We start from the raw sequence: 69,079 nt of genomic DNA, 5'->3' as shown, positions 1-69,079 counted from the left end.
GATTCCAGGCTAGGCCATTCCTGGCTGGGTCTATAAGCAGAATGAGTGCTTTTTCTAAACGGCATTTCTATGGTTCTTCAATGGGGCTAGGACGTAAACGTGTTTCTGCTTCAAAGGAAAGGAGCTAGGAGAAAGTTTCTTTTGCCAGTGTGTGAGGGAGCTGGAAAGCTGCAGAATGGTGCAGGGGATTCCAGGCTAGGCCATTCCTGGCTGGGTCTATAAGCAGAATGAGTGCTTTTTCTAAACGGCATTTCTATGGTTCTTCAATGGGGCTAGGATGTAAACGTGTTTCTGCTTCAAAGGAAAGGAGCTAGGAGAAAGTTTCTTTTGCCAGTGTGTGAGGGAGCTGGAAAGCTGCAGAATGGTGCAGGGGATTCCAGGCTAGGCCATTCCTGGCTGGGTCTATAAGCAGAATGAGTGCTTTTTCTAAACGGCATTTCTATGGTTCTTCAAAGGGGCTAGGATGTAAACGTGTTTCTGCTTCAAAGGAAAGGAGCTAGGAGAAAGTTTCTTTTGCCAGTGTGTGAGGGAGCTGGAAAGCTGCAGAATGGTGCAGGGGATTCCAGGCTAGGCCATTCCTGGCTGGGTCTATAAGCAGAATGAGTGCTTTTTCTAAACGGCATTTCTATGGTTCTTCAATGGGGCTAGGATGAAAAGTGTTTCTGCTTCAAAGGAAAGGAGCTAGGAGAAAGTTTCTTTTGCCAGTGTGTGAGGGAGCTGGAAAGCTGCAGAATGGTGCAGGGGATTCCAGGCTAGGCCATTCCTGGCTGGGTCTATAAGCAGAATGAGTGCTTTTTCTAAACGGCATTTCTATGGTTCTTCAAAGGGGCTAGGATGTAAACGTGTTTCTGCTTCAAAGGAAAGGAGCTAGGAGAAAGTTTCTTTTGCCAGTGTGTGAGGGAGCTGGAAAGCTGCAGAATGGTGCAGGGGATTCCAGGCTAGGCCATTCCTGGCTGGGTCTATAAGCAGAATGAGTGCTTTTTCTAAACGGCATTTCTATGGTTCTTCAAAGGGGATAGGATGTAAAAGTGTTTCTGCTTCAAAGGAAAGGAGCTAGGAGAAAGTTTCTTTTGCCAGTGTGTGAGGGAGCTGGAAAGCTGCAGAATGGTGCAGGGGATTCCAGGCTAGGCCATTCCTGGCTGGGTCTATAAGCAGAATGAGTGCTTTTTCTAAACGGCATTTCTATGGTTCTTCAAAGGGGCTAGGATGTAAACGTGTTTCTGCTTCAAAGGAAAGGAGCTAGGAGAAAGTTTCTTTTGCCAGTGTGTGAGGGAGCTGGAAAGCTGCAGAATGGTGCAGGGGATTCCAGGCTAGGCCATTCCTGGCTGGGTCTATAAGCAGAATGAGTGCTTTTTCTGAACGGCATTTCTATGGTTCTTCAAAGGGGCTAGGATGTAAACGTGTTTCTGCTTCAAAGGAAAGGAGCTAGGAGAAAGTTTCTTTTGCCAGTGTGTGAGGGAGCTGGAAAGCTGCAGAATGGTGCAGGGGATTCCAGGCTAGGCCATTCCTGGCTGGGTCTATAAGCAGAATGAGTGCTTTTTCTAAACGGCATTTCTATGGTTCTTCAATGGGGCTAGGATGTAAAAGTGTTTCTGCTTCAAAGGAAAGGAGCTAGGAGAAAGTTTCTTTTGCCAGTGTGTGAGGGAGCTGGAAAGCTGCAGAATGGTGCAGGGGATTCCAGGCTAGGCCATTCCTGGCTGGGTCTATAAGCAGAATGAGTGCTTTTTCTAAACGGCATTTCTATGGTTCTTCAATGGGGCTAGGATGTAAAAGTGTTTCTGCTTCAAAGGAAAGGAGCTAGGAGAAAGTTTCTTTTGCCAGTGTGTGAGGGAGCTGGAAAGCTGCAGAATGGTGCAGGGGATTCCAGGCTAGGCCATTCCTGGCTGGGTCTATAAGCAGAATGAGTGCTTTTTCTAAACGGCATTTCTATGGTTCTTCAATGGGGCTAGGATGTAAACGTGTTTCTGCTTCAAAGGAAAGGAGCTAGGAGAAAGTTTCTTTTGCCAGTGTGTGAGGGAGCTGGAAAGCTGCAGAATGGTGCAGGGGATTCCAGGCTAGGCCATTCCTGGCTGGGTCTATAAGCAGAATGAGTGCTTTTTCTAAACGGCATTTCTATGGTTCTTCAATGGGGCTAGGATGTAAAAGTGTTTCTGCTTCAAAGGAAAGGAGCTAGGAGAAAGTTTCTTTTGCCAGTGTGTGAGGGAGCTGGAAAGCTGCAGAATGGTGCAGGGGATTCCAGGCTAGGCCATTCCTGGCTGGGTCTATAAGCAGAATGAGTGCTTTTTCTAAACGGCATTTCTATGGTTCTTCAAAGGGGCTAGGATGTAAACGTGTTTCTGCTTCAAAGGAAAGGAGCTAGGAGAAAGTTTCTTTTGCCAGTGTGTGAGGGAGCTGGAAAGCTGCAGAATGGTGCAGGGGATTCCAGGCTAGGCCATTCCTGGCTGGGTCTACAAGCAGAATGAGTGCTTTTTCTAAACGGCATTTCTATGGTTCTTCAATGGGGCTAGGATGTAAAAGTGTTTCTGCTTCAAAGGAAAGGAGCTAGGAGAAAGTTTCTTTTGCCAGTGTGTGAGGGAGCTGGAAAGCTGCAGAATGGTGCAGGGGATTCCAGGCTAGGCCATTCCTGGCTGGGTCTATAAGCAGAATGAGTGCTTTTTCTAAACGGCATTTCTATGGTTCTTCAATGGGGCTAGGATGTAAAGTGTTTCTGCTTCAAAGGAAAGGAGCTAGGAGAAAGTTTCTTTTGCCAGTGTGTGAGGGAGCTGGAAAGCTGCAGAATGGTGCAGGGGATTCCAGGCTAGGCCATTCCTGGCTGGGTCTATAAGCAGAAGGAGTGCTTTTTCTAAACGGCATTTCTATGGTTCTTCAAAGGGGCTAGGATGTAAAAGTGTTTCTGCTTCAAAGGAAAGGAGCTCGGAGAAAGTTTCTTTTGCCAGTGTGTGAGGGAGCTGGAAAGCTGCAGAATGGTGCAGGGGATTCCAGGCTAGGCCATTCCTGGCTGGGTCTATAAGCAGAATGAGTGCTTTTTCTAAACGGCATTTCTATGGTTCTTCAAAGGGGATAGGATGTAAAAGTGTTTCTGCTTCAAAGGAAAGGAGCTAGGAGAAAGTTTCTTTTGCCAGTGTGTGAGGGAGCTGGAAAGCTGCAGAATGGTGCAGGGGATTCCAGGCTAGGCCATTCCTGGCTGGGTCTATAAGCAGAATGAGTGCTTTTTCTAAACGGCATTTCTATGGTTCTTCAAAGGGGCTAGGATGTAAACGTGTTTCTGCTTCAAAGGAAAGGAGCTAGGAGAAAGTTTCTTTTGCCAGTGTGTGAGGGAGCTGGAAAGCTGCAGAATGGTGCAGGGGATTCCAGGCTAGGCCATTCCTGGCTGGGTCTATAAGCAGAATGAGTGCTTTTTCTAAACGGCATTTCTATGGTTCTTCAAGGGGCTAGGATGTAAACGTGTTTCTGCTTCAAAGGAAAGGAGCTAGGAGAAAGTTTCTTTTGCCAGTGTGTGAGGGAGCTGGAAAGCTGCAGAATGGTGCAGGGGATTCCAGGCTAGGCCATTCCTGGCTGGGTCTATAAGCAGAATGAGTGCTTTTTCTAAACGGCATTTCTATGGTTCTTCCATGGGGCTAGGATGTAAACGTGTTTCTGCTTCAAAGGAAAGGAGCTAGGAGAAAGTTTCTTTTGCCAGTGTGTGAGGGAGCTGGAAAGCTGCAGAATGGTGCAGGGGATTCCAGGCTAGGCCATTCCTGGCTGGGTCTATAAGCAGAATGAGTGCTTTTTCTAAACGGCATTTCTATGGTTCTTCAAGGGGCTAGGATGTAAACGTGTTTCTGCTTCAAAGGAAAGGAGCTAGGAGAAAGTTTCTTTTGCCAGTGTGTGAGGGAGCTGGAAAGCTGCAGAATGGTGCAGGGGATTCCAGGCTAGGCCATTCCTGGCTGGGTCTATAAGCAGAATGAGTGCTTTTTCTAAACGGCATTTCTATGGTTCTTCCATGGGGCTAGGATGTAAAAGTGTTTCTGCTTCAAAGGAAAGGAGCTAGGAGAAAGTTTCTTTTGCCAGTGTGTGAGGGAGCTGGAAAGCTGCAGAATGGTGCAGGGGATTCCAGGCTAGGCCATTCCTGGCTGGGTCTATAAGCAGAATGAGTGCTTTTTCTAAACGGCATTTCTATGGTTCTTCCATGGGGCTAGGATGTAAACGTGTTTCTGCTTCAAAGGAAAGGAGCTAGGAGAAAGTTTCTTTTGCCAGTGTGTGAGGGAGCTGGAAAGCTGCAGAATGGTGCAGGGGATTCCAGGCTAGGCCATTCCTGGCTGGGTCTATAAGCAGAATGAGTGCTTTTTCTAAACGGCATTTCTATGGTTCTTCAATGGGGCTAGGATGTAAATGTGTTTCTGCTTCAAAGGAAAGGAGCTAGGAGAAAGTTTCTTTTGCCAGTGTGTGAGGGAGCTGGAAAGCTGCAGAATGGTGCAGGGGATTCCAGGCTAGGCCATTCCTGGCTGGGTCTATAAGCAGAATGAGTGCTTTTTCTAAACGGCATTTCTATGGTTCTTCAAGGGGCTAGGATGTAAACGTGTTTCTGCTTCAAAGGAAAGGAGCTAGGAGAAAGTTTCTTTTGCCAGTGTGTGAGGGAGCTGGAAAGCTGCAGAATGGTGCAGGGGATTCCAGGCTAGGCCATTCCTGGCTGGGTCTATAAGCAGAATGAGTGCTTTTTCTAAACGGCATTTCTATGGTTCTTCAAAGGGGATAGGATCAAAAGGTGTTTCTGCTTCAAAGGAAAGGAGCTAGGAGAAAGTTTCTTTTGCCAGTGTGTGAGGGAGCTGGAAAGCTGCAGAATGGTGCAGGGGATTCCAGGCTAGGCCATTCCTGGCTGGGTCTATAAGCAGAATGAGTGCTTTTTCTAAACGGCATTTCTATGGTTCTTCAAAGGGGATAGGATTAAAAGGTGTTTCTGCTTCAAAGGAAAGGAGCTAGGAGAAAGTTTCTTTTGCCAGTGTGTGAGGGAGCTGGAAAGCTGCAGAATGGTGCAGGGGATTCCAGCCTAGGCCATTCCTGGCTGGGTCTATAAGTAGAATGAGTGCTTTTTCTAAACGGCATTTCTATGATTCTTCAAAGGGGATAGGATTAAAAGGTGAAAAGGTGTTTCTGCTTCAAAGGAAAGGAGCTCGAAGAAAGTTTCTTTTGCCAGTGTGTGATGGAGCTGGAAAGCTGCAGAATGGTGCAGGGGATTACAGGCTAGGCCATTCCTGGCTGGGTCTACAAGCAGAATGAGTGCTTTTTCTAAACGGCATTTCTGTGGTTCTTCAAAGGGGATAGGATCAAAAAGTGTTTCTGCTTCAAAGGAAAGGAGCTCGAAGAAAGTTTCTTTTGCCAGTGTGTGAGGGAGCTGGAAAGCTGCAGAATGGTGCAGGGGATTCCAGGCTAGGCCATTCCTGGCTGGGTCCATAAGCAGAATGAGTGCTTTTTCTAAACGTCATTTCTGTGGTTCTTCCATGGGGCTAGGATGTAAACGTGTTTCTGCTTCAAAGGAAAGGAGCTAGGAGAAAGTTTCTTTTGCCAGTGTGTGAGGGAGCTGGAAAGCTGCAGAATGGTGCAGGGGATTCCAGGCTAGGCCATTCCTGGCTGGGTCTATAAGCAGAATGAGTGCTTTTTCTAAACGGCATTTCTATGGTTCTTCAAAGGGGATAGGATGTAAAAGTGTTTCTGCTTCAAAGGAAAGGAGCTAGGAGAAAGTTTCTTTTGCCAGTGTGTGAGGGAGCTGGAAAGCTGCAGAATGGTGCAGGGGATTCCAGGCTAGGCCATTCCTGGCTGGGTCTATAAGCAGAATGAGTGCTTTTTCTAAACGGCATTTCTATGGTTCTTCAATGGGGCTAGGATGTAAAGTGTTTCTGCTTCAAAGGAAAGGAGCTAGGAGAAAGTTTCTTTTGCCAGTGTGTGAGGGAGCTGGAAAGCTGCAGAATGGTGCAGGGGATTCCAGGCTAGGCCATTCCTGGCTGGGTCTATAAGCAGAATGAGTGCTTTTTCTAAACGGCATTTCTATGGTTCTTCAAAGGGGCTAGGATGTAAAAGTGTTTCTGCTTCAAAGGAAAGGAGCTGGGAGAAAGTTTCTTTTGCCAGTGTGTGAGGGAGCTGGAAAGCTGCAGAATGGTGCAGGGGATTCCAGGCTAGGCCATTCCTGGCTGGGTCTATAAGCAGAATGAGTGCTTTTTCTAAACGGCATTTCTATGGTTCTTCAAAGGGGATAGGATCAAAAGGTGTTTCTGCTTCAAAGGAAAGGAGCTAGGAGAAAGTTTCTTTTGCCAGTGTGTGAGGGAGCTGGAAAGCTGCAGAATGGTGCAGGGGATTCCAGGCTAGGCCATTCCTGGCTGGGTCTATAAGCAGAATGAGTGCTTTTTCTAAACGGCATTTCTATGGTTCTTCAAAGGGGATAGGATGTAAATGTGTTTCTGCTTCAAAGGAAAGGAGCTAGGAGAAAGTTTCTTTTGCCAGTGTGTGAGGGAGCTGGAAAGCTGCAGAATGGTGCAGGGGATTCCAGGCTAGGCCATTCCTGGCTGGGTCTATAAGCAGAATGAGTGCTTTTTCTAAACGGCATTTCTATGGTTCTTCAAAGGGGATAGGATCAAAACGTGTTTCTGCTTCAAAGGAAAGGAGCTAGGAGAAAGTTTCTTTTGCCAGTGTGTGAGGGAGCTGGAAAGCTGCAGAATGGTGCAGGGGATTCCAGGCTAGGCCATTCCTGGCTGGGTCTATAAGCAGAATGAGTGCTTTTTCTAAACGGCATTTCTATGGTTCTTCAAAGGGGATAGGATCTAAAGGTGTTTCTGCTTCAAAGGAAAGGAGCTAGGAGAAAGTTTCTTTTGCCAGTGTGTGAGGGAGCTGGAAAGCTGCAGAATGGTGCAGGGGATTCCAGGCTAGGCCATTCCTGGCTGGGTCTATAAGCAGAATGAGTGCTTTTTCTAAACGGCATTTCTATGGTTCTTCAAAGGGGCTAGGATGTAAAAGTGTTTCTGCTTCAAAGGAAAGGAGCTAGGAGAAAGTTTCTTTTGCCAGTGTGTGAGGGAGCTGGAAAGCTGCAGAATGGTGCAGGGGATTCCAGGCTAGGCCATTCCTGGCTGGGTCTATAAGCAGAATGAGTGCTTTTTCTAAACGGCATTTCTATGGTTCTTCAAAGGGGATAGGATCAAAAGGTGTTTCTGCTTCAAAGGAAAGGAGCTAGGAGAAAGTTTCTTTTGCCAGTGTGTGAGGGAGCTGGAAAGCTGCAGAATGGTGCAGGGGATTCCAGGCTAGGCCATTCCTGGCTGGGTCTATAAGCAGAATGAGTGCTTTTTCTAAACGGCATTTCTATGGTTCTTCAATGGGGCTAGGATGTAAACGTGTTTCTGCTTCAAAGGAAAGGAGCTAGGAGAAAGTTTCTTTTGCCAGTGTGTGAGGGAGCTGGAAAGCTGCAGAATGGTGCAGGGGATTCCAGGCTAGGCCATTCCTGGCTGGGTCTATAAGCAGAATGAGTGCTTTTTCTAAACGGCATTTCTATGGTTCTTCAATGGGGCTAGGATGTAAAGTGTTTCTGCTTCAAAGGAAAGGAGCTAGGAGAAAGTTTCTTTTGCCAGTGTGTGAGGGAGCTGGAAAGCTGCAGAATGGTGCAGGGGATTCCAGGCTAGGCCATTCCTGGCTGGGTCTATAAGCAGAATGAGTGCTTTTTCTAAACGGCATTTCTATGGTTCTTCAAAGGGGATAGGATGTAAAAGTGTTTCTGCTTCAAAGGAAAGGAGCTAGGAGAAAGTTTCTTTTGCCAGTGTGTGAGGGAGCTGGAAAGCTGCAGAATGGTGCAGGGGATTCCAGGCTAGGCCATTCCTGGCTGGGTCTATAAGCAGAATGAGTGCTTTTTCTAAACGGCATTTCTATGGTTCTTCAATGGGGCTAGGATGTAAAAGTGTTTCTGCTTCAAAGGAAAGGAGCTAGGAGAAAGTTTCTTTTGCCAGTGTGTGAGGGAGCTGGAAAGCTGCAGAATGGTGCAGGGATTCCAGGCTAGGCCATTCCTGGCTGGGTCTATAAGCAGAATGAGTGCTTTTTCTAAATGGCATTTCTATGGTTCTTCAATGGGGCTAGGATGTAAAAGTGTTTCTGCTTCAAAGGAAAGGAGCTCGGAGAAAGTTTCTTTTGCCAGTGTGTGAGGGAGCTGGAAAGCTGCAGAATGGTGCAGGGGATTCCAGGCTAGGCCATTCCTGGCTGGGTCTATAAGCAGAATGAGTGCTTTTTCTAAACGGCATTTCTATGGTTCTTCCATGGGGCCTGGATGCAAAAGTGTTTCTGCTTCAAAGGAAAGGAGCTAGGTAAAAGTTTCTTTTGCCAGTGTGTGAGGGAGCTGGAAAGCTGCAGAATGGTGCAGGGGATTCCAGGCTAGGCCATTCCTGGCTGGGTCTATAAGCAGAATCAGTTCTTTTTCTGAACGGCATTTCTATGGTTCTTTAAAGGGGATAGGATGTAAATGTGTTTCTGCTTCAAAGGAAAGGAGCTAGGAGAAAGTTTCTTTTGCCAGTGTGTGAGGGAGCTGGAAAGCTGCAGAATGGTGCAGGGGATTCCAGGCTAGGCCATTCCTGGCTGGGTCTATAAGCAGAATGAGTGCTTTTTCTAAACGGCATTTCTATGGTTCTTCAAAGGGGATAGGATGAAAAGGTGTTTCTGCTTCAAAGGAAAGGAGCTAGGAGAAAGTTTCTTTTGCCAGTGTGTGAGGGAGCTGGAAAGCTGCAGAATGGTGCAGGGGATTCCAGGCTAGGCCATTCCTGGCTGGGTCTATAAGCAGAATGAGTGCTTTTTCTAAACGGCATTTCTATGGTTCTTCAATGGGGATAGGATCAAAAGGTGTTTCTGCTTCAAAGGAAAGGAGCTAGGAGAAAGTTTCTTTTGCCAGTGTGTGAGGGAGCTGGAAAGCTGCAGAATGGTGCAGGGGATTCCAGGCTAGGCCATTCCTGGCTGGGTCTATAAGCAGAATGAGTGCTTTTTCTAAACGGCATTTCTATGGTTCTTCAAAGGGGATAGGATCAAAAGGTGTTTCTGCTTCAAAGGAAAGGAGCTAGGAGAAAGTTTCTTTTGCCAGTGTGTGAGGGAGCTGGAAAGCTGCAGAATGGTGCAGGGGCATTCCAGGCTAGGCCATTCCTGGCTGGGTCTATAAGCAGAATGAGTGCTTTTTCTAAATGGCATTTCTATGGTTCTTCAATGGGGCTAGGATGTAAACGTGTTTCTGCTTCAAAGGAAAGGAGCTAGGAGAAAGTTTCTTTTGCCAGTGTGTGAGGGAGCTGGAAAGCTGCAGAATGGTGCAGGGGATTCCAGGCTAGGCCATTCCTGGCTGGGTCTATAAGCAGAATGAGTGCTTTTTCTAAACGGCATTTCTGTGGTTCTTCAAAGGGGATAGGATCAAAAGGTGTTTCTGCTTCAAAGGAAAGGAGCTAGGAGAAAGTTTCTTTTGCCAGTGTGTGAGGGAGCTGGAAAGCTGCAGAATGGTGCAGGGGATTCCAGGCTAGGCCATTCCTGGCTGGGTCTATAAGCAGAATGATTGCTTTTTCTAAACGGCATTTCTATGGTTCTTCAATGGGGCTAGGATGTAAACGTGTTTCTGCTTCAAAGGAAAGGAGCTAGGAGAAAGTTTCTTTTGCCAGTGTGTGAGGGAGCTGGAAAGCTGCAGAATGGTGCAGGGGATTCCAGGCTAGGCCATTCCTGGCTGGGTCTATAAGCAGAATGAATGCTTTTTCTAAACGGCATTTCTATGGTTCTTCCATGGGGCTAGGATGTAAACGTGTTTCTGCTTCAAAGGAAAGGAGCTAGGAGAAAGTTTCTTTTGCCAGTGTGTGAGGGAGCTGGAAAGCTGCAGAATGGTGCAGGGGATTCCAGGCTAGGCCATTCCTGGCTGGGTCTATAAGCAGAATGAGTGCTTTTTCTAAACGGCATTTCTATGGTTCTTCAAAGGGGATAGGATCAAAAGGTGTTTCTGCTTCAAAGGAAAGGAGCTAGGAGAAAGTTTCTTTTGCCAGTGTGTGAGGGAGCTGGAAAGCTGCAGAATGGTGCAGGGGATTCCAGGCTAGGCCATTCCTGGCTGGGTCTATAAGCAGAATGAGTGCTTTTTCTAAATGGCATTTCTATGGTTCTTCAATGGGGCTAGGATGTAAACGTGTTTCTGCTTCAAAGGAAAGGAGCTAGGAGAAAGTTTCTTTTGCCAGTGTGTGAGGGAGCTGGAAAGCTGCAGAATGGTGCAGGGGATTCCAGGCTAGGCCATTCCTGGCTGGGTCTATAAGCAGAATGAGTGCTTTTTCTAAATGGCATTTCTATGGTTCTTCCATGGGGCTAGGATGCAAAAGTGTTTCTGCTTCAAAGGAAAGGAGCTAGGAGAAAGTTTCTTTTGCCAGTGTGTGAGGGAGCTGGAAAGCTGCAGAATGGTGCAGGGGATTCCAGGCTAGGCCATTCCTGGCTGGGTCTATAAGCAGAATGATTACTTTTTCTGAACGGCATTTCTATGGTTCTTTAAAGGGAGTAGGATGTAACTGTGTTTCTGCTTCAAAGGAAAGGAGCTAGGAGAAAGTTCCTTTTGCCAGTGTGTGAGGGAGCTGGAAAGCTGCAGAATGGTGCAGGGGATTCCAGGCTATGGCATTCCTGTCTGGGTCTATAAGTAGAATGAGTGCGTCTTCTAAACGGCATTTCTATGATTCTTCAAAGGGGATAGGATCAAAAGGTGTTTCTGCTTCAAAGGAAAGGAACTAGGAGAAAGTTTCTTTTGCCAGTGTGTGAGGGAGCTGGAAAGCTGCAGAATGGTGCAGGGGATTCCAGGCTAGGCCATTCCTGGCTGGGTCTATAAGTAGAATGAGTGCTTTTTCTAAACGGCATTTCTATGATTCTTCAAAGGGGATAGGATTAAAAGTTGAAAAGGTGTTTCTGCTTCAAAGGAAAGGAGCTAGGAGAAAGTTTCTTTTGCCAGTGTGTGAGGGAGCTGGAAAGCTGCAGAATGGTGCAGGGGATTCCAGGCTAGGCCATTCCTGGCTGGGTCTATAAGCAGAATGAGTGCTTTTTCTAAACGGCATTTCTATGGTTCTTCAAAGGGGATAGGATCAAAAGGTGTTTCTGCTTCAAAGGAAAGGAGCTAGGAGAAAGTTTCTTTTGCCAGTGTGTGAGGGAGCTGGAAAGCTGCAGAATGGTGCAGGGGATTCCAGGCTAGGCCATTCCTGGCTGGGTCTATAAGCAGAATGAGTGCTTTTTCTAAACGGCATTTCTATGGTTCTTCAATGGGGCTAGGATGTAAACGTGTTTCTGCTTCAAAGGAAAGGAGCTAGGAGAAAGTTTCTTTTGCCAGTGTGTGAGGGAGCTGGAAAGCTGCAGAATGGTGCAGGGGATTCCAGGCTAGGCCATTCCTGGCTGGGTCTATAAGCAGAATGAGTGCTTTTTCTAAACGGCATTTCTATGGTTCTTCAAAGGGGATAGGATCAAAAGGTGTTTCTGCTTCAAAGGAAAGGAGCTAGGAGAAAGTTTCTTTTGCCAGTGTGTGAGGGAGCTGGAAAGCTGCAGAATGGTGCAGGGGATTCCAGGCTAGGCCATTCCTGGCTGGGTCTATAAGCAGAATGAGTGCTTTTTCTAAACGGCATTTCTATGGTTCTTCCATGGGGCTAGGATGTAAACGTGTTTCTGCTTCAAAGGAAAGGAGCTAGGAGAAAGTTTCTTTTGCCAGTGTGTGAGGGAGCTGGAAAGCTGCAGAATGGTGCAGGGGATTCCAGGCTAGGCCATTCCTGGCTGGGTCTATAAGCAGAATGAATGCTTTTTCTAAACGGCATTTCTATGGTTCTTCCATGGGGCTAGGATGTAAACGTGTTTCTGCTTCAAAGGAAAGGAGCTAGGAGAAAGTTTCTTTTGCCAGTGTGTGAGGGAGCTGGAAAGCTGCAGAATGGTGCAGGGGATTCCAGGCTAGGCCATTCCTGGCTGGGTCTATAAGCAGAATGAGTGCTTTTTCTAAACGGCATTTCTGTGGTTCTTCAAAGGGGATAGGATCAAAAGGTGTTTCTGCTTCAAAGGAAAGGAGCTAGGAGAAAGTTTCTTTTGCCAGTGTGTGAGGGAGCTGGAAAGCTGCAGAATGGTGCAGGGCATTCCAGGCTAGGCCATTCCTGGCTGGGTCTATAAGCAGAATGAGTGCTTTTTCTAAATGGCATTTCTATGGTTCTTCATTGGGGCTAGGATGTAAACGTGTTTCTGCTTCAAAGGAAAGGAGCTAGGAGAAAGTTTCTTTTGCCAGTGTGTGAGGGAGCTGGAAAGCTGCAGAATGGTGCAGGGGATTCCAGGCTAGGCCATTCCTGGCTGGGTCTATAAGCAGAATGAATGCTTTTTCTAAATGGCATTTCTATGGTTCTTCCATGGGGCTAGGATGTAAATGTGTTTCTGCTTCAAAGGAAAGGAGCTAGGAGAAAGTTTCTTTTGCCAGTGTGTGAGGGAGCTGGAAAGCTGCAGAATGGTGCAGGGGATCCCAGGCTAGGCCATTCCTGGCTGGGTCTATAAGGAGAATGAGTGCTTTTTCTAAACGTCATTTCTATGGTTCTTCCATGGGTCTAGGATGTAACGTGTTTCTGCTTCAAAGGAAAGGAGCTAGGAGAAAGTTTCTTTTGCCAGTGTGTGAGGGAGCTGGAAAGCTGCAGAGTGGTGCAGGGGATTCCAGGCTAGGCCATTCCTGGCTGGGTATACAAGCAGAATGAGTGCTTTTTCTAAACGGCATTTCTGTGGTTCTTCAAAGGGGATAGGATCAAAAGGTGTTTCTGCTTCAAAGGAAAGGAGCTAGGAGAAAGTTTCTTTTGCCAGTGTGTGAGGGAGCTGGAAAGCTGCAGAACGGTGCAGGGGATTCCAGGCTAGGCCATTCCTGGCTGGGTCTATAAGCAGAATGAGTGCTTTTTCTGAACGGCATTTCTATGGTTCTTTAAAGGGAGAAGGATGTAAGTGTGTTTCTGCTTCAAAGGAAAGGAGCTAGGAGAAAGTTCCTTTTGCCAGTGTGTGAGGGAGCTGGAAAGCTGCAGAATGGTGCAGGGGATTCCAGGCTAGGCCATTCCTGGCTGGGTCTATAAGCAGAATGAGTGCTTTTTCTAAACGGCATTTCTATGGTTCTTCAAAGGGGATAGGATCAAAAGGTGTTTCTGCTTCAAAGGAAAGGAGCTAGGAGAAAGTTCTTTTGCCAGTGTGTGAGGGAGCTGGAAAGCTGCAGAATGGTGCAGGGGATTCCAGGCTAGGCCATTCCTGGCTGGGTCTATAAGCAGAATGAGTGCTTCTTCTAAACGGCATTTCTATGATTCTTCAAAGGGGATAGGATCAAAAGGTGTTTCTGCTTCAAAGGAAAGGAGCTAGGAGAAAGTTTCTTTTGCCAGTGTGTGAGGGAGCTGGAAAGCTGCAGAATGGTGCAGGGGATTCCAGGCTAGGCCATTCCTGGCTGGGTCTATAAGCAGAATGAGTGCTTTTTCTAAACGGCATTTCTATGATTCTTCAAAGGGGATAGGATTAAAAGGTGAAAAGGTGTTTCTGCTTCAAAGGAAAGGAGCTAGGAGAAAGTTTCTTTTGCCAGTGTGTGAGTGAGCTGGAATGCTGCAGAATGGTGCAGGAGATTCCAGGCTAGGCCATTCCTGACTGGGTCTATAAGCAGAATGAGTGCTTTTTCTAAACGGCATTTCTATGGTTCTTCAAAGGGGATAGGATCAAAAGGTGCATCTGCTTCAAAGGAAAGGAGCTAGGAGAAAGTTTCTTTTGCCAGTTTGTGAGGGTGCTGGAAAACTGCAGAACAGAGCAGGGGATTCCAGGCTAGGCCATTCCTGGCTGGGTCTATAAGCAGAATGAGTGCTTTTTCTAAATGGCATTTCTATGGTTCTTCCATGGGGCTAGGATGTAAAACTGTTTCAGCGTCAAAGGAAAGGAGCTAGGAGAAAGTTTCTTTTGCCAGTGTGTGAGGGAGCTGGAAAGCTGCAGAATGGTGCAGGGGATTCCAGGCTAGGCAATTCCTGGCTGGGTCTATAAGCAGAATGAATGCTTTTTCTAAACGGCATTTCTATGGTTCTTCCATGGGGCTAGGATGTAATGTGTTTCTGCTTCAATGGAAAGGAGCTAGGAGAAAGTTTCTTTTGCCAGTGTGTGAGGGCGCTGGAAAGCTGCAGAATGGTGCAGGGGAATCCAGGCTAGGCCATTCCTGGCTGGGTGTACAAGCAGAATGAGTGCTTTTTCTAAACGGCATTTCTGTGGTTCTTCAAAGGGGATAGGATCAAAAGGTGTTTCTGCTTCAAAGGAAAGGAGCTCGAAGAAAGTTTCTTTTGCCAGTGCGTGAGGGAGCTGGAAAGCTGCAGAATGGTGCAGGGGATTCCAGGCTAGGCCATTCCTGGCTGGGTCTATAAGTAGAATGAGTGCTTTTTCTAAACGGCATTTCTATGATTCTTCAAAGGGGATAGGATTAAAAGGTGAAAAGGTGTTTCTGCTTCAAAGGAAAGGAGCTAGGAGAAAGTTTCTTTTGCCAGTGTGTGAGGGAGCTGGAAAGCTGCAGAATGGTGCAGGAGATTCCAGGCTAGGACATTCCTGACTGGGTCTATAATCAGAATAATTGCTTTTTCTAAACGTCATTTCTATGGTTCTTTAATGGGGCTGGGATGTAAACGTGTTTCTACTTCAAAGGAAAGGAGCTAGGAGAAAGTTTCTTTTGCCAGTGTGTGAGGGAGCTGGAAAGCTGCAGAATGGTGCAGGGGATTCCAGGGTAGGCCATTCCTGGCTGGGTCTATAAGCAGAAAGAATGCTTTTTCTAAATGGCATTTCTATGGTTCTTCCATGGGGCTAGGATGCAATGTGTTTCTGCTTCAAAGGAAAGGAGCTAGGAGAAAGTTTCTTTTGCCAGTGTGTGAGGAAGCTGGAAAGCTGAAGAATGGTGCAGGAGATTCCAGGCTACGCCATTCCTGGCTGGGCCTATAAGGAGAATGAGTGCTTTTTCTAAACGTCATTTCTATGGTTCTTCCATGGGGATAGGATGTAAACGTGTTTCTGCTTCAAAGGAAAGGAGCTAGGAGAAAGTTTCTTTTGCCAGTGTGTGAGGGAGCTGGAAAGCTGCAGAATGGTGCAGGGGATTCCAGGCTAGGCCATTCCTGGCTGGGTCTATAAGCAGAATGAGTGCTTTTTCTAAACGGCATTTCTATGGTTCTTCAAAGGGGATAGGATCAAAAGGTGTTTCTGCTTCAAAGGAAAGGAGCTAGGAGAAAGTTTCTTTTGCCAGTGTGTGAGGGAGCTGGAAAGCTGCAGAAAGGTGCAGGGGATTCCAGGCTAGGCCATTCCTGGCTGGGTCTATAAGCAGAATGAGTGCTTTTTCTAAACGGCATTTCTATGGTTCTTCAATGGGGCTAGGATGTAAACGTGTTTCTGCTTCAAAGGAAAGGAGCTAGGAGAAAGTTTCTTTTGCCAGTGTGTGAGGGAGCTGGAAAGCTGCAGAATGGTGCAGGGGATTCCAGGCTAGGCCATTCCTGGCTGGGTCTATAAGCAGAATGAGTGCTTTTTCTGAATGGCATTTCTATGGTTCTTCAATGGGGCTAGGATGTAAACGTGTTTCTGCTTCAAAGGAAAGGAGCTAGGAGAAAGTTTCTTTTGCCAGTGTGTGAGGGAGCTGGAAAGCTGCAGAATGGTGCAGGGGATTCCAGGCTAGGCCATTCCTGGCTGGGTCTATAAGCAGAATGAGTGCTTTTTCTAAACGTCATTTCTATGGTTCTTCAAAGGGGATAGCATCAAAAGGCGTTTCTGCTTCAAAGGAAAGGAGCTAGGAGAAAGTTTCTTTTGCCAGTGTGTGAGGGAGCTGGAAAGCTGCAGAATGGTGCAGGGGATTCCAGGCTAGGCAATACCTGGCTGGGACTATAATCAGAATGAATGCTTTTTCTAAACGGCATTTCTAAGGTTCTTCCATTGGGCTAGGATGTAAACGTGTTTCTGCTTCAAAGGAAAGGAGCTGGGAGAAAGTTTCTTTTGCCAGTGTGTGAGGGAGCTGGAAAGCTGCAGAATGGTGCAGGGGATTCCAGGCTAGGCCATTCCTGGCTGGGTCTATAAGCAGAATCGTTGCTTTTTCTAAATGGCATTTCTATGATTCTTCCATGGGGCTAGGATGTAAACGTGTTTCTGCTTCAAAGGAAAGGAGCTAGGAGAAAGTTTCTTTTGCCAGTGTGTGAGGGAGCTGGAAAGCTGCATAATGGTGCAGGGGATTCCAGGCTAGGCCATTCCTGGCTGGGTCTATAAGCTGAAGGAGTGCTTTTTCTAAACGGCATTTCTATGGTTCTTCAAAGGGGATAGGATCAAAAGGTGTTTCTGCTTCAAAGGAAAGGAGCTAGGAGAACGTTTCTTTTGCCAGTGTGTGAGGGAGCTGGAAAGCTGCAGAATGGTGCAGGGGATTCCAGGCTAGGCCATTCCTGGCTGGGTCTATAAGCAGAATGAGTGCTTTTTCTAAACGGCATTTCTACGGTTCTTCCATGGGGCCAGGATGCAAATGTGTTTCTGCTTCAAAGGAAAGGAGCTAGGAGAAAGTTTCTTTTGCCAGTGTGTGAGGGAGCTGGAAAGCTGCAGAATGGTGCAGGGGATTCCAGGCTAGGCCATTCCTGGCTGGGTCTATAAGCAGAAGGAGTGCTTTTTCTAAACGGCATTTCTATGGTTCTTCCATGGGGATAGGATCAAAAGGTGTTTCTGCTTCAAAGGAAAGGAGCTAGGAGAAAGTTTCTTTTGCCAGTGTGTGAGGGAGCTGGAAAGCTGCAGAATGGTGCAGGGGATTCCAGGCTAGGCCATTCCTGGCTGGGTCTATAAGCAGAATGAGTACTTTTTCTAAACGGTATTTCTGTGGTTCTTCAAAGGGTATAGGATCAAAAGGTGTTTCTGCTTCAAAGGAAAGGAGCTGGGAGAAAGTTTCTTTTGCCAGTGTGTGAGGGAGCTGGAAAGCTGCAGAATGGTGCAGGAGATTCCAGCCTAGGACATTCCTGGCTGGGTCTATAATCAGAATAATTGCTTTTTCTAAACGTCATTTCTATGGTTCTTTAATGGGGCTGGGATGTAAACGTGTTTCTGCTTCAAAGGAAAGGAGCTATGAGAAAGTTTCTTTTGCCAGTGTGTGAGGGAGCTGGAAAGCTGCAGAATGGTGCAGGGGATTCCAGGCTAGGCCATTCCTGGCTGGGTCTATAAGCAGAATGAGTGCTTTTTCTGAATGGCATTTCTATGGTTCTTCAAAGGGGCTAGGATGTAAACGTGTTTCTGCTTCAAAGGAAAGGAGCTAGGAGAAAGTTTCTTTTGCCAGTGTGTGAGGGAGCTGGAAAGCTGCAGAATGGTGCAGGGGATTCCAGGCTAGGCCATTCCTGGATGGGTCTACAAGCAGAATGAGTGCTTTTTCTAAATGTCATTTCTATGGTTCTTCAAAGGGGATAGCATCAAAGGCGTTTCTGCTTCAAAGGAAAGGAGCTAGGAGAAAGTTTCTTTTGCCAGTGTGTGAGGGAGCTGGAAAGCTGCAGAATGGTGCAGGGGATTCCAGGCTAGGCCATTCCTGGCTGGGTCTATAAGCAGAATGAGTGCTTTTTCTAAACGGCATTTCTATGGTTCTTCCATGGGGCTAGGATGTAAACGTGTTTCTGCTTCAAAGGAAAGGAGCTAGGAGAAAGTTTCTTTTGCCAGTGTGTGAGGGAGCTGGAAAGCTGCAGAATGGTGCAGGGGATTCCAGGCTAGGCCATTCCTGGCTGGGTCTATAAGCAGAATGAGTGCTTTTTCTAAACGGCATTTCTATGGTTCTTCAAAGGGGATAGGATCAAAAGGTGTTTCTGCTTCAAAGGAAAGGAGCTAGGAGAAAGTTTCTTTTGCCAGTGTGTGAGGGAGCTGGAAAGCTGCAGAATGGTGCAGGGGATTCCAGGCTAGGCCATTCCTGGCTGGGTCTATAAGCAGAATGAGTGCTTTTTCTAAACGGCATTTCTATGGTTCTTCAATGGGGCTAGGATGTAAACGTGTTTCTGCTTCAAAGGAAAGGAGCTAGGAGAAAGTTTCTTTTGCCAGTGTGTGAGGGAGCTGGAAAGCTGCAGAATGGTGCAGGGGATTCCAGGCTAGGCCATTCCTGGCTGGGTCTATAAGCAGAATGAGTGCTTTTTCTAAACGTCATTTCTATGGTTCTTCAAAGGGGATAGGATGTAAAAGTGTTTCTGCTTCAAAGGAAAGGAGCTAGGAGAAAGTTTCTTTTGCCAGTGTGTGAGGGAGCTGGAAAGCTGCAGAATGGTGCAGGGGATTCCAGGCTAGGCCATTCCTGGCTGGGTCTATAAGCAGAATGATTGCTTTTTCTAAACGGCATTTCTATGGTTCTTCAATGGGGCTAGGATGTAAACGTGTTTCTGCTTCAAAGGAAAGGAGCTAGGAGAAAGTTTCTTTTGCCAGTGTGTGAGGGAGCTGGAAAGCTGCAGAATGGTGCAGGGGATTCCAGGCTAGGCCATTCCTGGCTGGGTCTATAAGCAGAATGAATGCTTTTTCTAAACGGCATTTCTATGGTTCTTCCATGGGGCTAGGATGTAAATGTGTTTCTGCTTCAAAGGAAAGGAGCTAGGAGAAAGTTTCTTTTGCCAGTGTGTGAGGGAGCTGGAAAGCTGCAGAATGGTGCAGGGGATTCCAGGCTAGGCCATTCCTGGCTGGGTCTATAAGCAGAATGAGTGCTTTTTCTAAACGTCGTTTCTATGGTTCTTCAAAGGGGATAGGATCAAATGGTGTTTCTGCTTCAAAGGAAAGGAGCTAGGAGAAAGTTTCTTTTGCCAGTGTGTGAGGGAGCTGGAAAGCTGCAGAATGGTGCAGGGGATTCCAGGCTAGGCCATTCCTGGCTGGGTCTATAAGCAGAATGAGTGCTTTTTCTAAATGTCATTTCTATGGTTCTTCCATGGGGCTAGGATGTAAACGTGTTTCTGCTTCAAAGGAAAGGAGCTAGGAGAAAGTTTCTTTTGCCAGTGTGTGAGGGAGCTGGAAAGCTGCAGAATGGTGCAGGGGATTCCAGGCTAGGCCATTCCTGGCTGGGTCTATAAGCAGAATGAGTGCTTTTTCTAAACGGCATTTCTATGATTCTTCAAAGGGGATAGGATCAAAAGGTGTTTCTGCTTCAAAGGAAAGGAGCTAGGAGAAAGTTTCTTTTGCCAGTGTGTGAGGGAGCTGGAAAGCTGCAGAATGGTGCAGGGGATTCCAGGCTAGGCCATTCCTGGCTGGGTCTATAAGCAGAATGACTGCTTTTTCTAAACGTCATTTCTATGGTTCTTCAATGGGGCTAGGATGTAAACGTGTTTCTGCTTCAAAGGAAAGGAGCTAGGAGAAAGTTTCTTTTGCCAGTGTGTGAGGGAGCTGGAAAGCTGCAGAATGGTGCAGGGGATTCCAGGCTAGGCCATTCCTGGCTGGGTCTATAAGCAGAAAGAATGCTTTTTCTAAATGGCATTTCTATGGTTCTTCCATGGGGCTAGGATGTAAACGTGTTTCTGCTTCAAAGGAAAGGAGCTAGGAGAAAGTTTCTTTTGCCAGTGTGTGAGGGAGCTGGAAAGCTGCAGAATGGTGCAGGGGATTCCAGGCTAGGCCATTCCTGGCTGGGTCTATAAGCAGAATGAGTGCTTTTTCTAAACGTCATTTCTATGGTTCTTCCATGGGGCTAGGATGTAAACGTGTTTCTGCTTCAAAGGAAAGGAGCTAGGAGAAAGTTTCTTTTGCCAGTGTGTGAGGGAGCTGGAAAGCTGCAGAATGGTGCAGGGGATTCCAGGCTAGGCCATTCCTGGCTGGGTCTATAAGCAGAATGAGTGCTTTTTCTAAACGGCATTTCTATGGTTCTTCAAAGGGGATAGGATCAAAAGGTGTTTCTGCTTCAAAGGAAAGGAGCTAGGAGAAAGTTTCTTTTGCCAGTGTGTGAGGGAGCTGGAAAGCTGCAGAATGGTGCAGGGGATTCCAGGCTAGGCCATTCCTGGCTGGGTCTATAAGCAGAATGAGTGCTTTTTCTAAACGGCATTTCTATGGTTCTTCAAAGGGGCTAGGATGTAAACGTGTTTCTGCTTCAAAGGAAAGGAGCTAGGAGAAAGTTTCTTTTGCCAGTGTGTGAGGGAGCTGGAAAGCTGCAGACTGGTGCAGGGGATTCCAGGCTAGGCCATTCCTGGCTGGGTCTATAAGCAGAATGAGTGCTTTTTCTAAACGGCATTTCTATGGTTCTTCAATGGGGCTAGGATGTAAACGTGTTTCTGCTTCAAAGGAAAGGAGCTAGGAGAAAGTTTCTTTTGCCAGTGTGTGAGGGAGCTGGAAAGCTGCAGAATGGTGCAGGGGATTCCAGGCTAGGCCATTCCTGGCTGGGTCTATAAGCAGAATGAATGCTTTTTCTAAACGGCATTTCTATGGTTCTTCAATGGGGCTAGGATGTAAACGTGTTTCTGCTTCAAAGGAAAGGAGCTGGAGAAAGTTTCTTTTGCCAGTGTGTGAGGGAGCTGGAAAGCTGCAGAATGGTGCAGGGGATTCCAGGCTAGGCCATTCCTGGCTGGGTCTATAAGCAGAATGAGTGCTTTTTCTAAACGGCATTTCTATGGTTCTTCAAAGGGGCTAGGATGTAAAAGTGTTTCTGCTTCAAAGGAAAGGAGCTAGGAGAAAGTTTCTTTTGCCAGTGTGTGAGGGAGCTGGAAAGCTGCAGAATGGTGCAGGGGATTCCAGGCTAGGCCATTCCTGGCTGGGTCTATAAGCAGAATGAGTGCTTTTTCTAAACGGCATTTCTATGGTTCTTCAATGGGGCTAGGATGTAAACGTGTTTCTGCTTCAAAGGAAAGGAGCTAGGAGAAAGTTTCTTTTGCCAGTGTGTGAGGGAGCTGGAAAGCTGCAGAATGGTGCAGGGGATTCCAGGCTAGGCCATTCCTGGCTGGGTCTATAAGCAGAATGAGTGCTTTTTCTAAACGGCATTTCTATGGTTCTTCAATGGGGCTAGGATGTAAACGTGTTTCTGCTTCAAAGGAAAGGAGCTAGGAGAAAGTTTCTTTTGCCAGTGTGTGAGGGAGCTGGAAAGCTGCAGAATGGTGCAGGGGATTCCAGGCTAGGCCATTCCTGGCTGGGTCTATAAGCAGAATGAGTGCTTTTTCTAAACGGCATTTCTATGGTTCTTCAAAGGGGATAGGATCAAAAGGTGTTTCTGCTTCAAAGGAAAGGAGCTAGGAGAAAGTTTCTTTTGCCAGTGTGTGAGGGAGCTGGAAAGCTGCAGAATGGTGCAGGGGATTCCAGGCTAGGCCATTCCTGGCTGGGTCTATAAGCAGAATGAGTGCTTTTTCTAAACGGCATTTCTATGGTTCTTCAAAGGGGATAGGATGTAAAAGGTGTTTCTGCTTCAAAGGAAAGGAGCTAGGAGAAAGTTTCTTTTGCCAGTGTGTGAGGGAGCTGGAAAGCTGCAGAATGGTGCAGGGGATTCCAGGCTAGGCCATTCCTGGCTGGGTCTATAAGCAGAATGAGTGCTTTTTCTAAACGGCATTTCTATGGTTCTTCAAAGGGGATAGGATCAAAAGGTGTTTCTGCTTCAAAGGAAAGGAGCTAGGAGAAAGTTTCTTTTGCCAGTGTGTGAGGGAGCTGGAAAGCTGCAGAATGGTGCAGGGGATTCCAGGCTAGGCCATTCCTGGCTGGGTCTATAAGCAGAATGAGTGCTTTTTCTAAACGGCATTTCTATGGTTCTTCAATGGGGCTAGGATGTAAACGTGTTTCTGCTTCAAAGGAAAGGAGCTAGGAGAAAGTTTCTTTTGCCAGTGTGTGAGGGAGCTGGAAAGCTGCAGAATGGTGCAGGGGATTCCAGGCTAGGCCATTCCTGGCTGGGTCTATAAGCAGAATGAGTGCTTTTTCTAAACGGCATTTCTATGGTTCTTCAAAGGGGATAGGATCAAAAGGTGTTTCTGCTTCAAAGGAAAGGAGCTAGGAGAAAGTTTCTTTTGCCAGTGTGTGAGGGAGCTGGAAAGCTGCAGAATGGTGCAGGGGATTCCAGGCTAGGCCATTCCTGGCTGGGTCTATAAGCAGAATGACTGCTTTTTCTAAACGTCATTTCTATGGTTCTTCAATGGGGCTAGGATGTAAACGTGTTTCTGCTTCAAAGGAAAGGAGCTAGGAGAAAGTTTCTTTTGCCAGTGTGTGAGGGAGCTGGAAAGCTGCAGAATGGTGCAGGGGATTCCAGGCTAGGCCATTCCTGGCTGGGTCTATAAGCAGAATGAATGCTTTTTCTAAATGGCATTTCTATGGTTCTTCCATGGGGCTAGGATGTAAACGTGTTTCTGCTTCAAAGGAAAGGAGCTAGGAGAAAGTTTCTTTTGCCAGTGTGTGAGGGAGCTGGAAAGCTGCAGAATGGTGCAGGGGATTCCAGGCTAGGCCATTCCTGGCTGGGCCTATAAGCAGAATGAGTGCTTTTTCTAAACGTCATTTCTATGGTTCTTCCATGGGGCTAGGATGTAAACGTGTTTCTGCTTCAAAGGAAAGGAGCTAGGAGAAAGTTTCTTTTGCCAGTGTGTGAGGGAGCTGGAAAGCTGCAGAATGGTGCAGGGGATTCCAGGCTAGGCCATTCCTGGCTGGGTCTATAAGCAGAATGAATGCTTTTTCTAAACGGCATTTCTATGGTTCTTCAAAGGGGATAGGATCAAAAGGTGTTTCTGCTTCAAAGGAAAGGAGCTAGGAGAAAGTTTCTTTTGCCAGTGTGTGAGGGAGCTGGAAAGCTGCAGAATGGTGCAGGGGATTCCAGGCTAGGCCATTCCTGGCTGGGTCTATAAGCAGAATGAGTGCTTTTTCTAAACGGCATTTCTATGGTTCTTCAAAGGGGCTAGGATGTAAACGTGTTTCTGCTTCAAAGGAAAGGAGCTAGGAGAAAGTTTCTTTTGCCAGTGTGTGAGGGAGCTGGAAAGCTGCAGAATGGTGCAGGGGATTCCAGGCTAGGCCATTCCTGGCTGGGTCTATAAGCAGAATGAGTGCTTTTTCTGAATGGCATTTCTATGGTTCTTCAATGGGGCTAGGATGTAAACGTGTTTCTGCTTCAAAGAAAGGAGCTAGGAGAAAGTTTCTTTTGCCAGTGTGTGAGGGAGCTGGAAAGCTGCAGAATGGTGCAGGGGATTCCAGGGCAGGCAATACCTGGCTGGGACTATAATCAGAATGAATGCTTTTTCTAAACGGCATTTCTAAGGTTCTTCCATTGGGCTAGGATGTAAACGTGTTTCTGCTTAAAAGGAAAGGAGCTGGGAGAAAGTTTCATTTGCCAGTGTGTGAGGGAGCTGGAAAGCTGCAGAATGGTGCAGGGGATTCCAGGCTAGGCCATTCCTGGCTGGGTCTATAAGCAGAATGAGTGCTTTTTCTAAACGTCATTTCTACGGTTCTTCCATAGGGCCAGGATGCAAATGTGTTTCTGCTTCAAAGGAAAGGAGCTAGGTAAAAGTTTCTTTTGCCAGTGTGTGAGGGTGTTGGAAAGCTGCAGAATGGTGCAGGGGATTCCAGGGTAGCCAATTCCTGGCTGGGTCTATAAGCAGAATGAATACTTTTTCTAAACGGCATTTCTATGGTTCTTCCATGGGGCTAGGATGTAAACGTGTTTCTGCTTAAAAGGAAAGGAGCTGGGAGAAAGTTTCTTTTGCCAGTGTGTGAGGGAGCTGGAAAGCTGCAGAATGGTGCAGGGGATTCCAGGCTAGGCCATTCCTGGCTGGGTCTATAAGCAGAATGATTACTTTTTCTGAACGGCATTTCTATGGTTCTTCAATGGGGCTAGGATGTACACGTGTTTCTGCTTCAAAGGAAAGGAGCTAGGAGAAAGTTCCTTTTGCCAGTGTGTGAGGGAGCTGGAAAGCTGCAGAATGGTGCAGGGGATTCCAGGCTATGGCATTCCCGTCTGGGTCTATAAGTAGAATGAGTGCTTTTTCTAAACGGCATTTCTATGATTCTTCAAAGGGGATAGGATCAAAAGGTGTTTCTGCTTCAAAGGAAAGGAGCTAGGAGAAAGTTTCTTTTGCCAGTGTGTGAGGGAGCTGGAAAGTTGCAGAATGGTGCAGGGGATTCCAGGCTAGGCCATTCCTGGCTGGGTCTATAAGTAGAATGAGTGCTTTTTCTAAACGGCATTTCTATGATTCTTCAAAGGGGATAGGATTAAAAGGTGAAAAGGTGTTTCTGCTTCAAAGGAAAGGAGCTAGGAGAAAGTTTCTTTTGCCAGTGTGTGAGGGAGCTGGAAAGCTGCAGAATGGTGCAGGGGATTCCAGGGTAGCCAATTCCTGGCTGGGTCTATAAGCAGAATGAGTACTTTTTCTAAACGGTACTTCTGTGGTTCTTCAAAGGGTATAGGATCAAAAGGTGTTTCTGCTTCAAAGGAAAGGAGCTGGGAGAAAATTTCTTTTGCCAGTGTGTGAGGGAGCTGGAAAGCTGCAGAATGGTGCAGGGGATTCCAGGCTAGGCCACTCCTGGCTGGGTCTATAAGCAGAATGAGTGCTTTTTCTAAATGTCATTTCTATGGTTCTTCAGAGGGGCTAGGATGTAGACGTGTTTCTGCTTCAATGGAAAGGAGCTAGGAGAAAGTTTCTTTTGCCAGTGTGTGAGGGAGCTGGAAAGCTGCACAATGGTGCAGGGGATTCCAGGCTATGGCATTCCAGGCTGGGTCTATAAGTAGAATGAGTGCTTCTTCTAAACGGCATTTCTATGATTCTTCAAAGGGGATAGGATCAAAAGGTGTTTCTGCTTCAAAGGAAAGGAGCTAGGAGAAAGTTTCTTTTGCCAGTGTGTGAGGGAGCTGGAAAGCTGCAGAATAGTGCAGGAGATTCCAGGCTAGGCCATTCCTGGCTGGGTCTATAAGCAGAATGACTGCTTTTTCTAAACGTCATTTCTATGGTTCTTTAATGGGGCTGGGATGTAAACGTGTTTCTACTTCAATGGAAAGGAGCTAGGAGAAAGTTTCTTTTGCCAGTGTGTGAGGGAGCTGGAAAGCTGAAGAATGGTGCAGGAGATTCCAGGCTACGCCATTCCTGGCTGGGCCTATGTCCCGGGTTTGGGCTGATCCCTCCCCCGGGAAGAAATTCACAACACAAACCCCCCTACTTTTTTGAAAGTCAGGGAAAGATGAAATTGTATTTTCTTATAATATAAGTATAACAATGTAAAGAGAAATAATAACTAGAGAAGGAAGGAAGGGAAAAAAAAAAAAAACAATACAATAACCTTAAGGGAGATGGGGAGGGGGTCAAGCGGCGGCGAAGCAGCAGAAGCAGCAGTAGCCAAAACAGCAGCCGGGGAAGATAGGCGAAGCTGCAGCAGCAGAAGCCAGCGGGAGAAGGGGGAGAACAAACTGTGCTTCTAGACATTAAGTTCTTGATGCTCCAATGAAATTATATTAATTTATCTATTGTTGCCATTTATGTGGCCTATCCCTGGAATGTTCATCTCTCCCCTATGTCTGAGCTAGAGGATCAGCTCAAACGGCCACAATCCACCCCTTTAATATAATTTACCATTGCAGCATCAAGTCATTCTATGTAACTAGGAATAACATCAGTATCGTAGATGGTCATTTTCCAGGCTTCAAGCATCTTTCTTCAATCTTCGGTCATTCATCTTCTTATTTCCGTCTGCCTCAGGCATTGGCTAGCTCAATGTTTTTTTTTCAATGAGTGGAACAGAGCAGGACTCTTGGCACTCTCAGGGCTCATGCTCATGGGTAGCGGGCTCTTCATGGCTTTTCTTGGACACCACAATCATCTGCAAAAGAACTCATAACAACATATCTACATTCTTTCTGCCAATGTCAGATTCTTTTGTGGCACACATTGTATTTTACCGTTTTTCTGCATAACCCAATATGTATGACCAGGCCCTTCAGCAGAAACCACCCCTCGGACAGGTGTAGCCTCCCCCGAAGGGGAGAATACCCAAACAGACTTGCCTAACAAATTCTTTTCACGAATGACAGGAACCCTGTCACCTTCTACCTTTTGTAAGACCTCTGAATGAGCTGGGCCAGCTCGGTTGGTGGAACCTCTACTATTCACTACCCAAGTGGCTTGGGCTAGATGTTTCTCCCAGTTCTTTAAGGTTCCTCCGCCCATTGCCTTTAAAGTTGTTTTCAACAAGCCATTGTAACGTTCAATTTTGCCTGAGGCGGGTGCATAATAGGGGATGTGATAGATCCACTCAATGCCGTGCTCTTTGGCCCAAGATTTTATGAGATTGTTTTTAAAGTGGGTACCATTATCTGATTCAATTCTTTCTGGAGTGCCATGTCGCCACAGGATTTTGTCTTTCCAAGCCCAAAATGGTGTTATGTGCAGTGGCACGGGAAACTGGATAGGTTTCCAGCCATCCGGTGCTTGCTTCCACCATGGTCAGCACATATTGCTTTCCAGTCCGAGAACGAGGTAGAGTGATGTAATCAATCTGCCACGCTTCACCGTATTTGTACTTTGCCCATCGCTCACCATACCACAAGGGCTTCAGACGCTTGGCTTGTTTAATAGTAGCACAAATATCACAGTCATGTATAACTTGTGTTATAGCGTCCATGGAGATGTTGATTGCTCTGTCCCGTGCCCATTGGTAGGTAGCATCTCTGCCTTGATGTCCTGAGGAATCATGGGCCCACCGGGCTAAGAACAGTTCACCTCGGTGTTCCCAATCTAAATCCAAATCACAATTTACATCGGTCTGAAACACCTTGGCAGCCAAATCTGCCTGATGGTTGTGCTGATGTTCCTCAGTAGCTTTACTTTTGGGCATGTGAGCGTCTATGTGTCGTACTCTTACAGGGATTTTCTCTAGACGGGTAGCAATGTCCTGCCATAAGTCAGCAGCCCAAATTGGCTTTCCTTTCCGTTGCCAATTATTTCTTTTCCAGTCCTTTAGCCAACCCCATAAGGCATTAGCCACCATCCATGAATCAGTATAGAGGTAAAGCATGGGCCAGTTCTCACGTTCAGCCACGTCAAGAGCAAGTTGGATAGCTTTTACTTCTGCAAACTGGCTTGACTCACCTTCTCCAGCTTTTGTTTCAGCCACTGCCCGTATAGGGCTCCAAACTGCAGCTCTCCATTTTCTCTTGTTTCCAACAAGGCGACAGGAACCATCAGTAAATAGAGCATAGTTTCTTTCTCCTTCAGACAAATCACTGTAAGGAGGAGCTTCTTCAGCCTGACTCATTCGCTCCTCTGGAGGATTTATACAGTTTGTACCTTCTGGCCAGTTGGTGATCATCTCCACTATGCCAGGTCGTTCAAGGCTCCCCATGCGTGCTCGCTGTGTTATGAGAGCCATCCACTTAGACCAGGTAGCATCGGTTGCGTGATGTGGCGATGACCCCTTTCCCTTAAACATCCAGTTCAAAACTGGTAATCTGGGAGCCAAAAGAAGCTGAGAGTCTGTTCCTATTACTTCTGAAGCAGCTTTCACACCTTCATAAGCAGCAAGGATCTCTTTCTCTGTTGGTGTATAGTTTACTTCTGACCCTCTATATCCTCTACTCCAGAAACCAAGTGGTCGGCCACGTGTTTCTCCTGGGGCTCTCTGCCATAGGCACCAGGTGGGACCATTATCACTCGCAGCCGTATACAGAATGTTCTTAATGTCTGGACCAGTTCGAACAGGCCCCAAACCCATTGCATGGACTACTTCCTGTTTTATCTGATCAAAGGCTGCTTGTTGTTCAGGTCCCCACTGAAAGTTGTTTCTCTTTCGAGTTATATCATATAAAGGTTTTACAATTTGGCTGTACCCAGGGATGTGAAGCCTCCAAAATCCAACTGTTCCTAAGAAAGACAATGTGTCCTTCTTATTTGTGGGATTTGCCATGGCAGAAACCTTATTTATCACATCCATTGGAATGTGACGGCGACCATCTTGCCAACGAATTCCCAAGAACTGAATCTCTCTAGCAGGTCCTTTTACCTTGTCTCGCTTTATGGCAAAACCTGCCTTCAGCAGAATGTCAATTATTTTGTTACCTTTTTCAAAAACTTCCTGTGCCGTGTTCCCCCAGACAATGATGTCATCAATGAACTGCAGGTGCTCTGGAGCTCCACCTTTCTCCAATGCATCATGGATCACTGCATGACAGATCGTTGAGCTGTGCTTCCACCCCTGGGGCAAACGATTAAACGTATACTGAATCCCCCTCCAAGTGAAAGCAAATTGAGGCTTGCATTCTTCTGCTATTGGAATAGAAAAGAAAGCATTAGCAACATCTATGGTTGCATACCATTTGGCCTCCTTGGATTCCAGCTCATATTGGAGTTCTAACATGTCCGGCACAGCAGAACTCATGGGCGGAGTCACTTCATTTAGGCCGCGGAAATCAACTGTAAGTCGCCACTCTCCATTTGCCTTTCGCACAGGCCATATGGGACTATTGAAAGGTGAATGGGTCTTTTTAATGACGTCCTGGCACTCCAGACGACGAATCAGATCATGTATGGGCACCAAAGAGTCACGGTTTGTTCTATATTGCTTGTGGTGTACAATTTGGGTGGCAACTGGCAACTTCACATCCTCTACATTATGCTGCCCAACAACTGCAGACTCATCTGAGAGCTCAGGCCTAGCAGACAACTTCAATTTGTCTCCAACAGCTTCTACAGTTGCTATTCCAAAGGTCCACTTAAACCCCTTGGGATCTTTAAAACGCCCTTCTCTCAGAAAGTCAATTCCCAAGATGCAAGGTGCATTTGGACCTGTTACAATGACATGCCTTCGCCAATCACTTCCAGTCAAACTCATCTCTGCCTCTAACCTTGTCAATTCTTGAGAGCCTCCTGTAATTCCAGAAATAGTAATAGACTCCATTCCTTTACAGTTTGAAGGCATCAATGTGCATTGTGCACCCGTGTCCACTAGAGCCCTGTATTTCTGAATTTTCAAGGTACCAGGCCATTTAACATATACATTCCAGTATATTCTGTTGTCTTCCTGGTCCCTGGCCTCCGCCTGGTAAGAGGCAGGGCCCCCCTAATGTTGGCCATTACAATTGCAATTGGCGCAGTGTTTAGTGGTGTTAGTTGAATCATCACCAGAACCATCTGAGTCATGTGGTGAAACTGAGGCGACTATTCTTTTAGGCTTCTCACTCTGTAACTCTCTCACTCTTTTTAGGAGAAGAGAGGTAGGTTTTCCATGCCATTTATCCATGTTTTCACCAAACTGGTCACGTAGGATTAACCAAAGAGACCCACGTGACTGTTGTCTATTTTTTAGTGAGTTTTGTTGAATTGGTCTTCTAGGAAGACGCCTATCCCTGATGGCCGAGACATGTACCCACTCTGAGGGTGAAGAAGAAAGTTCACTGTCCTTTGCCAACTGGGATAGGGAGGTTTTAAATTCCTCCTTGAGTTCTTTCATGCTATCTTTAATCTCTTCAGTCATAGTATTTATGGCTGACACCATAGCATTAACCGTAAGGCTATCCTCCATTTGCCTCATTTGATCAGCGAATTCACCCACAGTCATAGAAGTTGTTGCATCGTCTTTCCCCACCATCTTGCTTGCCAATGTATGGGCATAACTAGATGGGGCGAGCTGGATAAGTTTCTTTAGGAGAGCTCGGCTCATTGGTATCTCCTCAGGATTCTCTGTTGTATAATCTCCATAGATTAGCTCTCTTATGGCCATCTCTCGCAAGCACTGAACCCCCTGTTCAATTGTATTCCAGCGTAAGGGTCTCCAGGGTAAATCATCCCTGTTAGGGTACCGCAGTACCACAGCTGTCAGTACGCGTGACCAGAGGTTAGAGTTGCCACCGAGATGTCCTAAGTGTTTATCTATGCCATTGTCTCTCGAGAAAACTCCCAACTGCCTTACTGTCGGAGGGTTTATTTTTATGGTGTCCATGCCTCCGTGCCAGCATCTGTTCAGCCAACTCATCAGCAGTTCTCGCTCTTTCCGGGCATAGTCTTGCCTAATATGCCTGACCTCCTTCCTTGGCAACGGGGCTCCCTCCTCATCATCACTATCGTCACTATCATCCGTCTCCTGAATATGTTTTTCCTTTGCTTTTGCCTTTCCATTCCTTGTGCCCACAAGGGTACTGGCCTTCACACCAGCCGATGTACCTTCTCCTGGATCCTCTTCCTTTTGTTCACCCTGCTCTGGTTTATCCCCATTGTCATCTGAGCTATCTCGACCCCCAAGGCTAGCTGCCATTTTTCTCCTCGTTTTAACCGGGGCAAGGGAGACCTTATCTAAGGTAAACTGTGTCTTACTCTGGGAGGTGCCTTTCACTGAATCATCTGAGTTTTGTTTGTCTGCCTGGCTCTGTTCCACACGCGGTAGTGGGGCTGAGGCTGAGGCAGAAGGACCCTTCCCCACAGCAGCAACAGCAGCCGGCTCAGCAGAGGCAAACGGGGCTAAGGCAGGAGCAGTGGCATTAGCAGGCTCGATGGCGTTAGTGGGTTCGCCTTCCGAGGACCTCGCCGCCTCCCCTGGGACCGCTTCCAGTCCCCTGGTTGCAGGCGAAGGAATCTTTGCCTCAGCAGCCTCTCTGCTGGCAGAGGCTCTGGTGTCAGCGACCCTCCTACAGATCAAAACGTTCGAGCCGCATTTTCCACAAACCAGTTCCTCAACTTTATCTGTCCGAGGAACTTTGCCATAGCCCACACCGTCTGCAGCCAGATCTGCCGCCGCCGCAGCAGCCCTTTGTGACTGCACTTCTGCAGGGGTTCCATCGCCTCTACCTTTACTTTCCTCCGTTCTATTAGGTACGAATGGGAACCAGATTGTTTCCTGCCTCCATGCTTCAGGGTCAGTGGGGTACGGGCCATGTCCAACAATCTTTTCTCCTCTCAAAGGCTCCGAGGCAGGACGTTTCACTGCTCTGCGAGCAGTCCGTCTGCCCGGTGCCGTGGCCCTCCCTCCCCCGCTTCGGTTGCAGACTGTTTCTTTAACCCTTAGCTCCCTGCTATTGCCTCCGGAGAAGGTAAAAACCTCACTTACAGCCTGTTTATTCCTGCATTTCTCTCGTCTCCACACTATAACCAGACCTATAATAGCAGCCAAAAACATCAAGTTCACACATATTAGGCATGCTACTGGGTAGCTCATCTCTTCCAAATAACTCCTAGTCTCTGACACCAATGTCACATACGGCACACCCTCAACGACATTCCTAAACCCTAAAATATTCCTAACAACATCTCCAACCTTCCTTAGCACAGCTTTTACCGAGTCCCAGACCATCTTAGCAAAGAATGAACACACCTGGTAGTGCACCATAGCTGTAAAACACTGCTGAACCGACAGAGTCAGAATTGAGGCAATAATAGGCCAGAATATATCAAACAACTTCATTTTTCCCTGATGTTCTTATTCTGATTATCAATCAACAGGGGGAAAGGAAAAAAAACCAAAAAAACAAGCCAAGATCGTGCCCCACGTTAAGGCGCCAAAAAAGAGTCCTGTCCCGGATTTGGGCTGATCCCTCCCCCGGGAAGAAATTCACAACACAAACCCCCCTACTTTTTTGAAAGTCAGGGAAAGATGAAATTGTATTTTCTTATAATATAAGTATAACAATGTAAAGAGAAATAATAACTAGAGAAGGAAGGAAGGGAAAAAAAAAAACAACAATACAATAACCTTAAGGGAGATGGGGAGGGGGTCAAGCGGCGGCGAAGCAGCAGAAGCAGCAGTAGCCAAAACAGCAGCCGGGGAAGATAGGCGAAGCTGCAGCAGCAGAAGCCAGCGGGAGAAGGGGGAGAACAAACTGTGCTTCTAGACATTAAGTTCTTGATGCTCCAATGAAATTATATTAATTTATCTATTGTTGCCATTTATGTGGCCTATCCCTGGAATGTTCATCTCTCCCCTATGTCTGAGCTAGAGGATCAGCTCAAACGGCCACAGCCTATAAGGAGAATGAGTGCTTTTTCTAAACGTCATTTCTATGGTTCTTCCATGGGGCTAGGATGTAAACGTGTTTCTGCTTCAAAGGAAAGGAGCTGGGAGAAAGTTTCTTTTGCCAGTGTGTGAGGGAGCTGGAAAGCTGCAGAATGGTGTAGGGGATTCCAGGCTATGCCGTTCCTGGCTGGGTCTATAAGCAGAATGAGTGCTTTTTCTAAATGGCATTTCTATGGTTCTTCCATGGGGCTAGGATGTAAACGTGTTTCTGCTTCAAAGGAAAGGAGCTAGGAGAAAGTTTCTATTGCCAGTGTGTGAGGGAGCTAGAAAGCTGCAGATTGGTGCAGGGGATTCCAGGCTAGGCCATTCCTGTCTGGGTCTATAAGCAGAATGAGTGCTTTTTCTAAACGTCATTTCTATGGTTCTTCCATGGGGCTAGGATGTAAACGTGTTTCTGCTTCAAAGGAAAGGAGCTAGGAGAAAGTTTCTTTTGCCAGTGTGTGAGGGAGCTGGAAAGCTGAAGAATGGTGCAGGAGATTCCAGGCTAGGCCATTCCTGGCTGGTTCTATAAGGAGAATGAGTGCTTTTTCTAAACGTCATTTCTATGGTTCTTCCATGGGGCTAGGATGTAAACGTGTTTCTGCTTCAAAGGAAAGGAGCTAGGAGAAAGTTTCTTTTGCCAGTGTGTGAGGGAGCTGGAAAGCTGCAGAATGGTGCAGGGCATTCCAGGCTAGGCCATTCCTGGCTGGGTCTATAAGCAGAATGATTGCTTTTTCTAAACGTCATTTCTGTGGTTCTTTAATGGGGCTAGGATGTAAACGTGTTTCTGCTTGAAAGGAAAGGAGCTAGGAGAAAGTTCCTTTTGCCAGTGTGTGAGGGAGCTGGAAAGCTGCAGAATGGTGCAGGGGATTCCAGGCTATGGCATTCCTGTCTGGGTCTATAAGTAGAATGAGTGCTTTTTCTAAACGGCATTTCTATGATTCTTCAAAGGGGATAGGATCAAAAGGTGTTTCTGCTTCAAAGGAAAGGAACTAGGAGAAAGTTTCTTTTGCCAGTGTGTGAGGGAGCTGGAAAGTTGCAGAATGGTACAGGGGATTCCAGGCTAGGCCATTCCTGGCTGGGTCTATAAGTAGAATGAGTGCTTTTTCTAAACGGCATTTCTATGATTCTTCAAAAGGGATAGGATTAAAAGGTGAAAAGGTGTTTCTGCTTCAAAGGAAAGGAGCTAGGAGAAAGTTTCTTTTGCCAGTGTGTGAGGGAGCTGGAAAGCTGCAGAATGGTGCAGGGGATTCCAGGCTAGGCCATTCCTGGCTGGGTCTATGTCATGGAGAGTAGCAAAAAGCTTCTCTAGGCTTTTGCTATATTGTGTAGTTTCTGGTGCCTCACATTCAAGCCAGAAGCATCGAAAAACCAAAACAATCTTTCAGTCCCATGGGAAGATTTCTCCCCAGGGTAAGTGAAAAGGTAAACACTGGCCATGTTTTCCTTTCCACTTGACCTCGCTTTTCAGACAACAGGATATTGTTTTGGTTAAGTAAGAACAACTATCTCAAGTTTGCCCAGCACCTGCAGGTGGGCTGGCCTGAGGAGTGGTCTTTACTTTGTTTAGGTAATGTTGTCCAATTGTATAGATTGCTTACTGTCTTTTACCAATATATGTGAACAACGTAAAAATGGTCCGAGTTGTGGGATAGTCCTGTTTTGGAACATTATAAAATGGTGGACAGGCCAGGATCGGGGTTCGCTCGCGCGCTCTCTCGCCCTCTTGCTCTCTTGCTCTTGCCCTGGTCTGCGTCTTGCACTTCTGGGTTTTTCCAGCCTTTCTGGTTTTTTCCCCGGACTTAACAACAACAAGCTGCTCACCGATCTAGTCTCGCCTCGGGTGGACCCCGAGTCGCGGAGACTACATTCTGCATGCCTGGACCCTTATCGGGAGAATGAGAGACTCCTTACCAAGCTATAGACTGTGAGTAGCTGACTGACGAACTATTAACTCAAACCAGAGACTCAAAGAACTCTCTTTAAACATCATAGACTCTATAATTTGCCATTTTCGGAAATGTTACTTTGATCTCAATCAAAAAGAATTCACAGTGGTGGTGTAGTTTCGGGAAGAGGGAATCCGCATTCTTTGCAATAAATCACTGATAAAATAGTCAACGCCTCGCGTATTTTCCCCATAACTCTGCCGCGAAACTGCGTTCCACGACAGATTTTGGTGTCAGAAGTGGGATTGAGAAACTGAAGTAACAGCCGAGGTTAAAAAATGGCTCAGTTTGGAAGGAGTTCTCCTGATGTAAGAGATGCCAGATCGCCAGATATCACAGACACTCTGTATGCTAGGCTTGCATCGGCGTTTGAATCAGCAAATTTAAGAAAAGCTCTGACGGCAAGGGAGGATGAATCGATAGAGCAGATAAATATTAGGTCAGCTGATGTAATCGCGTCTCTCTACGAAGCTTTTGGAGATACCGAGGGAGTTGACAAAGAAAGTTTTTTTGATCTGGGAGTTGGCGTGTTCAGATCGCAAGTTGATATAGAGTCTTGCAGGCGTGTTGCAGAGGCCTGGAGGCTGGAGGCACAGGCGCATGAACGGGAGATAGAGGCGTGCAAACGTGAGGCAGAGATGTATAAACAGGAGGTCAGAAAGCTGAGTGATGAGAATGCCCGGAGAGAATTGCGTTTAGAGCAAGCGCGTCAAGAAAACAAGGCGTTGCAGAGTGAGAGAGATGCTCTGTTAAAGGACGTTGTCAGGCGGAACTTAAGTATGGAGGAAAAGTTAGACAAGTTACTAAGCCGAAAGTCACAGTCCGGGAGCTCTTCCCGAACGCAATCAGCCGTTAGTTCCCGTGCGGGCACACCGCAGCCGCGATCGCATGTCGGGTCTCGGACAGAAACTCCGCAGACCTCGACCCATCGTAGAGAGTCAACTGGTCACCTAGGCTTGCCAACTACTTTTACTCCAATATGTCCTGAGAAGTCACAGCAGCCTGTGGTTCGCCGGAAAGAGCCGGTAACTACCCCCTCTCAAACCCAAGGGTTGCAACCCTTGCACTCTCCGCCTAGAGTCTCTCGCGTCAGTACACCTTTACGCGAGCCCGATTTCTTTAAATTATGTCCGGTGAAGCACCATCCTCAGCCAGTGAATCCCCAACCAGTGGCAGAGCCATCCCTGTTGCCGCTAAAGCCGTGCGGCTCGACACCGCGTCCACCGTTTAACTCACCAATGCCGGTCCAGCCGGACGCCGCTTTGCCTCAGCCGCAGCCAGTTCAAGTCCCGGTGATTCCGCCGGCGAAGCCTCTGACGCTTCTGCCGATGCCGCTAACGCCCCAGCCGCTAGCAGCACCATTATTAACAGTAGCGGAGCCGATAGCCCAGACACAACCTATTTTGCCGCCGAACGCCATGTTATCTCCACAGCCGACAGCGGTAGAACCGAAAGCGGTCCCGCAGCAGCTGACTCAGGTCCTAGCGACTCAGCCGATGCCGTTAACGCCTTCACAGCCGACTCTGCTTCAGCAGCCGATTTTGCAGACAACCCCGTTTCCGACGGTGCAGCAGCCAGCACAGGAGCTTCAGACGATCCCGCAGGTCTCGGCGCTTCAGCCGCCGCCACCAGCAGTAACGCAGCCGATAATCCAGCCGCAATCGTCTGCAGTCCCGCAGGCAGCAGCTATGGTGCCGTTTGTCCCGGCTCAACCGTCTTCTCAATCTCAGCCCGTTCCAGCGTTCCAGCAGGTCCCGATTCCGTCTCAGATTCAACCATCGGCAGCGCCGCCGCAGCCGCCATCTTCTCTACCATCTCCACAACAGCCGCCATCTTCTCAGCCGCCACGCCCTGAGCAGCCAGCGCTAAGCACGCCTGTGCAGCGCCACACCGCGTTGCAGCCTGCAGTTGCGTCTATTGATAGCGACACGGAAGTGGAGGAGGTGCACCACAAAATGAAGTCCTACTCCGTGAACCCTCTCTTTGCATCTGAAACCTCGCAAGGACCGAAAGGAGGCAAAACAACAACTACGAAAACAAAACCGTACACAGAAACGCAGATGGATGATCTTAGGGAAACTTATTCCCGCATGCCTAAGGAATCCATAATAGCGTATGTGTGTCGCGTGGTACAAAGGGGCGCGGAAAGGATTATCTTATCTCGTGAAGAGGTGGGAAGAACTAACTGGGGACCCGAGGTATTTCTTGGGGATGGTCCTGAGGGAGACCTTGCGTTGAGTGCTAGGATCTTTCATTGGGCTAGTGCTTATGAGCCTTCGGATAGGGGTGATCCTACAGAATTTTGGATCAGATCCCCTGATGAGTTAAATGAAGCATTTGCTATGGTTGCCTGTATCCAAGCTGTGAATCATAAGGGATTATATGCACATGCAATGGATGCCCCAGTAGAGCCACCGAGGCTTAGACCCCTGATAAAGGGTATGCCTGGCTTCATAAAGGCTGAAGGCATTAGGATAAGGAGACAAATTGAGAATGCAATACAACAGAATGAAGGGCAAAGTTCACAAAGTGTAGTACATCATCCTACGTGGAGGGAAGTGCTTACAGAACTAGCCACTCTAGGAAGAGAAATGGGTTATCATGATCCTTTATCTGTGCCAGAATCTGTCTTTCAGAAGGAAAAGCAGTCTGGAGGCAGGAACAGCTCTGCATCACGACGAAAACACCAAACGGTGCGGCATGCCTGGACATCTGGTGACCCCAATGAGAGTCCAAGATCGAGCCCACGATCAAGTCCCAGGGGGAGCCCTGAGCTTAATCGTCGCTCTGGATCTGGAATAATGTGGGTACCGAGTTCTACAGGTAGGGGTGTAATCCCACTGCAGGAGCAGAAATATGCAGTGAAACCTCGTGATGTGTTTCAGAAGAAACAGGCAGAGCGTGATCCTGTGAAGAGTGAGCTCAATACTATGAGTAAGTCCATGTCTGACATGAGTAAGTCCATGTCTGACATGAAAGGACTGCTGGAACAAGTACTGAAAGGCAATGGTAACGAAAAGGTGAAGCAGAACCGTAAGAGAGGCTCTGCAAACACGTCTCCTACCAAGTCAGGTTCTCCTGATCGGGAAGGAGATAAGAGCAGATCAAAAAACTAGGTGTGGCGGTGAATGATTCAGGCCACACTCATCGCTCTGTTTCTGAATGTCAATGGTCTGACAAACCTGAACCCTATATCATGATTCCTACTGGACCAACTAGAACTGCTGTCAAATACCTAATAGATACAGGTGCACAAATTACAGTGCTAAATGCACAACTAGCAAAGCATCTGAAAATATTGCCATCTCGGAGAAAGGTAAACATAACAGGTGTTACAGGACAACCTGAAACATGCTATTTAGCCAAGGCACAGCTGTGGCTACCTGGGGAGAGAAGAGGTACCCTGGTAGAGTTAGCATTGGCTTCGTGCAAACATAATATCCTTGGGTTTGATGTTCTAGCAGGCAGAAGATGGCACCTTCCTGACGGAACATTATGGAGCTTTGGTGCTTATGAGATGAGGAACAAGAGGCAAAGGTTAGTCCGTGCTCGTGTTCGCTTATTGCAAACAGCTCCTCCATTGCCAAAGTCACATATTACCTGTGTTGCACAGTATCCATTGCCAGCTGCAGCTAAGCAAGGTATCACCGAAGTGATAGCTGATCTTGAAAAGAGACAGATTATCACTAGAACTCATTCTCCTTACAATTCACCTGTTTGGCCAGTCCGAAAATCTAATGGCCGATGGAGATTGACGGTAGATTTCCGGAAGCTAAATAGTAACACTCCTCCTCTTACTGCAGCAGTTCCTAGTCTTTCATCCACAGTGACAGCAATCCAAGCGGCTTCTCACACCTGGATGGCGACTCTAGACGTGAAGGACATGTTCTTCATGGTGCCGTTGAGAGAAGAGGACAAACCGCAGTTTGCTTTTACCTGGCAAGGTATTCAGTACACATTCAACCGTCTTCCACAAGGGTACAAACACAGCGCAACCATTGCACACAATGCACTTGCAGCTTTGCTTGACACTGTTCAACTTCCTAAGGATGTTAAGATGTACCATTACATTGATGATATCTTGGTGGGAGGGAATGACAAGGAGCAAGTTGGTGCAGTGGCTGAGAATATCCGAGAGCTGTTAACTAGCCAGGGTTTGACCATTCCAAAGGAAAAGTGTCAAGGTCCAAGTCAAGAGGTAAAATTCCTGGGATCATGGTGGATAGCAGGTGCAGTGTCTGTGCCAGACGACACTCTTCAGAGCATTGAAAAGGGCCAAATACCTCAAAATAGAAAAGAGTTACAACAGTTGTTGGGTACTCTGGGTTACTGGAGGAAACACATTCCAGGTTTCTCAGTAATTGCCCGTCCTCTGTATGATTTGCTTAAGAAGAACAAGCATTGGGATTGGACTCCAGAACATTCTGATAGCCTGAGGTTTCTCAAGGATGAACTAAAGGCATATCAGAAGTTGGGGCCATTACACCCAAAAGATGCCCTGAGGGCTGAATGGGGTTTCTCCGCAAATGCCTCATACTGTGGAATTTTCCAGAGAGGACCCAATGGTCCTAGTAGAGCTCTCATGTTTTCATCAACAGCATTCAAAGAGACCGAAATTCGGTACTCGGATTGGGAAAAGGGACTTCTTTCCCTAACTCGAGCTGTTAAGGAAGCAGAAAAGCTTCGTACTACACAAGATATTGTAGTGCAAGGTCCATTTCCTCTGCTAAAAGCAGTCCTTAAAGGAACTCCTCCACCGGAAGGAATTGCCCAAAAGGCTACTGTCAGAAAGTGGTATGCCTACTTAGAGGGAATTTCACAGCTGATGCCGCTGAAAGAGGGACCTACAAAGGTATCCAAACTTCAGCAACCCATAAATCCTGATAAAGCTCTGCTTGGTCAGCCATATAAGCCTTCTCCTATTCAGGTAGCCCCTGAGATGACCGCAGACTCCGACAAATCGGGAGTGTGGTTTACAGATGCATCCTCTCGGAGGGTGGGGGCGAAGTGGCGCTACAAAGCCGCTGCCTTGGAGATTGCTACAGGCCAGACAATCACTGAAGAAGGTGATGGCAGTGCACAGGTAGGGGAGTTGCGTGCTCTCATGCTAGCAGCTGAGCATGGAGCAACAACTATTTACACTGATTCTTATTCCACGTTCAAAGGCGCCACTGAGTGGATTTGCCAGTGGGAAGCGAATCAGTGGAAGGTGTCAGGTGTGGAAGTCTGGAGAGTCGAAGACTGGAAAAGGCTATTAGAGATTGGCCGATCCAGACCCCTCAAGGTTGGTTGGGTAGAAGGGCATTCCAAAAAGCAAACACCAGCTACCACCTGGAATAATCAAGCTGATTTCCTGGCAAAGATCAACATAGTGGATGAGGACAAAGGAGAATGGTGGAGATTAGCTGAGTGGCTCCATATTAAAAGAGGTCATTCAGGAAAAGCAGACCTTTACTTCGAGTGTAGGTCTAGAGGATGGCCAGTTTCTATGAGTACCTGTAAGGAACTCATTTCATCTTGTCCACAGTGCAGAATCAGGCTTAAACAAAATCATCCCAATCTAGCTCCAGCACAGCATATCAGAGGGGACAAAAGGTTATGGAGTACATGGCAAGTTGACTATGTGGGTCCTTTAAAGCCCTCACACGGGAAGAAATACATACTGGTGGGGGTGGAAGTGGTTTCAGGATTAGTCATGGCTACAGCAACTAGTGCTGCCACAGGAGCTCAAACTATTGAGGTCTTGAAGCAGTGGTTTAGTGTCTTACCAATGCCAGAATACATCCAAAGTGATAATGGATCTCACTTTACAGCATCTTCTGTACAAGACTGGGCTAAGAGTGAAGGGATTACATGGGTATTTCATACTCCCTATTATCCTCAAGCTAATGGTATTGTAGAGAGAACAAACGCTCTGGTTAAGAAACATGCCATGGTATCCAAAGGTAACTGGGACAAACGCTTACCATACGCAGTTTTCATTGTGAACAACAGATGGGGTAATTATGGTAGTCCTAAAGTAAGGGCATTTTGTCCTGACAATCCAGTGGAGAATGTTAATCATCCACCAGATAAATCTCAGCACTCTCAACAGTCATTACACAAATTACAGGTGGGACAACCAGTAATGGTAAATTTACCTTCAATTGGAGTTGTGCCTATGACCCTGACTAAACCAAATGGGTTGTATGCTTGGGAAGCAACTGATGTAAGTGGGAAGACTCATCGTATCAGTGCACGATGGATTCTCCCAGACTTCTGAACTGCTTATGCATATACCAGGTTTTCTTGCTTTGTAAATGTTCAATAAAGCTTTGTTTATTCAGGGGGGTGGGCATAAGTATTAAGTTAGTTTGAATTAGAATTATGCTTATGTATTAGTTAGGTTAATAGTTAAGTATAAGTTGTATCTCATTTTGATTTTTCTATTCTTGGCTTAATGTGAGCCAGGGGGTGGAGTATGTCATGGAGAGTAGCAAAAAGCTTCTCTAGGCTTTTGCTATATTGTGTAGTTTCTGGTGCCTCACATTCAAGCCAGAAGCATCGAAAAACCAAAACAATCTTTCAGTCCCATGGGAAGATTTCTCCCCAGGGTAAGTGAAAAGGTAAACACTGGCCATGTTTTCCTTTCCACTTGACCTCGCTTTTCAGACAACAGGATATTGTTTTGGTTAAGTAAGAACAACTATCTCAAGTTTGCCCAGCACCTGCAGGTGGGCTGGCCTGAGGAGTGGTCTTTACTTTGTTTAGGTAATGTTGTCCAATTGTATAGATTGCTTACTGTCTTTTACCAATATATGTGAACAACGTAAAAATGGTCCGAGTTGTGGGATAGTCCTGTTTTGGAACATTATAAAATGGTGGACAGGCCAGGATCGGGGTTCGCTCGCGCGCTCTCTCGCCCTCTTGCTCTCTTGCTCTTGCCCTGGTCTGCGTCTTGCACTTCTGGGTTTTTCCAGCCTTTCTGGTTTTTTCCCCGGACTTAACAACAACAAGCTGCTCACCGATCTAGTCTCGCCTCGGGTGGACCCCGAGTCGCGGAGACTACATTCTGCATGCCTGGACCCTTATCGGGAGAATGAGAGACTCCTTACCAAGCTATAGACTGTGAGTAGCTGACTGACGAACTATTAACTCAAACCAGAGACTCAAAGAACTCTCTTTAAACATCATAGACTCTATAATTTGCCATTTTCGGAAATGTTACTTTGATCTCAATCAAAAAGAATTCACAGTGGTGGTGTAGTTTCGGGAAGAGGGAATCCGCATTCTTTGCAATAAATCACTGATAAAATAGTCAACGCCTCGCGTATTTTCCCCATAACTCTGCCGCGAAACTGCGTTCCACGACAGTCTATAAGCAGAATGAGTACTTTTTCTAAACGGTACTTCTGTTGTTCTTCAAATGGTATAGGATCAAAAGATGTTTCTGCTTCAAAGGAAAGGAGCTGGGAGAAAGTTTCTTTTGCCAGTGTGTGAGGGAGCTGGAAAGCTGCAGAATGGTGCAGGGGATTCCAGGCTAGGACATTCCTGGCTGGGTCTATAATCAGAATAATTGCTTTTTCTAAACGTCATTTCTATGGTTCTTTAATGGGGCTGGGATGTAAACGTGTTTCTACTTCAATGGAAAGGAGCTAGGCGAAAGTTTCTTTTGCCAGTGTGTGAGGGAGCTGGAAAGCTGCAGAATGGTGCAGGGGATTCCAGGCTAGGCCATTCCTGGCTGGGTCTATAAGCAGAATGAGTGCTTTTTCTAAATGGCATTTCTATGGTTCTTCCATGGGGCTAGGATGTAAATGTGTTTCTGCTTCAAAGGAAAGGAGCTAGGAGAAAGTTTCTTTTGCCAGTGTGTGAGGGAGCTGGAAAGCTGCAGAATGGTGCAGGGGATTCCAGGCTAGGCCATTCCTGGCTGGGTCTATAAGCAGAATGAGTGCTTTTTCTAAACGGCATTTCTATGGTTCTTCAAAGGGCGTAGGATGTAAACGTGTTTCTGCTTCAAAGGAAAGGAGCTAGGAGAAAGTTTCTTTTGCCAGTGTGTGAGGGAGCTGGAAAGCTGCAGAAAGGTGCAGGGGATTCCAGGCTAGGCCATTCCTGGCTGGGTCTATAAGCAGAATGAGTGCTTTTTCTAAACGGCATTTCTATGGTTCTTCAATGGGGCTAGGATGTAAACGTGTTTCTGCTTCAAAGGAAAGGAGCTAGGAGAAAGTTTCTTTTGCCAGTGTGTGAGGGAGCTGGAAAGCTGCAGAATGGTGCAGGGGATTCCAGGCTAGGCCATTCCTGGCTGGGTCTATAAGCAGAATGAGTGCTTTTTCTAAACGGCATTTCTATGGTTCTTCAATGGGGCTAGGATGTAAACGTGTTTCTGCTTCAAAGGAAAGGAGCTAGGAGAAAGTTTCTTTTGCCAGTGTGTGAGGGAGCTGGAAAGCTGCAGAATGGTGCAGGGGATTCCAGGCTAGGCCATTCCTGGCTGGGTCTATAAGCAGAATGAGTGCTTTTTCTAAACGGCATTTCTATGGTTCTTCCATGGGGCTAGGATGTAAACGTGTTTCTGCTTCAAAGGAAAGGAGCTAGGAGAAAGTTTCTTTTGCCAGTGTGTGAGGGAGCTGGAAAGCTGCAGAATGGTGCAGGGGATTCCAGGCTAGGCCATTCCTGGCTGGGTCTATAAGCAGAAGGAGTGCTTTTTCTAAACGACATTTCTATGGTTCTTCAAAGGGGATAGGATCAAAAGGTGTTTCTGCTTCAAAGGAAAGGAGCTAGGAGAAAGTTTCTTTTGCCAGTGTGTGAGGGAGCTGGAAAGCTGCAGAATGGTGCAGGGGATTCCAGGCTAGGCCATTCCTGGCTGGGTCTATAAGCAGAATGAGTGCTTTTTCTAAACGGCATTTCTATGGTTCTTCAATGGGGCTAGGATGCAAAAGTGTTTCTGCTTCAAAGGAAAGGAGCTAGGAGAAAGTTTCTTTTGCCAGTGTGTGAGGGAGCTGGAAAGCTGCAGAATGGTGCAGGGGATTCCAGGCTAGGCCATTCCTGGCTGGGTCTATAAGCAGAATGAGTGCTTTTTCTAAACGGCATTTCTATGGTTCTTCCATGGGGCTAGGATGTAAACGTGTTTCTGCTTCAAAGGAAAGGAGCTAGGAGAAAGTTTCTTTTGCCAGTGTGTGAGGGAGCTGGAAAGCTGCAGAATGGTGCAGGGGATTCCAGGCTAGGCCATTCCTGGCTGGGTCTATAAGCAGAATGAGTGCTTTTTCTAAACGGCATTTCTATGGTTCTTCAATGGGGCTAGGATGTAAACGTGTTTCTGCTTCAAAGGAAAGGAGCTAGGAGAAAGTTTCTTTTGCCAGTGTGTGAGGGAGCTGGAAAGCTGCAGAATGGTGCAGGGGATTCCAGGCTAGGCCATTCCTGGCTGGGTCTATAAGCAGAATGAGTGCTTTTTCTAAACGGCATTTCTATGGTTCTTCAAAGGGGATAGGATGTAAAAGGTGTTTCTGCTTCAAAGGAAAGGAGCTAGGAGAAAGTTTCTTTTGCCAGTGTGTGAGGGAGCTGGAAAGCTGCAGAATGGTGCAGGGGATTCCAGGCTAGGCCATTCCTGGCTGGGTCTATAAGCAGAATGAGTGCTTTTTCTAAACGGCATTTCTATGGTTCTTCAAAGGGGATAGGATCTAAAGGTGTTTCTGCTTCAAAGGAAAGGAGCTAGGAGAAAGTTTCTTTTGCCAGTGTGTGAGGGAGCTGGAAAGCTGCAGAATGGTGCAGGGGATTCCAGGCTAGGCCATTCCTGGCTGGGTCTATAAGCAGAATGAGTGCTTTTTCTAAACGGCATTTCTATGGTTCTTCAATGGGGCTAGGATGTAAACGTGTTTCTGCTTCAAAGGAAAGGAGCTAGGAGAAAGTTTCTTTTGCCAGTGTGTGAGGGAGCTGGAAAGCTGCAGAATGGTGCAGGGGATTCCAGGCTAGGCCATTCCTGGCTGGGTCTATAAGCAGAATGAGTGCTTTTTCTAAATGGCATTTCTATGGTTCTTCCATGGGGCTAGGATGTAAATGTGTTTCTGCTTCAAAGGAAAGGAGCTAGGAGAAAGTTTCTTTTGCCAGTGTGTGAGGGAGCTGGAAAGCTGCAGAATGGTGCAGGAGATTCCAGGCTAGGCCATTCCTGGCTGGGTCTATAAGCAGAATGAGTGCTTTTTCTAAACGTCATTTCTATGGTTCTTCAAAGGGGGTAGGATGTAAACGTGTTTCTGCTTCAAAGGAAAGGAGCTAGGAGAAAGTTTCTTTTGCCAGTGTGTGAGGGAGCTGGAAAGCTGCAGAATGGTGCAGGGGATTCCAGGCTAGGCCATTCCTGGCTGGGTCTATAAGCAGAATGAGTGCTTTTTCTAAACGGCATTTCTATGGTTCTTCAAAGGGGATAGGATCAAAAGGTGTTTCTGCTTCAAAGGAAAGGAGCTAGGAGAAAGTTTCTTTTGCCAGTGTGTGAGGGAGCTGGAAAGCTGCAGAATGGTGCAGGGGATTCCAGGCTAGGCCATTCCTGGCTGGGTCTATAAGCAGAATGAGTGCTTTTTCTAAACGGCATTTCTATGGTTCTTCAATGGGGCTAGGATGTAAACGTGTTTCTGCTTCAAAGGAAAGGAGCTAGGAGAAAGTTTCTTTTGCCAGTGTGTGAGGGAGCTGGAAAGCTGCAGAATGGTGCAGGGGATTCCAGGCTAGGCCATTCCTGGCTGGGTCTATAAGCAGAATGAGTGCTTTTTCTAAATGGCATTTCTATGGTTCTTCAATGGGGCTAGGATGTAAACGTGTTTCTGCTTCAAAGGAAAGGAGCTAGGAGAAAGTTTCTTTTGCCAGTGTGTGAGGGAGCTGGAAAGCTGCAGAATGGTGCAGGGGATTCCAGGCTAGGCCATTCCTGGCTGGGTCTATAAGCAGAATGAGTGCTTTTTCTAAACGGCATTTCTATGGTTCTTCAAAGGGGATAGGATCAAAAGTGTTTCTGCTTCAAAGGAAAGGAGCTAGGAGAAAGTTTCTTTTGCCAGTGTGTGAGGGAGCTGGAAAGCTGCAGAATGGTGCAGGGGATTCCAGGCTAGGCCATTCCTGGCTGGGTCTATAAGCAGAATGAGTGCTTTTTCTAAACGGCATTTCTATGGTTCTTCAATGGGGCTAGGATGTAAACGTGTTTCTGCTTCAAAGGAAAGGAGCTAGGAGAAAGTTTCTTTTGCCAGTGTGTGAGGGAGCTGGAAAGCTGCAGAATGGTGCAGGGGATTCCAGGCTAGGCCATTCCTGGCTGGGTCTATAAGCAGAATGAGTGCTTTTTCTAAACGGCATTTCTATGGTTCTTCAATGGGGCTAGGATGTAAAAGTGTTTCTGCTTCAAAGGAAAGGAGCTAGGAGAAAGTTTCTTTTGCCAGTGTGTGAGGGAGCTGGAAAGCTGCAGAATGGTGCAGGGGATTCCAGGCTAGGCCATTCCTGGCTGGGTCTATAAGCAGAATGAGTGCTTTTTCTAAACGGCATTTCTATGGTTCTTCAATGGGGCTAGGATGTAAACGTGTTTCTGCTTCAAAGGAAAGGAGCTAGGAGAAAGTTTCTTTTGCCAGTGTGTGAGGGAGCTGGAAAGCTGCAGAATGGTGCAGGGGATTCCAGGCTAGGCCATTCCTGGCTGGGTCTATAAGCAGAATGAGTGCTTTTTCTAAACGGCATTTCTATGGTTCTTCAAAGGGGCTAGGATGTAAAAGTGTTTCTGCTTCAAAGGAAAGGAGCTAGGAGAAAGTTTCTTTTGCCAGTGTGTGAGGGAGCTGGAAAGCTGCAGAATGGTGCAGGGGATTCCAGGCTAGGCCATTCCTGGCTGGGTCTATAAGCAGAATGAGTGCTTTTTCTAAATGGCATTTCTATGGTTCTTCCATGGGGCTAGGATGTAAACGTGTTTCTGCTTCAAAGGAAAGGAGCTAGGAGAAAGTTTCTTTTGCCAGTGTGTGAGGGAGCTGGAAAGCTGCAGAATGGTGCAGGGGATTCCAGGCTAGGCCATTCCTGGCTGGGTCTATAAGCAGAATGAGTGCTTTTTCTAAACGGCATTTCTATGGTTCTTCAAAGGGGATAGGATCAAAAGGTGTTTCTGCTTCAAAGGAAAGGAGCTAGGAGAAAGTTTCTTTTGCCAGTGTGTGAGGGAGCTGGAAAGCTGCAGAATGGTGCAGGGGATTCCAGGCTAGGCCATTCCTGGCTGGGTCTATAAGCAGAATGAGTGCTTTTTCTAAACGGCATTTCTATGGTTCTTCAATGGGGCTAGGATGTAAAAGTGTTTCTGCTTCAAAGGAAAGGAGCTAGGAGAAAGTTTCTTTTGCCAGTGTGTGAGGGAGCTGGAAAGCTGCAGAAAGGTGCAGGGGATTCCAGGCTAGGCCATTCCTGGCTGGGTCTATAAGCAGAATGAGTGCTTTTTCTAAACGGCATTTCTATGGTTCTTCCATGGGGCTAGGATGTAAACGTGTTTCTGCTTCAAAGGAAAGGAGCTAGGAGAAAGTTTCTTTTGCCAGTGTGTGAGGGAGCTGGAAAGCTGCAGAATGGTGCAGGGATTCCAGGCTAGGCCATTCCTGGCTGGGTCTATAAGCAGAATGAGTGCTTTTTCTAACGGCATTTCTATGGTTCTTCAATGGGGCTAGGATGTAAAAGTGTTTCTGCTTCAAAGGAAAGGAGCTAGGAGAAAGTTTCTTTTGCCAGTGTGTGAGGGAGCTGGAAAGCTGCAGAATGGTGCAGGGGATTCCAGGCTAGGCCATTCCTCGCTGGGTCTATAAGCAGAATGAGTGCTTTTTCTAAACGGCATTTCTATGGTTCTTCAATGGGGCTAGGATGTAAACGTGTTTCTGCTTCAAAGGAAAGGAGCTAGGAGAAAGTTTCTTTTGCCAGTGTGTGAGGGAGCTGGAAAGCTGCAGAATGGTGCAGGGGATTCCAGGCTAGGCCATTCCTGGCTGGGTCTATAAGCAGAATGAGTGCTTTTTCTAAACGGCATTTCTATGGTTCTTCAATGGGGCTAGGATGTAAACGTGTTTCTGCTTCAAAGGAAAGGAGCTAGGAGAAAGTTTCTTTTGCCAGTGTGTGAGGGAGCTGGAAAGATGCAGAATGGTGCAGGGGATTCCAGGCTAGGCCATTCCTGGCTGGGTCTATAAGCAGAATGAGTGCTTTTTCTAAACGGCATTTTTATTGTTCTTCAATGGGGCTAGGATGTAAACGTGTTTCTGCTTCAAAGGAAAGGAGCTAGGAGAAAGTTTCTTTTGCCAGTGTGTGAGGGAGCTGGAAAGCTGCAGAATGGTGCAGGGGATTCCAGGCTAGGCCATTCCTGGCTGGGTCTATAAGCAGAATGAGTGCTTTTTCTAAACGGCATTTCTATGGTTCTTCAATGGGGCTAGGATGTAAACGTGTTTCTGCTTCAAAGGAAAGGAGCTAGGAGAAAGTTTCTTTTGCCAGTGTGTGAGGGAGCTGGAAAGCTGCAGAATGGTGCAGGGGATTCCAGGCTAGGCCATTCCTGGCTGGGTCTATAAGCAGAATGAGTGCTTTTTCTAAACGGCATTTCTATGGTTCTTCAATGGGGCTAGGATGTAAACGTGTTTCTGCTTCAAAGGAAAGGAGCTAGGAGAAAGTTTCTTTTGCCAGTGTGTGAGGGAGCTGGAAAGCTGCAGAATGGTGCAGGGGATTCCAGGCTAGGCCATTCCTGGCTGGGTCTATAAGCAGAATGAGTGCTTTTTCTAAACGGCATTTCTATGGTTCTTCAATGGGGCTAGGATGTAAACGTGTTTCTGCTTCAAAGGAAAGGAGCTAGGAGAAAGTTTCTTTTGCCAGTGTGTGAGGGAGCTGGAAAGCTGCAGAATGGTGCAGGGGATTCCAGGCTAGGCCATTCCTGGCTGGGTCTATAAGCAGAATGAGTGCTTTTTCTAAACGGCATTTCTATGGTTCTTCAATGGGGCTAGGATGTAAACGTGTTTCTGCTTCAAAGGAAAGGAGCTAGGAGAAAGTTTCTTTTGCCAGTGTGTGAGGGAGCTGGAAAGCTGCAGAATGGTGCAGGGGATTCCAGGCTAGGCCATTCCTGGCTGGGTCTATAAGCAGAATGAGTGCTTTTTCTAAATGGCATTTCTATGGTTCTTCAATGGGGCTAGGATGTAAAAGTGTTTCTGCTTCAAAGGAAAGGAGCTAGGAGAAAGTTTCTTTTGCCAGTGTGTGAGGGAGCTGGAAAGCTGCAGAATGGTGCAGGGGATTCCAGGCTAGGCCATTCCTGGCTGGGTCTATAAGCAGAATGAGTGCTTTTTCTAAACGGCATTTCTATGGTTCTTCCATGGGGCTAGGATGTAAACGTGTTTCTGCTTCAAAGGAAAGGAGCTAGGAGAAAGTTTCTTTTGCCAGTGTGTGAGGGAGCTGGAAAGCTGCAGAATGGTGCAGGGGATTCCAGGCTAGGCCATTCCTGGCTGGGTCTATAAGCAGAATGAGTGCTTTTTCTAAACGGCATTTCTATGGTTCTTCAATGGGGATAGGATCAAAAGGTGTTTCTGCTTCAAAGGAAAGGAGCTAGGAGAAAGTTTCTTTTGCCAGTGTGTGAGGGAGCTGGAAAGCTGCAGAATGGTGCAGGGGATTCCAGGCTAGGCCATTCCTGGCTGGGTCTATAAGCAGAATGAGTGCTTTTCCTAAACGGCATTTCTATGGTTCTTCAATGGGGCTAGGATGTAAACGTGTTTCTGCTTCAACGGAAAGGAGCTAGGAGAATGTTTCTTTTGCCAGTGTGTGAGGGAGCTGGAAAGCTGCAGAACGGTGCAGGGGATTCCAGGCTAGGCCATTCCTGGCTGGGTCTATAAGCAGAATGAGTGCTTTTTCTAGACGGCATTTCTATGGTTCTTCCATGGGGCTAGGATGTAAACGTGTTTCTGCTTCAAAGGAAAGGAGCTAGGAGAAAGTTTCTTTTGCCAGTGCGTGAGGGAGCTGGAAAGCTGCAGAATGGTGCAGGGGATTCTAGGCTAGGCCATTCCTGGCTGGGTCTATAAGCAGAATGAGTGCTTTTTCTAAACGGCATTTCTATGGTTCTTCCATGGGGCTAGGATGTAAACGTGTTTCTGCTTCAAAGGAAAGGAGCTAGGAGAAAGTTTCTCTTGCCAGTGCATGAGGGAGCTGGAAAGCTGCAGAATGGTGCAGGGGATTCCAGGCTAGGCCATTCCTGGCTGGGTCTATAAGCAGAATGAGTGCTTTTTCTACAGGGCATTTCTATGGTTCTTCAATGGGGCTAGGATGTAAACGTGTTTCTGCTTCAAAGGAAAGGAGCTAGGAGAAAGTTTCTTTTGCCAGTGTGTGAGGGAGCTGGAAAGCTGCAGAATGGTGCAGGGGATTCCAGGCTAGGCCATTCCTGGCTGGGTCTATAAGCAGAATGAGTGCTTTTTCTAGACGGCATTTCTATGGTTCTTCAATGGGGCTAGGATGTAAACGTGTTTCTGCTTCAAAGGAAAGGAGCTAGGAGAAAGTTTCTTTTGCCAGTGTGTGAGGGAGCTGGAAAGCTGCAGAATGGTGCAGGGGATTCCAGGCTAGGCCATTCCTGGCTGGGTCTATAAGCAGAATGAGTGCTTTTTCTAACGGCATTTCTATGGTTCTTCCATGGGGCTAGGATGTAAACGTGTTTCTGCTTCAAAGGAAAGGAGCTAGGAGAAAGTTTCTTTTGCCAGTGTGTGAGGGAGCTGGAAAGCTGCAGAATGGCGCAGGGGATTCCAGGCTAGGCCATTCCTGGCTGGGTCTATAAGCAGAATGAGTGCTTTTTCTAAATGGCATTTCTATGGTTCTTCCATGGGGCTAGGATGTAAACGTGTTTCTGCTTCAAAGGAAAGGAGCTAGGAGAAAGTTTCTTTTGCCAGTGTGTGAGGGAGCTGGAAAGCTGCAGAATGGTGCAGGGGATTCCAGGCTAGGCCATTCCTGGCTGGGTCTATAAGCAGAATGAGTGCTTTTTCTAAATGGCATTTCTATGGTTCTTCCATGGGGCCAGGATGTAAATGTGTTTCTGCTTCAAAGGAAAGGAGCTAGGAGAAAGTTTCTTTTGCCAGTGTGTGAGGGAGCTGGAAAGCTGCAGAATGGTGCAGGGGATTCCAGGCTAGGCCATTCCTGGCTGGGTCTATAAGCAGAATGAGTGCTTTTTCTAAACGGCATTTCTATGGTTCTTCCATGGGGCTAGGATGTAATCGTGTTTCTGCTTCAAAGGAAAGGAGCTAGGAGAAAGTTTCTTTTGCCAGTGTGTGAGGGAGCTGGAAAGCTGCAGAATGGTGCAGGGGATTCCAGGCTAGGCCATTCCTGGCTGGGTCTGTAAGCAGAATGAGTGCTTTTTCTAAACGGCATTTCTATGGTTCTTCAATGGGGCTAGGATGTAAACGTATTTCTGCTTCAAAGGAAAGGAGCTAGGAGAAAGTTTCTCTTGCCAGTGCTGTGAGGGAGCTGGAAAGCTGCAGAATGGTGCAGGGGATTCCAGGCTAGGCCATTCCTGGCTGGGTCTATAAGCAGAATGAGTGCTTTTTCTAAACGGCATTTCTATGGTTCTTCCATGGGGCTAGGATGTAAACGTGTTTCTGCTTCAAAGGAAAGGAGCTAGGAGAAAGTTTCTTTTGCCAGTGTGTGAGGGAGCTGGAAAGCTGCAGAATGGTGCAGGGGATTCCAGGCTAGGCCATTCCTGGCTGGGTCTATAAGCAGAATGAGTGCTTTTTCTAAATGGCATTTCTATGGTTCTTCAATGGGGCTAGGATGTAAACGTGTTTCTGCTTCAAAGGAAAGGAGCTAGGAGAAAGTTTCTTTTGCCAGTGTGTGAGGGAGCTGGAAAGCTGCAGAATGGTGCAGGGGATTCCAGGCTAGGCCATTCCTGGCTGGGTCTATAAGCAGAATGAGTGCTTTTTCTAAACGGCATTTCTATGGTTCTTCCATGGGGCTAGGATGTAATCGTGTTTCTGCTTCAAAGGAAAGGAGCTAGGAGAAAGTTTCTTTTGCCAGTGTGTGAGGGAGCTGGAAAGCTGCAGAATGGTGCAGGGGATTCCAGGCTAGGCCATTCCTGGCTGGGTCTGTAAGCAGAATGAGTGCTTTTTCTAAACGGCATTTCTATGGTTCTTCAATGGGGCTAGGATGTAAACGTGTTTCTGCTTCAAAGGAAAGGAGCTAGGAGAATGTTTCTTTTGCCAGTGTGTGAGGGAGCTGGAAAGCTGCAGAACGGTGCAGGGGATTCCAGGCTAGGCCATTCCTGGCGGGGTCTATAAGCAGAATGAGTGCTTTTTCTAGACTGCATTTCTATGGTTCTTCAACGGGGCTAGGATGTAAACGTGTTTCTGCTTCAAAGGAAAGGAGCTTGGAGAAAGTTTCTTTTGCCAGTGTGTGAGGGAGCTGGAAAGCTGCAGAATGGTGCAGGAGATTCCAGGCTAGGCCATTCCTGGCTGGGTCTATATGCAGAATGAGTGCTTTTTCTAAACGTCATTTCTATGGTTCTTCCATGGGGCTAGGATGTAATCGTATTTCTGCTTCAAAGGAAAGGAGCTAGGAGAAAGTTTCTTTTGCCAGTGCGTGAGGGAGCTGGAAAGCTGCAGAATGGTGCAGAGGATTCCAGGCTAGGCCATTCCTGGCTGGGTCTATAAGCAGAATGAGTGCTTTTTCTACAGGGCATTTCTATGGTTCTTCAATGGGGCTGGGATGTAAACATGTTTCTGCTTCAACGGAAAGGAGCTAGGAGAGAGTTTCTTTTGCCAGTGTGTGAGGGAGCTGGAAAGCTGCAGAATGGTGCAGGGGATTCCAGGCTAGGCCATTCCTGGCTGGGTCTATAAGCAGAATGAGTGCTTTTTCTAGACCGCATTTCTATGGTTCTTCAATGGGGCCAGGATGTAAACGTGTTTCTGCTTCAAAGGAAAGGAGCTAGGAGAAAGTTTCTTTTGCCCGAGTGTGAGGGGGCTGGAAAGCTGCAGAATGGTGCAGGGGATTCCAGGCTAGGCCATTCCTGGCTGGGTCTGTAAGCAGAATGAGTGCTTTTTCTAGACGGCATTTCTATGCTTCTTCCATGGGGCAAGGATGTAAACGTGTTTCTGCTTCAAAGGAAAGGAGCTAGGAGAAAGTTTCTTTTGCCAGTGTGTGAGGGAGCTGGAGAGATGCAGAACGGCGCAGGGGATTCCAGGCTAGGCCATTCCTGGCTGGGTCTATAAGCAGAAAGAGTGCTTTTTCTAAACGTCTTTTCTATGGTTCTTCCATGGGGCTAGGATGTAAACGTGTTTCTGCTTCAAAGGAAAGGAGCTAGGAGAAAGTTTCTTTTGCCAGTGTGTGAGGGGGCTGGAAAGCTGCAGAATGGTGCAGGGGATTCCAGGCCAGGCCATTCCTGGCTGGGTCTATAAGCAGAATGAGTGCTTTTTCTAAATGGCATTTCTATGGTTCTTCAATGGGGCCAGGATGTAAATGTGTTTCTGCTTCAAAGGAAAGGAGCTAGGAGAAAGTTTCTTTTACCAGAGTGTGAGGGGGCTGGAAAGCTGCAGAATGGTGCAGGGGATTCCAGGCTAGGCCATTCCTGGCTGGGTCTGTAAGCAGAATGAGTGCTTTTTCTAAACGGCATTTCTATGGTTCTTCAATGGGGCTAGGATGTAAACGTGTTTCTGCTTCAAAGGAAAGGAGCTAGGAGAAAGTTTCTTTTGCCAGTGTGTGACGCAGCTGGAACGATGCAGAATGGTGCATGGGATTCCAGGCTAGGCCGTACCTGACAGAGTCAGGATGCAGAATGAGTCCTTTTTGAAGCCTAATTTCTATGTTTCTTCACTGGGGCTAGGATCAAAATGTGTTTCTACTTCAAAGGAAAGGAGCTAGGAGAAAGTTTCTTTTGCCAGTGTGTGAGGGAGCTGGAAAGCTGCAGAATGGTGCAGGGGATTCCAGGCTAGGCCATTCCTGGCTGAGTCTATAAGCAGAATGAGTGCTTTTTCTACAGGGCATTTCTATGGTTCTTCCATGGGGCTAGGATGTAAACGTGTTTCTGCTTCAAAGGAAAGGAGCTAGGAGAAAGTTTCTTTTGCCAGTGCGTGAGGGATCTGGAAAGCTGCAGAATGGCGCAGGGGATTCTAGGCTAGGCCATTCCTGGCTGGGTCTATAAGCAGAATGAGTGCTTTTTCTAAATGGCATTTCTACGGTTCTTCCATGGGGCCAGGATGCAAACGTGTTTCTGCTTCAAAGGAAAGGAGCTAGGAGAAAGTTTCTCTTGCCAGTGCGTGAGGGAGCTGGAAAGCTGCAGAATGGTGCAGGGGATTCCAGGCTAGGCCATTCCTGGCTGGGTCTATAAGCAGAATGAGTGCTTTTTCTAAACGGCATTTCTATGGTTCTTCCATGGGGCTAGGATGTAATCGTGTTTCTGCTTCAAAGGAAAGGAGCTAGGAGAAAGTTTCTTTTGCCAGTGTGTGAGGGAGCTGGAAAGCTGCAGAATGGTGCAGGGGATTCCAGGCTAGGCCATTCCTGGCTGGGTCTATAAGCAGAATGAGTGCTTTTTCTAAACGGCATTTCTATGGTTCTTCAATGGGGCTAGGATGTAAACGTGTTTCTGCTTCAAAGGAAAGGAGCTAGGAGAAAGTTTCTTTTGCCAGTGTGTGAGGGAGCTGGAAAGCTGCAGAACGGTGCAGGGGATTCCAGGCTAGGCCATTCCTGGCTGGGTCTATAAGCAGAATGAGTGCTTTTTCTAAACGGCATTTCTATGGTTCTTCCATGGGGCTAGGATGTAATCGTGTTTCTGCTTCAAAGGAAAGGAGCTAGGAGAAAGTTTCTTTTGCCAGTGTGTGAGGGAGCTGGAAAGCTGCAGATGGTGCAGGGGATTCCAGGCTACGCCATTCCTGGCTGGGTCTGTAAGCAGAATGAGTGCTTTTTCTAAACGGCATTTCTATGGTTCTTCAATGGGGCTAGGATGTAAACGTGTTTCTGCTTCAACAGAAAGGAGCTAGGAGAATGTTTCTTTTGCCAGTGTGTGAGGGAGCTGGAAAGCTGCAGAATGGTGTAGGTTATTCCAGGCTATGCCATTCCTCGCTAGGTCTATAAGCAGAAGGATTGCTTTTTCTAAACGTCATTTATATGGTTCGTCAAAGGGGGTAGGATGTAATCGTATTTCTGCTTCAAAGGAAAGGAGCTAGGAGAAAGTTTCTTTTGCAAGTGTGTGAGGGAGCTAGAAAGCTGCAGAATGGTGCAGGGGATTCCAGGCTAGGCCATTCCTGGCTGGGTCTATAAGCAGAATGAGTGCTTTTTCTAAACGGCATTTCTATGGTTCTTCCATGGGGCTAGGATGTAAAGGTGTTTCTGTTTCAAAGGAAAGGAGCTAGGAGAAAGTTTCTTTTGCCAGTGTGTGAGGGAGCTGGAAAGCTGCAGAATGGTGCAGGGGATTCTAGGCTAGGCCATTCCTGGCTGGGTCTATAAGCAGAATGAGTGCTTTTTCTAAATGGCATTTCTATGGTTCTTCCATGGGGCTAGGATGCAAATGTGTTTCTGCTTCAAAGGAAAGGAGCTAGGAGAAAGTTTCTTTTGCCAGTGTGTGAGGGAGCTGGAAAGCTGCAGAATGGTGCAGGGGATTCCAGGCTAGGCCATTCCTGGCTGGGTCTATAAGCAGAATGAGTGCTTTTTCTAAACGGCATTTCTATGGTTCTTCCATGGGGCTAGGATGTAAACGTGTTTCTGCTTCAAAGGAAAGGAGCTAGGAGAAAGTTTCTTTTGCCAGTGTGTGAGGGAGCTGGAAAGCTGCAGAACGGTGCAGGGGATTCCAGGCTAGGCCATTCCTGGCTGGGTCTATAAGCAGAATGAGTGCTTTTTCTAAACGTCATTTCTATGGTTCTTCAATGGGGCTAGGATGTAAACGTGTTTCTGCTTCAAAGGAAAGGAGCTAGGAGAAAGTTTCTTTTGCCAGTGTGTGAGGGAGCTGGAAAGCTGCAGAATGGTGCAGGGGATTCCAGGCTAGGCCATTCCTGGCTGGGTCTATAAGCAGAATGAGTGCTTTTTCTAAATGGCATTTCTATGGTTCTTCAATGGGGCTAGGATGTAAACGTGTTTCTGCTTCAAAGGAAAGGAGCTAGGAGAAAGTTTCTTTTGCCAGTGTGTGAGGGAGCTGGAAAGCTGCAGAATGGTGCAGGGGATTCCAGGCTAGGCCATTCCTGGCTGGGTCTATAAGCAGAATGAGTGCTTTTTCAAAACGGCATTTCTATGGTTCTTCAAAGAGGGTAGGATGTAAAAGTGTTTCTGCTTCAAAGGAAAGGAGCTAGGAGAAAGTTTCTTTTGCCAGTGTGTGAGGGAGCTGGAAAGCTGCAGAACGGTGCAGGGGATTCCATGCTAGGCCATTCCTGGCTGGGTCTATAAGCAGAATGAGTGCTTTTTCTAAATGGCATTTCTATGGTTCTTCAATGGGGCCAGGATGTAAACGTGATTCTGCTTCAAGGGAAAGGAGCTAGGAGAAAGTTTCTTTTGCCAGAGTGTGAGGGGGCTGGAAAGCTGAAGAATGGTGCAGGGGATTCCAGGCTAGGCAATTCCTGTCTGGGTCTATAAGCAGAATGAGTGCTTTTTCTAGGTGTCATTTCTATGGTTCTTCAATGGGGCTAGGATGTAAACGTGTTTCTGCTTCAAAGGAAAGGAGCTAGGAGAAAGTTTCTTTTGCCAGTGCATGAGGGAGCTGGAAAGCTGCAGAATGGTGCAGGGGATTCCAGGCTAGGCCATTCCTGGCTGGGTCTATAAGCAGAATGAGTGCTTTTTCTACACGGCATTTCTATGGTTCTTCAAAGCGGCTAGGATGTAAACGTGTTTCTGCTTCAATGGAAAGGAGCTAGGAGAATGTTCCTTTTGCCAGTGTGTGAGGGAGCTGGAAAGTTGCAGAACGGTGCAGGGGATTCCAGGCTAGGCCATTCCTGGCTGGATCTATAAGCAGAATGAGTGCTTTTTCTAAACGTCATTTCTATGGTTCTTCAATGGGGCTAGGATGTAAACGTGTTTCTGCTTCAAAGGAAAGGAGCTAGGAGAAAGTTTCTTTTGCCAGTGTGTGAGGGAGCTGGAAAGCTGCAGAATGGTGCAGGGGATTCTAGGCTAGGCCATTCCTGGCTGGGTCTATAAGCAGAATGAGTGCTTTTTCTAAACGTCATTTCTATGGTTCTTCCATGGGGCTAGGATGTAAACATGTTTCTGCTTCAAAGGAAAGGAGCTAGAAGAAAGTTTATTTTGCCAGCGTGTGAGGGAGCTGGATAGCTGCAGAATGGTGCAAGGGATTCCAGGCTAGGCCATTCCTGGCTAGGTTTATAAGCCGAACGAATGCTTTTTCTAAACGGCGTTTCTATGGTTCTTCAATGGGGCTAGGACGTAAAGGTGTTTCTGCTTCAAAGGAAAGGAGCTAGGAGAAAGTTTCTTTTGCCAGTGTGTGACGCAGCTGGAACACTGCAGAATGGTGCAGGGGATTCCAGGCTAGGCCGTACCTGACAGAGTCAGGATGCAGAATGATTCCTTTTTTGAAGCCTAATTTCTATGTTTCATCACTGGGGCTAGGATCAAAATGTGTTTCTGCTTCAAAGGAAAGGAGCTAGGAGAAAGTTTCTTTTGCCAGTGTGTGAGGGAGCTGGAAAGCTGCAGAATGGTGCAGGGGATTCCAGGCTAGGCCATTCCTGGCTGGGTATGCAAGCAGAAAGATTTCTGTTTCTAAACGGCATTAGTATGCTTCTTCAGTGTGGCTAAGATCAGAAAGTGTTTGTGCTTCAAAGGAAAGGAGCTAGGAGAAAGTTTCTTTTGCCAGTGTGTGACGCAGCTGGAACGATGCAGAATGGTGCATGGGATTCCAGGCTAGGCCGTACCTGACAGTGTCAGGATGCAGAATGAGTCCTTTTTGAAGCCTAATTTCTATGTTTCTTCACTGGGGCTAGGATCAAAATGTGTTTCTACTTCAAAGGAAAGGAGCTAGGAAAAAGTTTCTTTTGCCAGTGTGTGAGGGAGCTGGGAAGCTGCAGAATGGTGCAGGGGATTCCAGGCTAGGCCATTCCTGGCTGGGCCTATAAGCAGAAAGAGTGCTTTTTCTAAACATCTTTTCTATGGTTCTTCAATGGGGCTAGGACGTAAAGGTGTTTCTGCTTCAAAGGAAAGGAGCTAGGAGAAAGTTTCTTTTGCCAGAGTGTGAGGGGGCTGGAAAGCTGCAGAATGGTGCAGGGGATTCCAGGCTAGGCCATTCCTGGCTGGGTCTAACAGCTGAATGAGTGCTTTTTCTAAACGGCATTAGTATGGTTCTTCCATGGGGCTAGGATGTAATCGTGTTTCTGCTTCAAAGGAAAGGAGCTAGGAGAAAGTTTCTTTTGCCAGTGCATGAGGGAGCTGGAAAGCTGCAGAATGGTGCAGGGGATTCCAGGCTAGGCCATTCCTGGCTGGGTCTACAAGCAGAAGGAGTGCTTTTTCTAAATGGCATTTCTATGGTTCTTCAATGGGGCTGGGATATAAACGTGTTTCTGCTTCAACGGAAAGGAGCTAGGAGAATGTTTCTTTTGCCAGTGTGTGAGGGAGCTGGAAAGGTGCAGAAAGGTGCAGGGGATTCCAGGCTAGGCCATTCCTCGCTGGGTCTATAAGCAGAAGGAGTGCTTTTTCTAAACATCATTTCTATGGTTCTTCCATGGGGCTAGGATGTAAACGTGTTTCTGCTTCAAAGGAAAGGAGCTAGGAGAAAGTTTCTTTTGCCAGTGTGTGAGGGAGCTGGAAAGCTGCAGAATGGTGCCGGGGATTCCAGTCTAGGCCATTCCTGGCTGGGTCTATAAGCAGAATGAGTGCTTTTTCTAAATGGCATTTCTATGGTTCTTCAATGGGGCTGGGATATAAACGTGTTTCTGCTTCAACGGAAAGGAGCTAGGAGAATGTTTCTTTTGCCAGTGTGTGAGGGAGCTGGAAAGGTGCAGAAAGGTGCAGAGGATTCCAGGCTAGGCCATTCCTGGCTGGGTCTATAAGCAGAATGAGTGCTTTTTCTAAACATCATTTCTATGGTTCTTCCATGGGGCTAGGATGTAAACATGTTTCTGCTTCAAAGGAAAGGAGCTAGGAGAAAGTTTCTTTTGCCAGTGTGTGAGGGAGCTGGAAAGCTGCAGAATGGTGCAGGGGATTCCAGTCTAGGCCATTCCTGGCTGGGTCTATAAGCAGAATGAGTGCTTTTTCTAAACGTCATTTCTATGGTTCTTCCATGGGGCTAGGATGTAAACGTGTTTCTGCTTCAAAGGAAAGGAGCTAGAAGAAAGTTTCTTTTGCCAGTGTGTGAGGGAGCTGGATAGCTGCAGAATGGTGCAGGGGATTCCAGGCAAGGCCATTCCTGCCTGGGTTTATACGCAGAATGAATGCTTTTTCTAAACGGCGTTTCTATGGTTCTTCAACGGGACTAGGACGTAAAGGTATTTCTGCTTCAAAGGAAAGGAGCTAGGAGAAAGTTTCTTTTGCCAGTGTGTGAGGGAGCTGGAAAGCTGCAGAATGGTGCAGGTTATTCCAGGCTATGCCATTCCTCGCTGGGTCTATAAGCAGAAGGAGTGCTTTTTCTAAACGTCATTTCTATGGTTCTTCAAAGGGGGTAGGATGTAAACGTATTTCTGCTTCAAAGGAAAGGAGCTAGGAGAAAGTTTCTTTTGCAAGTGTGTGAGGGAGCTAGAAAGCTGCAGAATGGTGCAGGGGATTCCAGGCTAGGCCATTCCTGGCTGGGTCTATAAGCAGAATGAGTGCTTTTTCTAAACGTCATTTCTATGGTTCTTCCATGGGGCTAGGATGTAAACATGTTTCTGCTTCAAAGGAAAGGAGCTAGGAGAAAGTTTCTTTTGCCAGAGTGTGAGGGGGCTGGAGAGCTGCAGAATGGTGCAGGGGATTCCAGGCTAGCCATTCCTGGCTAGGTCTGCAAGCAGAATGAGTGCTTTTTCTAAATGGCATTTCTATGGTTCTTCAATGGGGCTAGGATGTAAACGTGTTTCTGTTTCAAAGGAAAGGAGCTAGGAGAAAGTTCCTTTTGCCAGTGTGTGAGGGAGCTGGAAAGCTGCAGAATGGTGCAGGGGATTCTAGGCTAGGCCATTCCTGGCTGGGTCTATAAGCAGAATGAGTGCTTTTTTCTACACGGCATTTCTATGGTTCTTCAATGGGGCTAGGATGTAAACGTGTTCCTGCTTCAACGGAAAGGAGCTAGGAGAAAGTTTCTTTTGCCAGTGTGTGAGGGAGCTGGAAAGCTGCAGAATGGTGCAGGGGATTCCCGGCTAGGCCATTACTGGCTGGGTCTATAAGCAGAATGAGTGCATTTTCTAAACTGCATTTCTATGTTTCTTCAAAGGGGTTGGGATCCAAAGGTGTTTCTGCTTCAAAGGAAAGGAGCTAGGAGAAAGTTTCTTTTGCCAGTGTGTGAGGGGGCTGGAAAGCTGCAGAATGGTGCCGGGGATTCCAGGCTAGGCCATTCCTGGCTGGGTATACAAGCAGAAAGATTTCTGTTTCTAAATGGCATTAGAATGCTTCTTCAGTGTGGCTAAGATCAGAAAGTATTTCTGCTTCAAAGGAAAGGAGCTAGGAGAAAGTTTCTTTTGCCAGTGTGTGACGCAGCTGGAACGATGCAGAATGGTGCATGGGATTCCAGGCTAGGCCGTACCTGACAGAGTCAGGATGCAGAATGAGTCCTTTTTGAAGCCTAATTTCTATGTTTCTTCACTGGGGCTAGGATCAAATGTGTTTCTACTTCAAAGGAAAGGAGCTAGGAGAAAGTTTCTTTTGCCAGTGTGTGAGGGAGCTGGGAAGCTGCAGAATGGTGCAGGGGATTCCAGGCTAGGCCATTCCTGGCTGGGTCTATAAGCAGAAAGAGTGCTTTTTCTAAACATCTTTTCTATGGTTCTTCAATGGGGCTAGGACGTAAAGGTGTTTCTGCTTCAAAGGAAAGGAGCTAGGAGAAAGTTTCTTTTGCCAGAGTGTGAGGGGGCTGGAAAGCTGCAGAATGGTGCAGGGGATTCCAGGCTAGGCCATTCCTGGCTGGGTCTAACAGCTGAATGAGTGCTTTTTCTAAACGGCATTTCTATGGTTCTTCCATGGGGCTAGGATGTAAAGGTGTTTCTGCTTCAAAGGAAAGGAGCTAGGAGAAAGTTTCTTTTGCCAGTCCATGAGGGAGCTGGAAAGCTGCAGAATGGTGCAGGGGATTCCAGGCTAGGCCATTCCTGGCTGGGTCTACAAGCAGAAGGAGTGCTTTTTCTAAATGGCATTTCTATGGTTCTTCCATTGGGCTGGGATATAAACGTGTTTCTGCTTCAACGGAAAGGAGCTAGGAGAATGTTTCTTTTGCCAGTGTGTGAGGGAGCTGGAAAGGTGCAGAAAGGTGCAGGGGATTCCAGGCTAGGCCATTCCTGGCTGGGTCTATAAGCAGAAGGAGTGCTTTTTCTAAACATCATTTCTATGGTTCTTCCATGGGGCTAGGATGTAATCATGTTTCTGCTTCAAAGGAAAGGAGCTAGGAGAAAGTTTCTTTTGCCAGTGTGTGAGGGAGCTGGATAGCTGCAGAATGGTGCAGGGGATTCCAGGCAAGGCCATTCCTGCCTGGGTTTATATGCAGAATGAATGCTTTTTCTAAACGGCGTTTCTATGGTTCTTCAACGGGGCTAGGACGTAAACGTGTTTCTGCTTCAAAGGAAAGGAGCTAGGAGAAAGTTTCTTTTGCCAGTGTGTGACGGAGCTGGAAAGCTGCAGAATGGTGCAGGTTATTCCAGGCTATGCCATTCCTGCCTGGTTTTATATGCAGAATGAATGCTTTTTCTAAACGGCGTTTCTATGGTTCTTCAAAGGGGCTGGGCTGCAAACGTACTTCTGCTTCAAAGGAGATCGGAGAAAGATTCTTTTGCCAGTGTGTGAGGGAGCTGGAAAGCTGCAGAATGGTGCAGGGCACTCCAGGCTAGGCCATTCCTGTCTGGGGCTATAAGCAGAATGAGTGCTTTTTCTAAACGGCATTTCTATGGTTCTTCCATGGGGCTAGGATGTAAAAGTGTTTCTGTTTCAAAGGAAAGGAGCTTGGAGAAAGTTCCTTTTGCCAGCGTGTGAGGGAGCTAGAAAGCTGCAGAACGGTGCAGGGGATTCTAGGCTAGGCCATTCCTGGCTGGGCCTATAAGCAGAATGAGTGCTTTTTCTAAACTGCATTTCTATGTTTCTTCAAAGGGGTTGGGATCCAAAGGTGTTTCTGCTTCAAAGGAAAGGAGCTAGGAGAAAGTTTCTTTTGCCAGTGTGTGAGGGAGCTGGAAAGCTGCAGAATGGTGCAGGGGATTCCAGTCTAGGCCATTCCTGGCTGGGTCTATAAGCAGAATCAGTGCTTTTTCTAAACGTCATTTCTATGGTTCTTCCATGGGGCTAGGATGTAAACATGTTTCTGCTTCAAAGGAAAGGAGCTAGAAGAAAGTTTCTTTTGCCAGTGTGTGAGGGAGCTGGATAGCTGCAGAATGGTGCAGGGGATTCCAGGCAAGGCCATTCCTGCCTGGGTTTATACGCAGAATGAATGCTTTTTCTAAACGACGTTTCTATGGTTCTTCAACGGGACTAGGACGTAAAGGTATTTCTGCTTCAAAGGAAAGGAGCTAGGAGAAAGTTTCTTTTGCCAGTGTGTGAGGGAGCTGGAAAGCTGCAGAATGGTGCAGGGGATTCCAGGCTAGGCCATTCCTGGCTGGGTCTATAGGCAGAATGAGTGCTTTTTCTAAACGGCATTTCTATGGTTCTTCCATGGGGCTAGGATGTAAACATGTTTCTGCTTCAAAGGGAAGGAGTTAGAAGAAAGTTTCTTTTGCCAGTGTGTGAGGGAGCTGGATAGCTGCAGAATGGTGCAGGGGATTCCAGGCAAGGCCATTCCTGCCTGGGTTTATACGCAGAATGAATGCTATTTCTAAACGGCGTTTCTATGGTTCTTCAACGGGGCTAGGACGTAAAGGTGTTTCTGCATCAAAGGAAAGGAGCTAGGAGAAAGTTTCTTTTGCCAGTGTGTGAGGGAGGTGGAAAGCTGCAGCATGGTGCAGGTTATTCCAGGCTATGCCATTCCTCGCTGGGACTATAAGCAGAAGGAGTGCTTTTTCAAAACATCATTTCTATGGTTCTTCCATGGGGCTAGGATGTAATCGTGTTTCTGTTTCAAAGGAAAGGAGCTAGGAGAAAGTTTCTTTTGCCAGAGTGTGAGGGGGCTGGAGAGCTGCAGAATGGTGCAGGGGATTCCAGGCTAGGCCATTCCTGGCTGGGTCTACAAGCAGAAGGAGTGCTTTTTCTAGGTGTCATTTCTATGGTTCTTCAATGGGGCTAGGATGTAAACGTGTTTCTGCTTCAAAGGAAAGGAGCTAGGAGAAAGTTTCTTTTGCCAGTGCGTGAGGGTGCTGGAAAGCTGCAGAATGGTGCAGGGGATTCCAGGCTAGGCCATTCCTGGCTGGGTCTATAAGCAGAATGAGTGCATTTTCTAAACTGCATTTCTATGGTTCTTCAAAGGGGTTGGGATCCAAAGGTGTTTCTGCTTCAAAGGAAAGGAGCTAGGAAAAAGTTTCTTTTGCCAGTGTGTGAGGGAGCTGGAAAGCTGCAGAATGGTGCAGGGGATTCCAGGCTAGGCCATTCCTGGCTGGGTCTATAAGCAGAATGAATGCTTTTTCTAAACGGCATTTCTATGGTTCTTCCATGGGGCTAGGATGTAAATGTGTTTCTGCTTCAAAGGAAAGGAGCTAGGAGAAAGTTTCTTTTGCCAGTGTGTGAGGGAGCTGGAAAGCTGCAGAATGGTGCAGGTTATTCCAGGCTATGCCATTCCTCGCTGGGTCTATAAGCAGAAGGAGTGCTTTTTCAAAACGTCATTTCTGTGGTTCTTCAAAAGGGGTAGGATGTAAACGTATTTCTGCTTCAAAGGAAAGGAGCTAGGGGAAAGTTTCTTTTGCAAGTGTGTGAGGGAGCTGGAAAGCTGCAGAATGGTGCAGGGGATTCTAGGCTAGGCCATTCCTGGCTGGGTCTATAAGCAGAATGAGTGCTTTTTCTAATTGGCATTTCTATGGTTCTTCAATGGGGCTAGGATGTAAACGTGTTTCTGTTTCAAAGGAAAGGAGCTAGGAGAAAGTTCCTTTTGCCAGTGTGTGAGGGAGCTGGAAAGCTGCAGAACGGTGCAGGGGATTCTAGGCTAGGCCATTCCTGGCTGGGTCTATAAGCAGAATGAGTGCTTTTTCTAATTGGCATTTCTATGGTTCTTCAATGGGGCTAGGATGTAAACGTGTTCCTGCTTCAACGGAAAGGAGCTAGGAGAATGTTTCTTTTGCCAGTGTGTGAGAGAGCTGGAAAGCTGCAGAACGGTGCAGGGGATTCCAGGCTAGGCCATTCCTGGCTGGGTCTATAAGCAGAATGAGTGCTTCTTCTAGACGGCATTTCTATGGTTCTTCAATGGGGGTAGGATGTAAACGTGGTTCTGCTTCAAAGGAAAGGAGCTAGGAGAATGTTTCTTTTGCCAGTGTGTGAGGGAGCTAGAAAGCTGCAGAATGGTTCAGGGGATTCCAGGCTAGGCCATTCCTGGCTGGGTCTATAAGCAGAATGAGTGCATTTTCTAAACTGCATTTCTATGTTTCTTCAAAGTGGTTGGGATCCAAAGGTGTTTCTGCTTCAAAGGAAAGGAGCTAGGAGAAAGTTTCTTTTGCCATGTGTGAGGGGGCTGGAAAGCTGCAGAATGGTGCAGGGGATTCCAGGCTAGGCCATTCCTGGCTGGGTATACAAGCAGAAAGATTTCTGTTTCTAAACCGCATTAGTATGCTTCTTCAGTGTGGCTAAGATCAGAAAGTGTTTCTGCTTCAAAGGGAAGGAGCTAGGAGAAAGTTTCATTTGCCAGTATGTGACGCAGCTGGAACGATGCAGAATGATGCATGGGATTCCAGGCTAGGCCGTACCTGACAGAGTCAGGATGCAGAATGAGTCCTTTTTTGAAGCCTAATTTCTATGTTTCTTCACTGGGGCTAGGATCAAAATGTGTTTCTACTTCAAAGGAAAGGAGCTAGGAGAAAGTTTCTTTTGCCAGTGTGTGAGGGAGCTGGAGAGATGCAGAATGGTGCAGGGGATTCCAGGCTAGGCCATTCCTGGCTGGGTCTATAAGCAGAAAGAGTGCTTTTTCTAAACGTCTTTTCCATGGTTCTTCAATGGGGCTAGGACGTAAAGGTGTTTCTGCTTCAAAGGAAAGGAGCTAGGAGAAAGTTTCTTTTGCCAGAGTGTGAGGGGGCTGGAAAGCTGCAGAATGGTGCAGGGGATTCCAGGCTTGGCCATTCCTGGCTGGGTCTAACAGCTGAAGGAGTGCTTTTTCTAAACGGCATTTCTATGGTTCTTCCATGGGGCTAGGATGTAATCGTGTTTCTGCTTCAAAGGAAAGGAGCTAGGAGAAAGTTTCTTTTGCCAGTGCATGAGGGAGCTGGAAAGCTGCAGAATGGTGCAGGGGATTCCAGGCTAGGCCATTCCTGGCTGGGTCTACAAGCAGAAGGAGTGCTTTTTCTAAATGGCATTTCTATGGTTCTTCAATGGGGCTGGGATATAAACGTGTTTCTGCTTCAAAGGAAAGGAGCTAGGAGAAAGTTTCTTTTGCAAGTGTGTGAGGGAGCTAGAAAGCTGCAGAATGGTGCAGGGGATTCCAGGCTAGGCCATTCCTGGCTGATTCTATAAGCAGAATGAGTGCTTTTTCTAAACGGCATTTCTATGGTTCTTCCATGGGGCTAGGATGTAAACGTGTTTCTGTTTCAAAGGAAAGGAGCTAGGAGAAAGTTTCTTTTGCCAGAGTGTGAGGGGCCTGGAGAGCTGCAGAATGGTGCAGGGGATTCCAGGCTAGGCCATTCCTGGCTAGGTCTACAAGCAGAATGAGTGCTTTTTCTAAATGGCATTTCTATGGTTCTTCAATGGGGCTGGGATATAACCGTGTTTCTGTTTCAAAGGAAAGGAGCTAGGAGAAAGTTCCTTTTGCCAGCGTGTGAGGGAGCTAGAAAGCTGCAGAACGGTGCATGTGATTCAGGGCAAGGCCATTCCTGGCAGGGTCTCTAAGCAGAATGAGTGCTTTTTCTAAACCGCATTTCTATGGTTCCTCAATGGGGCTAGGATCAAAATGTGTTTCTGCTTCAAAGGAAAGGAGCCAGGAGAAAGTTTCTTTTGCCAGTGTGTGAGGGAGCTGGAAAGCTGCAGAATGGTGCAGGGGATACCAGGCTAGGCCATTCCTGGCTGGGTCTTTAAGCAGAATGAGTGCTTTTTCTAAACCGCATTCTTATGGTTCCTCAATGGGGCTAGGATCAAAACGTGTTTCTGCTTCAAAGGAAAGGAGCTAGGAGAATGTTTCTTTTGCCAGTATGTGACGCAGCTGGAAAGCTGCGGAACGGTGCTTGTGATTCAGGGCTAGGCCATTCCTGGCTGGGTCTATAAGCAGAATGAGTGCTTTTTCTAAACCGCATTCTTATGGTTCCTCAATGGGGCTAGGATCAAAATTGTGGGAAGCTTTCTCCTGCAGCGGAGCATGAAAGGTAAACATCAGACCCTGTGATGAGAAGTGTCCTTGGAGCCTTGAGGCTCCCAGGGCCTGAGCCGGCGACTATGAGCAACCCACGCACAGCTGTCAGGGGGTGGAATCTGCCGGCCCCCGGGGCGGACGCAGCCCCAAGGGGGGCTGACCCTCGCCAGCCCCCCTGGGTGATACTCACAGGTTGTTTACCACAGGTAACCTATCTCTGCCTTACACATAACTTGGGGCCAATCTGTACTGTCCACTTCTGCCAGCCCCAGGCTGGCTGGAAACACCTCCTCTGAGCACTATATAAGACACTGCACTACCCTAATAAAGTTGTACTGATATACCGATGCACAGATGCCTAGAAGCTGCTGTCTCGAGTTGTCAGTACCCCGAACTCGCCTCTCGACAGCCTCCGTACCCCGACACAAAGTGTGTTTCTGCTTCAAAGGAAAGGAGCTAGGAGAAAGTTCCTTTTGCCAGTGTGTGAGGGAGCTGAGAAGCTGCAGAATGGTGCATGGGATTCAGGGCTAGGCCATTTCTCACTGGGTCTATAAGCAGAATGATTGCTGTTTCTAAACCGCATTTCCAAGGTTCTTCAGTGGGGCTAGGATCAAAATGTGTTTCTACTTCAAAGGAAAGGAGCTAGGAGAAAGTTTCTTTTGCCAGTGTGTGACGCAGCTGGAAAGCTGCAGAATGGTGCATGTGGTTGAGGGCTAGGCCATTCCTGGCTGGGTCTATAAGCAGAATGAGTGCTTTTTCTAAACCGCATTTCTATGGTTCCTCAATGGGGCTAGGATCAAAAGGTGTTTCTGCTTCAAAGAAAAGAAGCTAGGAGAAAGTTACTTTTGCCAGTGTGTGAGGGAGCTGGAAAGACGCAGAATGGTGCAGGGGATACCAGGCTAGGCCATTCCGGGCTGGGTCTATAAGCAGAATGAGTGCTTTTTCTAAACCACATTTCTATGTTTCCTCAATGGGGCTAGGATCAAAACGTTTTTCTGCTTCAAAGGAAAGGAGCTAGGAGAAATTTCCTTTTGCCAGTGTGTGAGGGAGCTGAGAAGCTGCAGGATGGTGCAGGGGACTCCAGGCTAGGCCATTCCTGGTTGGGTTTAAAAGCAGAATGAGTGCTTTTTCTAAACCGCATTTCTATTGTTCTTCAATGGGGCTAGGATCAAAGCATGTTTCTGTTTCAAAGGAAAGGAGCTAGGAGAAAGTTTCTTTTGCCAGTGTGTGACGCAGCTGGAAAGCTGCAGAACGGTGCATGTGATTCAGGGCAAGGCCATTCCTGGCAGGGTCTATAAGCAGAATGAGTGCTTTTTCTAAACCGCATTTCTATGGTTCCTCAATGGGGCTAGGATCAAAATGTGTTTCTGCTTCAAAGGAAAGGAGCTAGGAGCTAGGAGAAACTTTCTTTTGCCCGTATGTGACGCAGCGGGAAAGCTGCAGAATGGCGCAGGGGATACCAGGCTAGGCCATTCCTGGCTGGGTCTATAAGCAGAATGAGTGCTTTTTCTAAACCGTATTCTTATAGTTCCTCAATGGGGCTAGGATCAAAACGTGTTTCTGCTTTAAAGGAAAGTAGCTAGGAGAAAGTTTCTTTTGCCAGTATGTGAGGGAGCTGGAAAGCTGCAGAACGGTGCATGTGATTCAGGGCAAGGTCATTCCTGGCTGGGTCTCTAAGGAGAATGAGTGCTTTTTCTAAACCGCATTTCTGCAGCTTTCTAGCTCCCTCACACACTGGAAAAAGGAGCTTTCTCCTAGCTCCTTTCCTTTGAAACAGCAACACGTTTACATCCTAGCCCCATTGAAGAACCATAGAAATGCCGTTTAGAAAAAGCAATCATTCTGCTTATAGACCCAGCCAGGAATGGCCTAGCCTGGAATCCCATGCACCATTCTGCAGCTCTCCAGCTCCCTTACACACTGGCAAAAGAAACGTTCGCCTAGCTCCTTTCCTTTGAAGCAGAAACACATTTATATCCTAGCCCCATGGAAGAACCATAGAAATGAAGTCTAGAAAAAGCACTCATTCTGCTTATAGACCCAGCCGGGAATGGCCTAGCCTGGAATCCCCTGCACCGTTCTGCAGCTTTCCAGCTCCTTCACACTCTGGCAAAAGAAACATTCTCCTAGCTCCTTTCCGTTGAAGCAGAAACACGTTTACATCCTAGCCCCATTGAAGAACCATAGAAATGCCGTTTAGAAAAAGCACTCATTCTGCTTATAGACCCAGCCAGGAATGGCCTAGCCTGGAATCCCCTTCACCATTCTGCAGCTTTCCAGCCCCCTCACACTCTGGCAAAAGAAACTTTCCCCTAGCTCCTTTCCTTTGAAGCAGAAACACATTTACATCCTGGCCCCATTGAAGAACCATAGAAATGCCATTTAGAAAAAGCACTCATTCTGCTCATAGACCCAGCCAGGAATGCCCTAGTCTGGAATCCCCTGCACCATTCTGCAGCTTTCCAGCTCCCTCACACACTAGCAAAAGAAACTTTCTCCTAGCTCCTTTCCTTTGAAGCAGAAACACCTTTTGATCCTATCCCCTTTGAAGAACCATACAAATGCCGTTTAGAAAAAGCACTCATTCTGCTTATAGACCCAGCCAGGAATGGCCTAGCCTGGAATCCCCTGCACCATTCTGCAGCTTTCCAGGTCCCTCACACACTGGCAAGAGAAACTTTATCCTAGCTCCTTTCCTTTGAAGCAGAAACACTTTTGATTTTAGCCACACTGAAGAAACATACTAATGCGGTTTAGAAACAGAAATCATTCTGCTTATAGACCCAGCCAGGAATGGCCTAGCCTGGAATCCCCTGCACCATTCTGCAGCTTTCCAGCCCCCTCACACACTGGCAAAAGAAACTTTCTCCTAGCTCCTTTCCTTTGAAGCAGAAATACATTTTGATCCTAGCCCCATTGAAGAAACATAGAAATTAGGCTTCAAAAAAGGACTCATTCTGCATCCTGACTCTGTCAGGTACGGCCTAGCCTGGAATCCCTTGCACCATTCTGCATCGTTCCAGCTGCGACACACTCTGGCAAAAGAAACTTTATCCTAGCTCCTTTCCTTAGAAGCACAAACACAATTACATCCTAGCCCCATGGAAGAACCATAGAAATGCCGTATAGAAAAAGCACTCATTCTGCTTATAGACCCAGCCAGGAATGGCCCAGACTGGAATCCCCTACAGCATTCTGCATCTTTCAAGCTCCCTCACACACTAGAAAAAGAAACTTTCTCCTAGCTCCTTTCCTTTGAAGCAGAAACACCTTTTGATCCTATCCCCTTTGAAGAACCATAGAAATGCCGTTTAGAAAAAGCATTCATTCTGCTTATAGACCCAGCCAGGAATGGCCTAGCCTGGAATCCCCTGCACCATTCTGCAGCTTTCCAGCTCCCTCACACACTGGCAAAAGAAACTTTCTCCTAGCTCCTTTCCTTTGAAGCAGAAACACGTTTACATCCTGGCCCCATTGAAGAAACATACTAATGCGGTTTAGAAACAGAAATCATTCTGCTGGTATACCCAGCCAGGAATGGCCTAGACTGGAATCCCCTGCACCATTCTGCAGCTTTCCAGCTCCCTCACACACTGGCAAAAGAAACTTTCTCCTAGCTCCTTTCCTTTGAAGCAGAAACACCTTTTGACCCCAACCCCTTTGAAGAAACATAGAAATGCAGTTTAGAAAATGCGCTCATTCTGCTTATAGACCCAGCCAGGAATGGCCTAGCCTGGAATCCCATGCACCATTCTGCAGCTTTCTAGCTCCCTCACACACTGGCAAAAGAAACGTTCTCCTAGCTCCTTTCCTTTGAAGCAGAACCACGTTTATATCCTAGCCCCAT

At 47.0% G+C, this 69,079-nt stretch overlaps 1 long non-coding RNA gene across 1 annotated transcript; it reads left to right on the top strand.

The window, feature by feature from the left end:
* Window positions 1-37,217: 37,217 nt before the first annotated feature.
* LOC135174590 (uncharacterized) lies at window positions 37,218-41,102 on the top strand. Its single transcript, XR_010302033.1, has 3 exons — window positions 37,218-37,343; window positions 37,610-37,750; window positions 40,766-41,102. It is a non-coding gene; the product is annotated as an uncharacterized LOC135174590 (long non-coding RNA).
* Window positions 41,103-69,079: the final 27,977 nt, after the last annotated feature.

The sequence above is a fragment of the Pogoniulus pusillus genome, unplaced genomic scaffold (assembly GCF_015220805.1).
Source record: "Pogoniulus pusillus isolate bPogPus1 unplaced genomic scaffold, bPogPus1.pri scaffold_91_arrow_ctg1, whole genome shotgun sequence".
NCBI classification, from domain to species: domain Eukaryota; kingdom Metazoa; phylum Chordata; class Aves; order Piciformes; family Lybiidae; genus Pogoniulus; species Pogoniulus pusillus.
Note: the sequence above shows the minus strand (reverse complement) of the source record. Positions and strands in the feature narration are given on the sequence as shown.